This window comes from Hemicordylus capensis, chromosome 4, assembly GCF_027244095.1.
Source record: "Hemicordylus capensis ecotype Gifberg chromosome 4, rHemCap1.1.pri, whole genome shotgun sequence".
Taxonomy (NCBI): Eukaryota; Metazoa; Chordata; class Lepidosauria; order Squamata; family Cordylidae; genus Hemicordylus; species Hemicordylus capensis.
Genome location: NC_069660.1, coordinates 87367190 through 87439278, shown reverse-complemented (window position 1 = coordinate 87439278; position 72089 = coordinate 87367190).

Here is a 72089-nt window from a genome sequence, read left to right as displayed (position 1 = left end):
TGTGCACAGGTTTTCATTATATAGCAAGGCCAGGATCAAAGGAGCATCACCTGTCTAATATTCTGCTATCTTGTTTCTCGCACAAGTAAGGTGAATGTGTGATTGCTCTGTGCATAAATCAAACAAGCATACAAACCTCAGGACAAGCAGAACTCAGACTCCAATAACGCAATAACGAAGAGGGAATAACGCAATAATGCAACAACAAAGAAGGAAAGTTTCCATCTGAGTTAACTTATACAATACTCTTTTCTAGTTTTTGAAACCATTTTTAGTTAGTTTAGTTTTTTTTTAGTTTAGTTTTGAAACCATTTTGAGTTAACTTATACAATACTCTTTTCTAGTTTTTGAAACAAACAAATAATGCAATAATGCGACAACAAAGAAGGAAAGTTTCCATCTGAGTTAACTTATACAATACTCTTTTCTAGTTTTTGAAACCATTACTTAGCAGTACATACTGGTTATTTCTGGCATGTTGATCCATCAATTAGGCTTTTCTCCTAACATGTTTTAAAAATAAAATACATAGGGCTAAAATAACATGTTTTAAAAATAAAATATGTTATTTTAGCACTTAGCAATAGCAATAGCACTTAAATTTATATACCGCTTTATAGCTGGAGCTCTCTAAGCGGTTTACAATGATTTAGCATATTGCCCCCAACATTCTGGGTACTCATTTTACCGACCTCGGAAGGATGGAAGGCTGAGTCAACCTTCTAGCCCTGTGTATGTGTAAAAACACACGTACACATACACACATACACTGTAATAACAACCATCAGGGCCAATCAGGGCCATGTGATATGACATATGAGTGGAGAGGGTACTCAGTCCTTTCCCCATATGCTCTTTGGAATGCTCACCCATTGGGCATCCACTCCTCAGTCTCCATCACAGTTTTAGAAAGCAAATGAAATTTTGGCTTTTTACCCAGGCTTTTATATGAGTTTGTTGTTGTTGCTGCTGCTGCTCTGTATTTTATGGTCTTATTATGTATTTTAAAAACTTCTAATTAGATATGTATTTTTATATTCCAATTTAACATGTTATTGTGTAACTGTTTTATATTGTTTTAAATATTGTGTAAACTACCTTGAGATTGTTTTAATGAAAAGTGGTATAAAAATCTAACAATAAGATAAATAAATCTTATGAAAATGCCTTCCTCAAAGCTGCTGCACACTTTGGAAGAAATGCTCCCATTGGCATCACTTTTCCCTCCAGCTCCCTCTCTCTTCCTCACACACACATCTGTACTTCACACATCTTCACAATTTTGTATCTGCCAGTTTTGAATGCTAAAACATTAAAAAAATAACTTATTTGTTTGTGCCATATAAGTAAGGCAGTACAGCGGCGACAGCATTAGGGGTGTGCATGGAACTGACTGGCCCGGTTCAGTTCGAGTCCGGATCGGACTTGAACCCAACCAGGCCAGTTCGGTCCGGCACCCCCTCAAACCCCCAACCCGGACCAGTCTGGTCCGGGGGGGGGGCGGGTTCGCGAATGTTTTATCTTGTGAACACCTTTATCTTGTTCACAACTTTTGTAAAGGTTCTGGAGAATATATTGTCCCATTCCATCTCTGTTGTCATTTACAGTCTGTTTGTATACATGCATAAAGTTAAAGTGTGCCATCAAGTCGGTTTTGACTCCTGGCGACCACAGAGCCCCGTGGTTGTCTTTGGTAGAATGCAGGAGGGGTTTACCATTGCCTCCTCCTGTGCAGTGTGAGAAGATGCCTTTCAGCATCTTCCTATATTGCTGCTGCCTCATATAGGTGCCCTATATCTTACTTATCTCCAAAGCAAGAGATACAATGAAAGAGAATTCATCTCTCTCAATGCATATTTGTTATGTGAATCACTGAATAATTTTCACATATCTTGATTCAAAAATGAAGAGTACTTACACTGCAGAACATATAATGAAGCTGGGAATATCAGACTGATATTATTTGTAGTACAGTATAATTATACAATAATTATTTTAAAAATCTCTCTTGAAGAACTCTTTTTCTAAAATGCCTACTAAATGAAACAGACCAGTTGTTGGGCTCAATCTGATCAGTGGGTCATCTTTGAGCAACAAAAGTTTATTCTGAGGGTAGTTGGTGTGATGTTGGCAATCTGCATCTGGATGTCTAATCTCTATACCTTTCTTTTTGGACCAGCTGCAAGGGAGGGATCCTTTCTCCAGGCAAATTCTCCAATGAAAATCCTCCCTTCTGCTAATTATCTCATTAGGGGAAGCATACAAGTACACAGACGCACTTTCTGTAAAAGGACAAATAGAAGCTGGGGGAGCGTGTGCAGTGAGACAATGGTGCAGGAGGCAAGGGTTAGCCCTCTCTCCCCAGCACATTCATCCTGATTCAATCTGGGTCCCCTGTGTCTTCTTTAAAAGAACTGTGAAGAGATTCCTAAGCTTCCTAAGTAGGGAATCATGAGCCTTAAACAGGTTTGAATCCAATTGAATATTAATAACTTGGTACATGTTAGACACTGGGAAACACCTATATAGGCAATATAGGGAAATGCTGAAAGGCATCATCTCATACTGCGTGGGAGAAGGCAATGGTAAACCCCTCCTGTATTCTACCAAAGACAACCACGGGGCTCTGTGGTTGCCAGGAGTCGACACCGACTCGATGGCACACTTTACTTTTACATGTTAAATAGGTAGCAGCCACATTTAGCTACCATGGATGAGTTTTATATATTGCCTTAAGGACCAAAATAGATACGACAGTGGAGAATCATGAGCCTTAAACAGGTTTGTTTAATTCCAGATCTGCCACTAAAAAAGTGAGCTTGGGGTCTGATTTGAACTGCAAAAGGGGTGCTGTTAAAGCTCCTAACAGAGCCAGAAGGGGAGGACTTATTTCAGACCTTCCTTATCCCCTTCCCTTCCCTGCACTTCTCCAGGTTTACTGGGGTGAATCCTTCACTGTAAGGGATTCACAGTATTTTGATGTGGGGAAAACTACTCTTTCTATAACATTTCTGGGTTGGGGGCAGTTAAAGTGGAAAGACTCTCCCTAAGGGGCTGAGCATCCCTAGGCCTCCAAAGGCATGTGACTAAGGCAGACCCAGAATGAAGAGTAGCACACTCCACCAACAAGGGTTTATTATCACATTAGAAGAAAAAGGTAAGCAGAAAAAACAATTATCTGTTTCAATGTGTGTGTGTGTGTGTGTGTGTGTGCGCGCGCACATAGGTGGATTACGGGAGAGTCAGTGGAGACAGCTGCCTATGGTGGCAAATATCCCCTGAGTAGCATTTTTTGAAATAAATATACATTGTGGGTTTTTTTGTCTCGAACTCTCGTCGTGACACGGGCGGCTGGTGGCGGGGCGGAGGAACAGGGATGGCAGCAGCAGCCAGCATGCTGCAGTGTTGTTGTTGTCTGTGTCATCTCTGCAGCTGGGCTTTTGACATACAAATCGGGGCAGGAAGGGAAGCCAAAATCAACTTCACAACATCTCAGAGCTTCTCTGCCATGCTTTCTCTGCTGCCCCACACCATTATCTCAGCCTTCGTTTTAACTCCTCATGTCTTGCAATGGTCACACACATGCACATCATGGAAGGAGTCACTTCCCCTGTGAAGGGGGAGGAAAGTATGCATGTGCAGTGCACCAAGTCAGGCTGGCGGAGATAGTTCTAGTGCACAAGCATACAGCTTCCTCTATCCACCCCGACCCACATCCTAGTTTGATGCCCCCTCCATAACTCAAGACTTCCTCCCCTCCCAGGCTTCCCCACAAGTCTGAGGATGGAACCTAGGGATTCGCTCATGTAGCTCTAAGGATGAGGATATGGTATGGGTATATTGGGGGCAAAAAGAGCCTAATTGAGTCCGTATCATTCTCTGGCAAAGCAAGCATCACTGCTGCCCTCCCACTTCAGCTGCACACACCAGCCACGTCTGGATCTGACAGGGAAGGGGCCAGGGGGTTAAGAGGAAGACAGTGGGGGGGGCTATTGGAGGTGCTTGCAGCCCCCCTGTGGTGAGTAACAAGAACTGGGGACTAGTCGGGGATACCGGGACTCCCCTGCTGGGCCAGGACTCCTTCACCTCCTGTGGTGGGGGATTAATTACAGACCACCACACAGCAGGGCAGGCAAGTGAGGGGCATTGAGAGGACCCTGGTGAGCACAAGAGCTGTGCCTGGCCTGAGAGAGCTGTGTGTTGGCTGCTGGTGGAAGGCCCTACCATCCGCAACACGGGAAGGGAAGAGGAGCCAAGTCCTAGGAGCGGGCGGGGCCACTGCCCCTGCCATGGAGGGAGGTCAGGAAGAGGCTCTTTATGACCTCTCTCAGAGGCAAGGAGGGAGGAGGCAAGAATGGGAGCTCCGGCCATGGTGGAGGCAAGGATGGGAGCTCCGGTCATGGAGGCTGTGGTGGGGGGGGCAGCCGTGGTGGCATGAGAGCAAAGAAAGCAGACTGCCTGAGAGCGGCTAAGTGGAGGGCGGCTGAGCGGGGCCGATGTGACTTGAGTGGAGCCGAGAAGAGCAGTGGCTGAGTTGTTGTCTCTACATATTTGCTCTGCCAAGTTGGGGAATGGCCAGGATGGCGGGGGGGGGGGGGGCTTGGAGGCAGCAAATTCCTTTTGCCCAGGGGCAGCAAAAGGGTTAAATCTGCCCCTGTGTGTGTGTGTGTGTGAGAGAGAGAGAGAGAGAGAGAGGCGGGTTGGGGTGGGGGGTGGAGGATGAGATTAGAGGCATCTTTGCCCAGGCTTCTTAGCCCAGGCTTCTTAGCAAAGCTTTTGACCTCTGCCACTACCTTGCCTTTCACTCCAATACATTCACCTGATTTAATCTTCAGACAAGAGGCAACCAGTTGCAATACCATTAACTAGGCAACTCAGATTCAAGCAACACAAAAAAGGAAAATAACTTCCCTCATGCATCTAACTGAACTGGTCCCTATCCTACTACACACAGGGAGGGGTCTTCCTGCTGTCTCTGGCCTCCAGGCTGTGGCCTCCCATTTCTCCAGCAGTTTGTCAACCAACTGCTTTCTCAGGGCACTCTTGGAACAGAACAACCAGGGTGTGAGGAGCTTTCGCTTCTTCTGCAGGTGGCTGTGATTGTAAACCCCGCCCAGTCCTCTGGATTGGTCCTTTTGATTTCCCCGGGCTTTCCCCCCTTATTATTTTATTTTATACTTTATATCCCGCTCTTTCTCCAAGGAGCCCAGAGTACTCCATACTTAAGTACTCCATACTTAAATTTCTCCTCACAACAACCCTGTGAAGTAGGTTAGGCTGAGAGAGAAGTGACTGGCCCAGAGTGACCCAGCTAGTATCATGGCTGAATGGGGATTTGAACTCGGGTCTCCCTGGTCCTAGTCCAGCACTCTAACCACTACACCACTGCTGGCCTATTAGAAAAGGCCCATTCTCCCAACAGTTGCTCTGAGGCCTAGTCCTCCCTTAAATCCTTACTATCACTACTGGTGCACAGATGAGGACTGCAAAGCCCTTCCCAACCATCCACTAAATTCCATGTAGTCTGTCCCCTACCATCACTTTTCATTCTACAGCATGGAGAAATTACTTGGGGACAACAACAATAACAAAAATACTTATATACCGCTTTTCAACAAGAGTTTCCAAAGCGGTTTACATAGATAGATAGATAGATAGATAGATAGATAGATAGATAGATAGATAGATAGATAGACGGGTCGATAGATGGGTCCTTGTCCCCAAAGGGCTCCGAATATTTAAAAACAAAAACAACAAAACAGACGCCAGCAACAGCCACTGAAGAGATGCTGTGCTGGGGTTGGATAGGGCCAGTTATTCTCCCCTTGCTAAATAAAGAGAATCATCATGTTTAAAAGGTGCCTCTTTGCCCAGTTAGCAGAGCAGTTAGAGCTGCAGTGCAGAGAGGCAAGCAGAAGGTGATAAGACAGGGTCACTCTTCCAAGTGCCCTTGTTTCGCTCCTTAAAATTGGACCCTCACGCCCTCTTTTTACATGATTGTAACAGATGCAGGTTGAAAATATATAGATCTTCCAATATTATAATTAGTTTGGCCCAAATGTTCTCATTCATCTTTCCTCCTTCCTCTCTGCTCCAAATATTTCGAAAAGAGTCTGCCCCTGTTTCTGTGGGGTTCTTCTCAGTGAGACCTATCCTCAACCAATCAATCAATAAACTAAAGCAAGCACATCTCAGTTGACAAAACTCCAGATGAGCAGACCAGGTTTTTATTAGAGAAAACAGACAGAGTCATGACAGAGCAATTAATCAGCGCTGGGCTGAAATGAGATGGGAACAGACTAAAACATGGCACTGTACACAGGGGCAGATTAACACATAGGCAAAGTAGGCACTTGACTATGGCAGCAAATTCTGAGGGGTGGCAAATTGGCCAGCCCGAGAGCTGAGACAAGACAGCCTGCATTTTCAAGCATGTCCTCGGGGACAAAAGAAACAGACCAATGCTGAAATCTCCTTTTCCCCCTTCCCACTTCTTTGCAAAACCCCACACTAAGCTTCGTGGCCACTTTCTCAATCGGCCACTTTCTCCACTTCAGCCACCAAGGAAGATGCGGAGGTGAGGGAAGCTGGCCGAGGTGTGGGGAGGGGGCTTGTCAGCAAGGAAGTTGAGCTGTGTGCAGGGGATCTCCTGCTCTATTGTTTGGGTCCAGAGCTCGGGGAAGCTTTTTGCTGCCATGGAGTAGAGAGCTACGGGGGCGCTGCAGTTCCCTGTGTGTGGAGATCATACTAAGTAGCAGGAGAAGCCAGGCGAGCTGGGGAGGAAAACTGGAGGGGCTGTTTCTGCCACCTTGTCCAAGTTTACAATGGAGAGGAATAGCCGTGGGCTTCTGGGACTCTGCAATCACTGCTGGGCGACCCACCCACAACTCTCTGATGCTGCGCCTTCCCCCTTTACTTTCCCTTCCCAGCAGGAGCCGCGTGAGGGAGTATTGCCTGCCAGCCTGCCACTCAGGCTGCCTAGAGTCCTTGTGGTTTTGATGACATCCCTGAGCAGCCCAAGGGGGTGCTAGCGAGGGCTTGAGACATTGTTTGGGTCTGCATCACAAGCTTCCTCCACCCTAGCATGTGTGGATAAGGGGGCGGGGGAGACCAGAGAGCAATTGTGCCCCCAGATATTTAGCAAGGCAGCTGGCTAGAAAGAAGCAGCCGCACACTGCTCTCTCTCTTGGGTCTCTCCTCGGTAGGAAGCTCATGGCAAATGTTGTGGTTAAGCAAAAGCTGGGGCTGAACTCATTGTCTCCAGTCTGCATGGAGCCAAGAGGGCACAAAAATCTAGGAAGGGAGTACGAGCCTTTCCCCCCGAGAGGATGGTGCATGAGTTTACATTGGCGGCTGGAGGAAATGTGGAGGAGATGGGGCTAGGTTAGACAAGTATCGGGTGTGCAATAAATAGCGAAACCAGGGCAGGTGTGGTGGCTGCCTCCTCCTCCCCCCACCACCATGGGAGATGTGAGCACTGTGTGAGCTTGGTGCCTTTGGAGTCACCTCGTCACATTTCATTACGCAGCCCAAACAGTCTGGCTGCAAAACTCAAGAGGCGGCCTTCCGCCTGCTGCCTGGTTCTTTGTACTGCTGTTGCTGGGGGTAGGGGAGGAGGAAAAGGAGGACTGACATGGGATGGGAAACAAATACTGTGTTGAGCAAAAGTTTTGTGTTGGGAGGGGCAGCAAATCTAATTGGCCTACCCATGGGTAACAGCCACTGAGTGATTTGAGCCATTCGACATTTGCAGCAGGATCCCTGGAATTCCAGAACACCCCCACACACATACACCGAAATAGTTGCAAGGGGTTTAAAATAGTTGCAAATCTGGGGTACAAGTCTACATCTGGGAACCCTAGATGAGCCAGTGTGGTGCAGTGGTTAGAGTGCTGGCCTAGAACCAGAACAACCAGAAATCCCCACTCAGCTACGGTGCTCACTGGGTGAACGGCCCAATCACCTTCTCTCAGTCTAACTTACTCACAGGATTGTTGTGAAGATAAAATAGGGGGGGGGGGGCATGTGTGCTGCCCTGAACTCCTTGGTAGAAGGGTGGGATAAAAGTGTAAACAACAGAAATATGATAGATAAATAAATACATACAATAATAAGATAAGGGTTGAGGTTGAGAAACTGGAATTTGTCAAGGCAGAAGAGGAAAAAGGCAGCAAGGCAGGGCAGAACTACATGGAGTGAGTGAGGGTAAAACCCAGGAGCACAGTGTAGAATGAACAGCTGCCAACCAGAAAATGTATTTGCTCTGTCTAAAGAACCAAGCCAAGTTACATACTATGCCAGGAAATATGTGACTGATTCCTAACCTTTCTGTTTGTTTGTTAACTGAACGCAGCCATGGGGAGACTGCTAAACCAATCCACAGGAGATGCAGATTCTTCGAGGCTGCCTTGTAGGGATGTGCACAAAACAGATTCTGCATTTTGTTTTGAGCTCAAAGCAAAACGCAGATGGCTGAAACATTTTGTCAAAACAGCGGTCAAACCTCAAAACATTTTTAGTGTTCCGGCCATAGGTAACAATGGGGAAACCGGAAACATCCCATGGTTCCCCGGGGGAAGCTCCTGGGGACACCAAAGCAGATTATGTGGTAGGGCATGATGGATGCTACCTACCACCCAAGCCACAAAAGAAATGGACAAGCAGGCAATTTTTTAACAAAATGTTTAATCTTTCCCCCAAATCTTCATAGGATACTATGATTACGACTCCTTAGTTCCTAGCATTGCAACAGGTGCCACAGCAGCACCCTTAGCAGCAAGCATGGCCATAAGCTCAATTAGAGCAACTTCGCAGTCTTTCTCCTCATTAAAGTCAGACTGGTCTCTTATCAGGGGCATGCAAGACCTTGATACATGAACAGAAAAACTGGTGCAGAGTCCATAGACACAGAGGTTATGCTTCCCAGCTTTCCAAATCTGTGACAAAAATGGATCCTCTCAAGTCAAGCAGGAAGGCCAGATTAGTCCAGAATTGTGTTTATTCGTGATAGACTTCTGTCTGAGAGTTGCTGTCAATGCTGAACTCAATGTGCCAATGGTCTGTCTCAGTACAAGGCAGTAGGGATGTGCAAAATCTTTTGCCATTGAAATGTTTCAACTCAAAACAGGGCATTTCTAATGTCTCGAGCTCGGGGCGGGGGGGAGCCCTTTAAATAAAAGTCCTGTTTTGAGCTTGGAGCAAAATAACCCCATTTCAGTTTGAAATGTTCTGACATTTCAAGAGCCATTTTGGAGGCCTGTTTCCCCCTTGCTGATTGGTTTTCTGGCACTGGCTTGCAAACTCCTTGCTGATTGGTTTACTTGTTATTATACAAATCAAGTGTTGCCATGGGCAAATGTGCCCCCATTGGTAGCAAGGTGAGAAATGGACAGTGGCAGGTGTGTGTGTGTGTGTGTGTGTAATATTTCCTGGTGATTGCTGTGGTGAGCTACATGTCTGGCCTTGGGACTAACCTATGCTCCACTCACTGCTCTGGTCTGCTCTGCAATCTGCATGGCCTCCAAAATGGCTCTTGAAATGTCAGAACATTTCAAACTGAAATGGGGTTATTTTGCTCCAAGCTCAAAACAGGACTTTTATTTAAAGGGCTCCCCCCCCGCCCCGAGCTCGAGACATTAGAAATGCCCTGTTTTGAGTTGAAACATTTCAATGGCAAAAGATTTTGCACATCCCTACTGCCTTGTACTGAGACAGACCATTGGCACATTGAGTTCAGCATTGACAGCAACTCTCAGACAGAAGTCTATCACGAATAAACACAATTCTGGACTAATCTGGCCTTCCTGCTTGACTTGAGAGGATCCATTTTTGTCACAGATTTGGAAAGCTGGGAAGCATAACCTCTGTGTCTATGGACTCTGCACCAGTTTTTCTGTTCATGTATCAAGGTCTTGCATGCCCCTGATAAGAGACCAGTCTGACTTTAATGAGGAGAAAGACTGCGAATCAGCAAAACAATATTTCTGTCTACACCTGGAGCAACATTTTGAGAACGGAATAAGATAAACTAAATGATTGTTTGGAATTAGGAGGGACAGCGGGAGTGCTAGTTTTCCATTATCTATATATGTAATTCTCCTGGGTGCGCCTTGGAATGTGCGTCCTGATGCCCAGCTGATTGGCTGGGTGGCGGAGGTGCCTGATAGGCTGAGACGCACCCAGGAGGATTGGTCAGTGGTGGGCCCAGCTGCAGAGGCAAGGCGGTGGTGGGCTCGGCAGTGGCAGCGGCACTTGGCCTGGCAGCCTGGGCCCGGCATGGGCTGGCCGGAGACTGGGGCAGAAGGTTGGAGGGAAGAGGTAACTGCCAGCCCCAAAGAGCGCACCGATGCTCTGTGCAGGGTCAGTTAGTCAAATGAAATGCTCCAGAGCGCACACAGAAGAAACTTTGAATCATGAGCTGACCAGCCAGACCAGCTCTGGCTGCTGTACTGTCGATGGATTTTAAAATATACTTTTAGAGAAGCAGGGTTGACTAGTCACCTGTTTTAAGAAGGAGCCAGTCTCTTTTGAGACTAGGAGTAATGGCTTTAAATTATATTATATATTAAAAAAAATTTTTTTGAGATGCCAGGAAACTCTTAAGAGCTACCTTTTTAATGTAAGTTAAAGTTAACTTTTTAGTGCCGAGAGAGAGCTTTTCAAGCCTTGATTGATTATTGATTACTACTGATTGTTTAATTTGAAGGAAGATCTGTTTTAATCTATGCATTTCTTTTAATGCAAGCCTTTTTGTGATGGCAAGTTATTATTTTTAAGCAAGCCTTTTCAATGTAAACTTGTTCTTATCTTCTCTGAAGAGCCTGTTATGCCAAACCTCTGTATTGTGATGTTTATATTAGGTTTTTTTAGACAATAAAAGTTATGTAGAAAAGAGAAAAAGAGCCCGTCTATAATCTTTCCAAACTATACCCCGGTACTGTTATGGTACTGACAGAGGGCGTTTGTCTCAAGGCACAGGGTGTTGATTGGAATAAATGGTTCCCAGCAAGTTTGATCTTCCCTGCTTGACCTGAAGATGTCAGGGATTGAACATGGGACCTTCCACACACAAAGCATGTGCACAGAGGCGTAGCAAGGTTGGAGTGGGCCCAGAGACAAGATTTTAAAATGGGCCCTTCCCCTCACTGAAGCTCAGCTCATGAAGTAAAGAAATCTTAAATGAGGCTGAATAGTGGTAACAAAAAGCAGAGTAAAATTTGATCAGAGTATATGTGTGTGTGTGTGCGCGCGCGCCATAATAGAACATCATCCTAAGGTGTGTGGCTGGGGGAGTCAGTCATGTGACTTGCCACTGGGGGCCCCCCAAGGCAGTGGGCCCCCAGACAACTGTCTCCCCTTGCCCTATGATAGTTACGCCCCTGCATGTGCACTACCACTGAGCTAACTGAACACGGCAGCTGGAAGAGCAGCATTTAACATTTTCTCCCACACTGTTTTCCTGATCTGAATCACACACATGCACAGAGCAGCTATAGGCTTCAAGATGTGGGATATATGCATGATACCCAGCAGCGCTCTTACCCCGGATTCGGGGCTGAAGTCCAGGGCCTCCACTCCCCCTGAGGGCCACCAATTCCTCTTTAGTCTGTCCTCTGTGGTGTGGTCACCGCTGGCCCACACTGCACTAGGCAGCTGAGTGGGATTGTGACCTGTGCAGGGTGCTTTAGAGACAGAAGGGGGAGTGGAGAAAGAAGTGGGATGGAGATATGTTAAAGGCCTTTGCAGGGGCAGGTGGGTTCCAAAGGCCTTTAAGTGATGATGCTTAACTTGCGAAGGTGGGGGTGGGGCTTCAGCTTGGGGGTGGGGCTCCAAAGGCCTTTAGGTCCAGGCTCCAAAATTAACTAAGTGCATCTCTGATGATACCAGAACCTGTGTTCCCTCCACCCACCACCAAGCACACAGCAGTTTGAGATCGGTGATTTCGTTTAGAAAAGCAGAATGGCAGGAAAGCCTTGACACCATTTCTCCCCACACTAATTTCAGGATCAAATTAGCAGCTTCCCCTAACACTGTATTTAGTGACTGACATTCACTGCAATGCTATAGCAATGGAAGAAAAAGCCTTGCAGCATCTCAAAGAGGCTGAAGCCTGGCTACGCTTCAGCTCAGCAGCAATGGAGTGGGCACAGTTTTCACTGCCCTCCTCTCTCTTAAAGGACTACTCCCTTGCAGGAATATGTTTGTTTGTTTATTATTAAAACTTTTATACCGCCCTACCAAAAGGCTCAGGGCGGTTTACATTAAAACACCATTAAAATCAGTTAATAATTAAAACAAAAATTATAAAGCATAAAACAATGATTAGCAATTAAAAACATCGTAAAACAGCAATTAAATAATCAGAACAATTTAAAAACAAGTTTTTAAAAGCTGAAAAAGCCTGGTTGAAGAGATGTGTTTTCAGAAGTTTTTTAAAAATTGCCAGAGATGGGGCGGCTCGTATCCCAGCAGGGAGCATATTCCACAATCTCGGGGCAGCAGCCAAGAAGGCCTGTCTCTGTGCAGCCACCAAACAAATTGGCGGCAACTGGAGATGGACCTCGTCAAGTGACCTCAATGGGCAGTGGGGCTTGTAATGAAGAAGACGCTCTCTTAAATACCCAGGGCCTAAGCCGTTTAGGGCTTTAACTAGCACTTTGTATTTTGCCCAGAAACCTATTGGTAGCCAGTGTAGCTCCATCAACAGAGGAGTAATGTGGTCTCTCCGAGATGACCCAGAGATCAACCTGGCTGCCACATTCTGAACCAACTGAAGTTTCTGGACTACGTACAAAGGCAGCCCCACATAGAGCGCATTACAGAAGTCAAGTCTGGCAGTTACCAGCATATTTACTACTGTTTTGAGGTCATTGATCTCAAGAAATGGGCGCAGCTGGCGTATCAGCCGAAGCTGATAGAAAGCACCCCTGGCCACTGCCTCAACCTGAGAAACCAAGGAGAGACGTTGATCCAGAAGTACTCCCAGACTGCGAACCTGTTCCTTTTGGGGAAGTGTGACCCCATCTAGAACAGGTAGATCAAAATCGTCTCTAGAGTTCTGACCCCACAATTTATTCTCAGTTTATTCTCCCTCATCCAGCCCATTACTGCTTCCAGGCAGGCATTTAGGGAGGATATGCCAACTCCTGAAGAAGTTGACATGGAGAAGTAGATCTGGGTGTCATTAACATGCTGGTAACACCCAGCTCCAAATCCCCTGGTGATTTCTCCCAGCGGTTTCATGTAGATGTTAAAAAGCATTGGAGAGAGTATGAAGCCTTGAGGGACACCATGCTTAAGCTCAGATTTTGAAGAGCAACAATCTCCAGTCGACACCATCTGGAATCTGTCTGAGAGGTAGGAGCGGAACCACTGTAAAACAGTGCCTCCCACCCGCAACACCCTCAGACGTTCCAGAAGGATACTATGATCAATAGTACTGAAAGCCGCCGAGAGTTCCAAGAGGACCAACAGAGTCACACTTCCTCTGTCAATTGCCAATTGGAGATCATCCATCTGGCCGACCAAGGCAGTCTCCACCCCATAGCCCGCCCGAAAACCAGTTTGAAATGGGTCTAGATAATTAGTTTCCTCCAAGACCACCTGGAGCTGAGAGGCCATCACTCTCACAATTACCTTGCCCAGCCATGGGAGATTGGAAACTGGCCTATAATTGCTCAACTCTGAGGGATCTAACGCAGGCTTCTTTAGAAGAGGTCTAATAATTGCCTCCTTAAGACAAGGAGGCATCCTGCCCTCCCCCAAAGAAGCATTTATGATTTCTACCAGGACTCCTACAACAGCCTCCTTGCTAGATAGAACAAGCCATGTTGGACAAGGGTCAAGAGAACAAGTGGTAGACCTCACTGCTCCAAGCAGCTTGTCCACATCATCAGGAGTCACAAACTGAAACCAATCCAGTCGAATCGTATAAGAGGAGTTGTCAGACATCAAATTAATTGTGGAGTCTCCATCTAAGTCGGCCCGAATCAGAGAGATTTTGTCTGCGAAAAATTCATTAAACACATCACAGTGGGTAACTGATGCTTCCAAATTCTGGTTCAAGGGAGAGGGGGCAGATACTAGTCCCCTCACAACCCTGAACAACTCCACTGGACGTGAACTCGCAGAGGCAATACGGGCAGAAAAGAACCACTTCTTTGCTGCACGTATCGCCTGAGCATAGATCTTTAAATGTGCTCCATGTCGTAATCTGTCAGATTCGAGTCTAGTCTTTCTCCACTTGCACTCCAGTCGCCTAACTTGCCGCTTCAGCCCCCATAGATCTTCTGTATACCAAGGGGCCAATTTTGAAGCAGGTCGGAGGGGACGCTTAGGAGCAATCGTGTCTACTGCCCTGGTGAGCAAGTTGTTCCAGTTCTCAACCAGGGCATCAACAGGATCACCAGCAGAGCCAACATTGAATCCCTCCAAGGCTTCTTGGAATCCTACTGGATCCAGTAACCTCTTCGGGTGGACCATTCTAATAGGCCCCTCTCCCCTGCGAAGGTGGAAAGCAGTTGTAAGTCCAACCTTAACCAGATGGTGGTCCATCCATGACAACAGGGAGATCGTAGGAGGCCCCACCCACGGAACACCACCCTGATCAGAGTAAAATCCTAAATCAAGTATGTGACCTGCAATATGCGTCGATCCAGAAACCGCTTGGCATAGGCCCATAGTTGTCATGGCCACTATGAACTTCTGAGCCGCCCCGGACAAATTGGTCCCAAATTGAACACTGAAGTCCCGCAGCACCAAAAGTCTGTGAGACTCCCAACACAAGTTCCACAACCAAGTCCATGAGCTCAGTAAGGGATTCTGTTGGGCAGCGGGGCGATCGGTACACCAACATAAGTCCCAATCTATCCCTGGTCCCCAAACTCAAGTACACACATTCAATATGGTCCGATAACAGGGACCCTGGTAAGGGAGATATTATCCTTACAGACCACAGCCATTCCACCTCCCCGCCCATATCCCTTCACCTGCTCCTCTACAGAGTATCCTGGAGGAAGAAGCTGGGACCAGGCTGGGCCACTAGCCTCCCCCAGCCAAGTCTTGGTAATACACATCAGGTCGTCCCCTTCATCCATGATCAAATCATGGATGAGTTCCGATTTATTTTGGACTGACCTGGCATTGCAGAGGAGCAAGGTAAGGTTATGTGGGATGTTGGCAGTGCTCCCCAAGGTCAAAGAGCTGGCCGGACAGCCGGAAGGGGAGACAGCGATTAGATTTCTGACTACCCTTCCCCTGGAACAGCCTGATGACTTGCCAACGTTACTTCTTCTATTCCTCACCACCACCGGAATAGCTGCCCCACATTCAACGAAGGCACTCCCTGCCTCCCCATCTCCAGTCAAACCCACATACATTGCAACTTCAACGCAACTTCAGCACAACTAAAAACTGATTAAACAGAAGCCCCACTATTGAATGCCTCCCTCTATACAAATAGTTGGACAAGGTGTCCAGCCCTCGCTTCTCCCCCAGGGGGGCAACCCCATGTGGTGTCGCCCCTTCAGTGGCGACCCCACCTATGGCAGGCCCGCCAGCACTGGCAGTCTTCCTATATAGGCTGAGCAGCAAGCTCAGCAGGTGGAACCAGGAAAAACTGCCCAGGCACCCTTGCAGCCCCAGTCCTGCAAAGCCTCTCCACAAGCAGTCCTGGGGGGAGGCAGATGGCAACCAGGGGGGCAGAAGAGAAGAGGCAGCCAGGCAGGCACCCTAGCCTCTTACCCTGGGGTAGATGGTATCCTCTCCTCCTCCTCTCCAGCAGGCTTCTGGAGGGTTGCACAGTCCTCTGCCTTTGGGTAAAATATACTAGCTGGCATCCAGACTAAATTACTCAGTGGAAGTGCTATTGAAATTAAGTAGCTGTTTAGAGCAACTCATAGAGTACTATTGACTAACTTTGTGTGGATGTTAGCTGCTTCCTTTAAGGAACTGGGAGCAAAGTAATCCCACAATCTGAATGGCCAGGCCTGGCTTCTGAGAAGGCTCCTATACTGAAAATCTTATGTGTACTTAGTAGAGTAAGTCCTACTGAAGTCAGTGGGACTTGCTTAGGAATCAACATGCCTTGCATCATATTATATGAGTTGCACAGAACAGCAAATTACACCTGTGTGCCTTTTCCCTAACACAGTTCTTCACCATTGACTTACACCAGTCACCATTGGCTTAGACCAGGTGTTCCCAACATTGGGTCCTCAGATGTTGTTGGACTACAGCGGCCATGATTACAAGTCACAATAGCCAAAGTCCATTTGGGGACTCTAGGTTAGAAACCAGGCTTATACAGTACTTTCCTTATGACAAGCACTATAGGGTGTGGCTCAGGTATGAGTTTCTCTTTTATTACAATTGTCTGCAACATCCTTGCTTTTATGTGAAGGCTGAGTGATGAGCAGATCACAAACTGTGGTAGTCTGGAATAATGTCAACCTTTCAGGGGTGGGATGGGGGCATATTCTACCAAGCACATAAGGATGCTTGAGGGAGGAAAGAAAGCCAAGCAGCTTCAAAGAACACACACTTACATTGTCTTTGATCATGAATATTCCCCACAAGGCAGCAATGTTCATTGCTAACTAGCCTCAGGTTTGCACTGAATGTGCGATTGTACCGAGGTTAGGATTCAATCATTTTGGCAGGCTGGAATGAGCATGCTGTGTTCAGATTTTGTTTTGCTTTATGGGTTGCCTCGGAGGCATTTGGGTGACAGCTTCTCTGCTTTCCACAGGAGGATGTGATCAGCAAAACACTAGGATGCTTTCTGTGCATAGATTTCCCAAGAGGGATGAATGTTAAGTATCAAGAGAACAGAAAAGGTGCTGAAAAGATGTGGCATCATTTATAAAATAAGGAAATAGAAGAGATTGTGTACGAAGCATTAGAAGCTTTATAGAATAGAAGGCTTTGAATGATGGCTGATGAAAAATAATAGTGAAAACAATAATTAAAAAGATCAAAAGAATGTAGTATGTTGCGTATAAACAGAAGTCAAAAAGGGAAAGAACCTTATGTAAAAGATTGTCCAAAGAAGAAAAGCAGTGGCAATTTCATGTATGTACATATCCTATACATGGTAGAAGTTGCCAGTATCTCCAAATAAACCTCATAGTCTCTTTGGCTAGAAGTCTAGAGAATGAGAGGAAAATATTTTGAGGAGTGAAAAGAAGAGCAAAATAAGTTATATGGTGGGAAAGTTTGCTCTCACATGAGAGTTAGGGGAGAAAATGGCAGAAACACATGGCAGATTCAGTCATGGCTGTCTTCAGTGCAATTGTACACATAAAAAATAAAATAAATGAAAAAGCAGTAGCACTGACAGCAAAGATGAAACAAGTAATTTAAGTGTCCATTGGCAGGAAACAGAAATGGGCTACTTAAAGCACCAGTTCAGGAATGCTATGGCCATAAATAGTTGCACCTCATATATATATATATATGTATGATAAATAAATGAAACTAATTAAAGGGCCAGTACCAAAGAAGTAGAACGTGCTTTAAAAGAAAGGGACAAGGAGGAATTAATTAATTAAGGACCAATACTGTTAGACAGGGAAAGTGGTACCTCAGTAAAGTACATTCAGATCTTGCTCGTACAGATAGGTCTTGCAGTGTTGTTATGAGGTATATAAGACGATGTTAAGTGTTGTGTGCAACCATCATTTTAATTTGACTTTTGGCTGATGGCAGAAGAGTTTCAACAGAGCTAAAGGGCTCCATCTGGGAGGAACTACAGCCTTTCCCCAAGAAGAGTATGCCACCAGACCACCCCCTCCCAGCTGCCACACCCAAGCAATTGCTTAGGCCAGCGGTTCTCAAATCTGAGTCCCCAGACATTGCTGCACTACAGTTCCCATCATCCCCAAACACCATGACCATTGGCTTAGGTTGCTTGGAAGCTCAGCTGACTATGATTGCTTGTAGCTTTTATATGTTATATGCAGGAAAGGACATGGGAAAATTAATTAAAAACCCTTCCACCCTTATTATCTCACTAATTTGCAGTGTCTGCATGTAACATTTCCATACCTTTGTAAGAACTCAGGCTACACACAAACTATTCATCTTGGATTCAACCAAACCAACAATAGTCTTACACTAGAAAGGTTTTTTTTGGTAAAGTTTATTGCTAATCAACAAAGGGGGGAAATAGATTTTTGATGTAACCTTTTATTTCCAAGTTCATATTTTGAAGCTCACTGTAAAATTTGTTTCTCTCCAGCATGTGGATATCAGTCTTTATCTAGCTTGGTTCTCTTTTCTCAAGAGCAGATTGTTTCTAGGTGGGAATATAAAACTCTATTTTTTCCCCAACTCCATTATTTTGTTTTCCAGACAACATTTTCCTCTTGTCACATTTCCCTTCCTTTGTGAGCAGCTTTGATTGATTAACTCTCATTTCCATACTAAGTCAGGCAGTCAGTAAATTAACTCATTTTACTTCTTTGGAAACCTTTTATTAAAAGGTCATTGATGTTCAGGAGTCAATTTTTCTATTCTGGATTTTTGTTGTTTGGGGAATGAAAACACATTGATGCACAATTCATGGACTCTTTGATTATGAAGGAACTTGCCTGGTTAGCAGGAAAATCTCCCCTTTACCTCTATTACACTGAAGGTTCATTCTGCAACTCATTCTGAATTTAAGTCAACGAGAGGTAAAATAAGCTTATGGCTCTGCCATTGTACTGTAGTGCAATTTAAACATACATACATACCTACCTGCCTCCTTTGAGGCTTAAGCAGCTATCTGTGGATACTTCCTGGTAGTACAATTTTAAATGACTTCTGGAAATGAACACAGCATATGATGCCCTAGTCTAGACTGTGGTAGCACAACCTTAAGTGGCATAGTGGGGAAATGCTTGACTCACAAGCAGAAGGTTGCCGCCCCGGTTTGAATCCCCACTGGTACTATATTGGGCAACAGCAATATAGGAAGATGCTGAAAGGCATAATTTCATACTGCATGGGAGGAGGCAATGGTAAACCCCTCCTGTGTTCTACCAAAGAAAACCACAGGGCTCTGTGGGCACCAAGAGTCGAAATCAGCTTGATGGCACACTTTACCTAGACAGTAGTAAAAATGAATCTTTCCCTGGACTGTTGAGAGGTCACATTGGAAGGGCTTGGGGGAAAGAACTGTGGGGGTGGGAATGGAAGATGGGCTAGGAATTTGAGAGCAGAAACTGGGAATGGAAGACAGACAAAGAAAATAAGACAGTGCTGGCTCTGGAAATAGAGGTATCAGCTGACCAATTTGCCCTAGTGGAAGTGAGACCAAGACTGCAATTGTGGAGATGTATACATACGTCTGTTGCCATCTGTCTTAGACTGAAGTGAATCAAAGTAACTACGGTTCAGCTGCAAGTGGCCCAGAGAGTCAAAGTAGACATTATAGGCAACTATATATTTGTTAAACATCTCCTTGGCCTCTGTAAAGCTAGGCTGGGGGCTATTTTCAATACCAAAATGAGCATTTGGGGAAGGGAATACCCTCTGGGTGTGCTCTGTGGGTTTTAAGCAGCTACTTTCCCTAATCCTTAGGTTGGCTCTGCTATCAGAAGTGAATACACATTTCACTGCATTGGCTCAAAAAGGAGTGTTGTGGTGGGCGGGAGAGGTTGGGTTCACACTAGGGATGTGCAAAAAATTTTGGGCACAGAACGATCTGTGCCTGAAACGAACAATTTCGGGTGATTCGGGGCTGAACCGAATCACCCCCGATGTCCCCCAAATTTTTTTGGGCACGAGCCGAATCACCCGAATTTCGGGCACAAAAAATTCGGGTGATTCGGTTCATGGTTGATTTTTGGTGATTTTTTAAAGTTTTAGTGACTTTGGGGCAGTTCGGGGGCATAGCATGGGATCTGGGCAAAAGGAGTGGGGTGGGGTGGTAGTTCCTAATGGTTGCAGGCTACCACCCCAATTTCAGGGGGATTGAGCAAAGGGTTGATTTTTGGTAAATTTCTGAAATTTTCATGTCTTTGGGGCAGATTGGGGCATATTGGGGCAGAAAGTGGGGCCTGGGGCAGAATAGTGGGGTGGGGTGGTAGTGCCTAATGGGTGCAGGCTACCACCCCAATTTCAGGGGGTTTGGACAAAGGGGTGATTTTTTGAGAATTTTTGAAGTTTTGGTGACTTTGGGGCAGTTTGGGGGCAGAAAGTGGATCTGCCCCAAAAGAGTGGGGTGGAGTTGTAGTGCCTAATGGGTGGAGGCTACCACACCAATTTCAGGGGGATTGGGCAGAGGGCTGATTTTTTGAGAATTTTTGAAGTTTGGGTGTCTTTGGGGCAGATTTGGGGCAGAAAGTGGATCTGCCCCAAAGGAGTGGGGTGGGCTGCTAGATAGTGCCTAATGGGTGGAGGCTACCACCCATCCCCAATTTAAGAGTGATTGGGCAGGGGGTGAATTTTGGTGAATTTATTTTTATGAGGTTTGTCTTCATAAGGTGAAGTGTGCTAAATTGATTACTTCCTCATATTATTCATAGTAAAGGAAAGTGTGAAAAAGTGAAAGTGGGGTCATGAGAGTTGTTTAATTGAAAAAAATCTCATTTGCTATGATAGAATGAGAATTCACACCTCAGAAGTTTTTTCTGAGGTGTGAATTCTCATTCTATCATAGCAAATGAGATTTTTTTCAATTAAACAACTCTCATGACCCCACTTTCACTTTTTCACACTTTCCTTTACTATGAATAATATGAGGAAGTAATCAATTTAGCACACTTCACCTTATGAAGACAAACCTCATAAAAATAAATTCACCAAAATTCACCCCCTGCCCAATCACTCTTAAATTGGGGATGGGTGGTAGCCTCCACCCATTAGGCACTATCTAGCAGCCCACCCCACTCCTTTGGGGCAGATCCACTTTCTGCCCCAAATCTGCCCCAAAGACACCCAAACTTCAAAAATTCTCAAAAAATCAGCCCTCTGCCCAATCCCCCTGAAATTGGTGTGGTAGCCTCCACCCATTAGGCACTACAACTCCACCCCACTCTTTTGGGGCAGATCCACTTTCTGCCCCCAAACTGCCCCAAAGTCACCAAAACTTCAAAAATTCTCAAAAAATCACCCCTTTGTCCAAACCCCCTGAAATTGGGGTGGTAGCCTGCACCCATTAGGCACTACCACCCCACCCCACTATTCTGCCCCAGGCCCCACTTTCTGCCCCAATATGCCCCAATCTGCCCCAAAGACATGAAAATTTCAGAAATTTACCAAAAATCAGCCCTTTGCCCAATCCCCCTGAAATTGGGGTGGTAGCCTGCACCCATTAGGCACTACCACCCCACCCCACTCCTTTTGCCCAGATCCCATGCTATGTCCCCGAACTGCCCCAAAGTCACTAAAACTTTAAAAATTCACAAAAAATCAGGACTTTGCCCAATCCCCCTGAAATTGGGGTGGTAGACTCTACCCATTGGGCACTACCACCCCACCCCAAAATTTTGCCTCTGGGCCCCTTTTTACCCCCCGAATCGATTCAGATTCGGATTCAGATTAAATCTGAATCCGAACCGAATCAAGGGTGATTCGGGTGACCCAGATTCGGGCACAAAACAGAACGGGGGTGATTCGGCTCGGGTCCGAGCCGAATCACCCGAAAATCCGAATTGCACACCCCTACTTCACACATAACACCAAACGTTAAAAGTGGCAGAAGTTGTAACTCCAGTACATTCAAATGTGTGAAACCACAGTTCTGAGCTGAAAGCAACCTCCAGTTTGCCTTGGCAAACTCCAGTTTGAACCTTCAGTTTGCACAAAGGTTCACCACCGAGACCTGAAGTTCAGCCAGTGAGGTGTTACGTCTGACTCCAGGCAGAACTATAACTGCAATTTTGTGCTGATTTCCAAACTGCAGTCATAGAGGCGGCAGCACAAACCGCCCTGAGGATGTGGCTGCTCCCTGCCTTCAGCACTTCTCGCTGGCCGCCTTTTGGAGAACATCCCTCCCCCGCCGCCCGCCTCCTGTCAGCTATTCAGCTATGGAGTTGCCAGACACTGCAGGGATGCCACCAAGCCCCATTGCAGCCTTGCCATCCTCTCAGTAGGCATTCCTATACCAACTCCGTCCCTTGAGCCTCCCTCCTGGCAAGCAGGAGGGAAAGGGGACAAGATGACAGGCTAGGCGCTAAGTTCTTTGCTCCCTGATAAGGAAGGGAAAGCAGTGTTTTGTTCAAGCACAAACACTCCAAGTAGCAACATAAGCAGGGCACCCCATCACAGCACCGGGAGGGAGCATAGGGCAGGGGGGATGCCCAGGGTTAGCTCCAAAAGGCTGCAGCAGGCAGGGATTCTCGAGCAGACAAGTTCTATTTTTATAACAGAAAGGGTTGGAGAAAGGGGGCCCAGCCCTTTCCCCTTGGGGGTTATTGGTCCCTAGGCTTACTCATGAGAAGAACCATCTGTGAGGAATAGTTAGGGTGCTCAGAAGTGCTCTTCCTGAGCACTAATTCCAAATGTACAAGATGGCATCCCAGCGCTTGCCTCCCATTATCCCATGGACTGCTCTCTCATGAGAGTTCTAGGCCACTGAGTGCTCGAGATCAAGCAAGGATGCTCCATGGAGGAAAGCCATGGGGATGGGTATCCCGGAGACTGCTTTCTTTGTCTTGGTGACTGGCGCCAACAAGCTGTCAGAGTGTGATCCTTGCAAGCCAGTCCACCCATGTGGAAATGTGCACCCTTGCTCATGCCCCTCAAGGGCGACCCTACTGTCCAGGGTTAGCGGGGAACTGGGGATCCCCTCTCCCGCGAGCATATCTGCATACGGTTTAGCAGTGGACCAGACCCGGGGATTTTGAATGGGAGTAAAGGAATGTCAAGGAACCCAGTCTCTCCACTGTCCGTGCATGTGGGCATGCCCTGACACCTGCCCCCCTGTCATTACAGGGACAGCCAACATGAGCAGGGCATCTGCACTCCAGGTGGGGAGCAAATGGAGGTTTTTTGGGTGCAGGTTGCTGTCCGAATTCAAGAGGCTGCTGCAAGGAGGTGTTGTGGAGCTGCCAAGTTCTATTTTTTCCACAGAAAGGTTGAGGAAGTGGGGCATAGCCCCTTTCTGGGGGGGGGATGTTTGCTCTCAGGGCCATGTGTTTGCTACCTAGGCTTGCTCATGAGCAAGGCCAGTCACCAGGGTCAGTAGCACTCTAGTTTTAGGAGAGAGCACTACTACTGTGAAGACAGATATGTCTGACACGGGATGGACCGCTCACTCACAAGTGTGCAAGGCCATGGGGACACCCCCACACAACTAATGAGAGGAGAGGAGAAAGAATGGCCAGGCACAATCTCTAATCATGCACGATGACAAGACATCTCCTTCTCCCATGGACAGCTTCCTCGTGAGAGTGTCAGGCCATTGGGGCTCTAAATAGAGCAAGGTTACTGTGCAGAAGGAAGCCTTGGGGAGGGTACTCCAGAGACTGCTTTCCCAGTCTTGGTGACTGCCGTCAAGTAGCTGTCAGAGTGGGCCACTTGCAAGCCTGTCCATCCATGTGGACATGTGCAACTATGCCTAAACCCTCAAAGTGTGATCCCACTGTCCTGGGGCAGCAGGAAACCTGGGATCCCCTCTCTAAGGAATCTGTGGGAGGGGCAGTGCCCTTACTTGGGCACAGCCTTCTCCAGAAGACTGGCCCTCTCATGAGAGGGCAAGCCCACTCAGCAGCAAGCTCCCAGGCAGCAGGATTTTGGTTTGGTCTTCATGGACTGCTTTGCTGGGGTCACCCCTTGCTACACCAGTGCCCCCAAGTAAGGGCACTGCCCCTCCCACAGACTGCAAACTCACAAGTTGAGCCAATCCATGCACCTACACACCCAAGGGGTCCCTGCTTTTGTGGTGCCCCCAACTCTTACTGGTAAAAGATAGAACAGATCCCCCAAAGCTCTCACTTTCATTTGAAGTGGTGGGCCCCCTTCCCCAACCTTTCAGTGTGAAAACCAGAACTTGATAGCTTCACAATCCCTGCTTGAGTCTGCCCTTTACACCCGGCCATGAGCACGTACCCCGCCCCCCCAGTAGACCCCCCCCCAAGTAGTTGTGCTGGTGGGGGAGGCAATGGGTTCAGAGATGGACCTTTAAACCCATTCAAATTCCCCGGGCTCATTCCACCATGCCACCACATGCAGATCTGCGGGTGCATGGATTCCTTAGAGAGGGGATGCCAGGATCCCCTCTCTAGTTCATACTGTTTCAGCCAGTAGGACTAGCACCCGTAGTGTTGAATGATACATATAGGTCTAGGTGGAAATACTATGTGGAGAAGGGGTTGAACTACTATGGCTTCTCCAGCGATGCTTTGGTTGTCTTGGGCTATGGGAGAGCGAGATCATGTCTGCGCCAACGCATTATGGATATGAAGAAACAGATGGACTGGAGCCAGATAGGGGTTGACACTTATTACTTTAATAAAATATTAGTACCTAGTTTCCGGAGGGCTCTGACACTGGCCCGGTGTAATGCTTTAGAAACAGCTTTCCGGGAGGGGAGATACTGTAAGGAGCGTGTCTGCCCTTGTGATTCTGGGGAAGTGGAGTCAACAGCCCATGTTATCTTGAATTGTCAGTTTTATCGAACTCTGCGAGAGAGAAAGAGAGATAAGTCCTTTTTTAACAGCATACCCCAGTTGTTCTGAGCAGTTCTATCTGGAATTACTTTTGACAGACCATTGGGATGTAGTATCTTATAACGTGGCAAAGTATTGTTTTCTGGCTAATAAGACTAGGATAAGGAATAATAAGACTAGGATAAGAAATGTTGAGAAGTGAGATATGGGGTTGGATTGAATTAAATTTTAGTTTATTATAATGCATGGAGCCCTCTATTTTATGTAATGGATGAACTCGGGTGTTATGGTTCTGTTTTATGTTTTAACAGTTTATTACTTTATTTGACCAAGTTCGCTATTATGTAAAGCTTTTGTACTTTGTATTTTGCTGGTCGAATGACCGTAACAATAAAGAGTTCAGACAGGGAGATTTATTATTGCACCCTCCTGACTCCTCCTGATGACAGGCCAGCTTTTGCTTTGTTCTGCCAGCTTGGCAGGCCTATTTCCAGCTACACTTCATTCCTGATTGCAGGACTTTTCTCACCTGTCCTTGGCTTGGAGTCTTTTGTGAGAGGAGAGGCTCCAAGATCCTGGCATAAAAAGGAAGGAAGGAGGTACACCAGAGGCGGCTGTCAAAGCTACCTCTGCTGAGGGGGGCCGGCCTTTGGGGTGGGATCAAGGTCCAGGGAAGGGTTGTATTTGGGATATACATGGGGGGAAAATTAGGCTGGGTTTGGGGGCTTGGGCTACTTCTCCATTTTATTGGGTTGTGCCAGACCATTTATAGATGTGTGTTTGGGCTCTCTTGGGGAGGTGGCAGTGGGGTGTGTGCTCTGAAGCTCTAGGGCAGTTATTACTGTAGTGGTGAGGAGTAGAAGAGTTGGCGCTGGCAGGGCAGTGGGTTGTTTCAGGGGAAGGGACATTAGTAATTTAATTACTGTTTCCACTTCTGGCTGTTCTGTCAACTCTCAGGTCTCAGAGAACAATCCCAACTACCCACAGAGCCTAGCCATGCTCCTCTGTAATGCCAGGTCAGTTCAGAATAAGGTTGAAATCATCCATGATCTGATTGTAGATTAGGGTGCTGACCTGGCATGTATAACTGAGACCTGGTTTGGAGAGGCAAGTGGTCCAGTTTAGGCCCAGTCAGTTTCTCCCACCAGGTTACTCTGTTGTGGAGCAGTTTAGGGGAAGTGAGGGGGGAGGGGGGAGTGGCTGTGGTCCATAAGGATACCATTTCCCTTACCAGAGTCCCTGTGAGACAGTTGACTTATATTGAGTATGTATTTTTGAGGCTGGGAACTAGGGATACATTAGGAATTCTGTTGGTGTACGGCCCACCCCACTGCCCAACCAACTCCCTAACTGAGCTGATAGAGCTGGTCTCAGAGATGGTTTTGGAATCACCTAGACTTTTAGTGTTGGGGTACTTCAATGTCCACCTTGGGGCTGGCTTGCCTAATCTAGCTCAGGAGTTCATAGCAGCCATGACAACTATAGGCCTATCCCTATCAGTTTCAGGACCAACACATGTTGCCAGCCACACACTCAATTTGGTCTTTTGTTCGGATCAAGGGGGTGTTCCATGGGTGGGGGAACTTGAGGTTTCCCCATTGTCATGGATGGACCACCACCTAGTTAAGATTGGTTTCACAGTCACAACTCACCCTGCAGGGTTGGTGCACCTGTTAGTATGGTGCACCCAAGAAGGCTGCTGGATCCAGTAGGATTCCAAAAAGCCTTGGAGGGTTTTAGTGTTGGTTCTGCCAGCAATTCTGTTGATGCTTTGGTGGGTACCTGGAATAGGGAGCTCACCAGGACAGTAGAGACAATCGCTCCTAAGCGTCCCCACCAAACTGCTTCACGAATGGCCCCATGGTATACAGAAGAGCTATAAATAGCTTCAGTTCATGCTGAAGTGATGCCACTGATTGCTGAGGCATCTTTTTTAATATCCTTAACCAGATGGCATTTTCTTGTGTCCATCATAATATATCTGAAATTTGCTTAATATAGGCTTTGGAAAGCTGCTTCATATTATTTGGTGCTCCCTTTATGCAAGTACTAGGACAATTTCCTTTGGAGGACAGAGCACTACAGACACTTGATGGTAACTTCGTAGTAAGTGGTTTGTTTACAAATGTGCACTGAACAGTAAGCAAGTATTTTGGGGGAGGAGGCACAGAGTCAACACAACATGCAGCCAGGGCTGGATTCACACTGATGTTTGTATTCCTAAAGTTCCCAAATCCCAAATCCCCAAGTCAGCGTTATCTCCAGAGCTGGATGCCAGGTACACATCACCAAAAAATGGAGAAACACATCACCAAAGAAGAGATGCAAAAGAGAGAAACCATTTACTTATTTATGTATAGATGCAAGTTTACAAATGATTACTATAATGTAAGTAGAAGAAATACAATACTATGCGCCATAGTGGGGAAAGTGACCAAGTAACTTGAACACCTGTTTAGTCTTCTTCCCGGGTGCTACCTGTTGAACATTTCAAGATCCTGCTCTCTCTTCTTAGATTTTGTTATCTTAAATTCACCCCAAAACCTCAACTTTTAAATGTCTGCAAAAGAAAAAATTCCTAGACTTGTTTCTCTGCCATTTGGGCAGAGAAGCCATCTCAAAAGACTGTCATGCCTGCAAATTTAATTCAATCCAGACACACAGAATTATTGACATTTCCTCATTAAAGAGCATTCTTCCTTAGGTCCAACCTGTGGTTGCTGGCAACTGTCAAACTTCAAAGGTGGAAATGTAAAGTGTGCCTGCAAATAAACCCTGGGAATTATCTGCTTGAAATGTTGGAGACTCGAAGCCTTCCCAAGGGACTATCACGCCTTTTCATACCATTCTGACAAAAAATGATAAAGTTATTGATGTCCAGCCCCCATTATAGTCTATAGATAAAGCCTCAGATCTGAAAGCTGCTAGTCACTCTATAACACCTTTCTAGACACTTTTATTACAGTCAAGACAATTTATTACTATACATGAGTCATAACATGTCCAATGAAACTGACAAGATGTGGCTGTCATATCCATCATATAGTATCTCCAAAGAAAAATATGTCCAGTATAATAAATCAACTCAACATTAACATTGCTAAAATGAGAATTAATAAAAAGAACACATTTTGAACAAAGTCTTCCTTAAAGTTGTTCCAAAAAGCAGTATATTATCTCCTCATAGCTTTCACAATAAGATACATATTCACTCCAGCCTCAGTATGTATATCAAAAAATACAAAATACTCAATATAAGTTTTTCTTTTCAAGTGATGAATGCCACATAGTATGCAACCCTTAACCAAAAAAACTAACCCTCCCAATTTAAACTGGGAGGCAAACTCTCACAGCAACATGGTATCTATAATTCATAGACATCCACTAAGTCATCAGTTTTCAAACTTCTTAGCCTGCAACCCAGTTGAATGCAATCACTTTTCCCTACTACCCAAAATAATAATTTAGTTTCATGAATGTGGTGTTTTTGGTTCACCCATTCCGTGATCCAGGCAAGCTTGTGAACAGGGCTTTAGTTACTTGTATTCCAGTACTGGAGTAGAGGTGGGGCTAACAAACAGCCAGCAGCAAGAGCACTGAAAAGCAGTCTGCACTTGCCTCTCTGTACATCTTTATATATATCTCTCTTAGACATACCCATCACTAATCCTGCTTCCTCAGACAAGTTTTTTTAAAAATTAAAAACCTAAAAAAAAAATTCACAAAACCCCCAGGACTGAACCAAACCCGGGGGGGGGCGGCGGTTTGAGGGGCTGCCGTACCACACTGGCCCGGTCCGGTTCAGGGCCAGTTAAGACTGGAACCAGACCGGACCAGCCTGTTCCATGCACACACCCCTAGAATAGAATTCTGTTTTATGGAAAGGAATATTCTATCCAATCAAACATCTTTTCAGCATCTGTGATCAAAGTTATTCCTTATGTTGTCTATACTCCAACTGATTACTTCCAAGCCACTTATCTTATCCAGTAACATAAGCTGTTCATGAAACAGGTTTGATCATGATGTTTGTAACTGGCAATTAATTATTCTCCTTAATTTCTTGGCAAATAAAACAGTGCAAATTGTATAATCCTGATTCAAAAGGCAAACCGAATAATACCATTAATTTGTCCCACACCCACCTGCACAGCTCCCCAAGAAATACACATGATGCCAAACTTGGGAGAAAGATTAACAACTTTATTAATTTGAATTGTATTTCAGTAAGGAAAACTGCACCCCAAGGCAGTGTGGGATTAGCCTATGCCAGGGTTGGACAGATCTTTTCCTTCCCCAGCCTGAAGGTCGACATACCCTGACTCTGAAACAGGCAACATAACCGAGCTGACGGACTTGGTCCCGGACTTGGTGTTGGAGTCCCCCAGGCTTTTGGTACTGGGGGACTTCAATGTTCACTTTGGGACCAATTTGTCCGGGGCAGCTCGGGAGTTCATAGTGGCCATGACGACTATGGGCCTATCCCAAGTGGTCTTGGGGCTGACGCACATTGCTAGTCACGCGCTTGATTTGGTTTTCACTCTGATCAGGGTGGTGTTCCGTGGGTGGGGAATCCTGTGATTTCCCCATTGTCATGGACAGACCACCATCTGGTTAAGGTCGGACTCACAAACACTTCCCACCTTCACAGGGGCGAGGGACCTATTAGGATGATCCGCCCGAGAAGGTTATTGGAGCCAATAGGATTTCAAGAAGCCTTGGAGGGATTTAGTGTTGGCTCTGCTGGTGATCCTGGTGATGCCCTGGTGGAGAATTGGAACAGCAAACTCACTGGGGCAGTAGACATGATTGCTCCTAAGCGTCCTCTCTGACCTGCTTCAAAATTGGCCCCTTGGTATACGGAAGAACTATGGGGGCTGAAGCAGCGAGGTAGATGACTGGAGCACAAGTGGAGAAAGACTCGGCTTGAATCCAACAGATCGCAACATAGAGCTCATTTGAAGACCTTTGCTCAGGCGATACGTGCGGCAAAGAAGTGATTCTTTTCTGCCCGTATTGCATCCACAAGTTCACGTCCGGCTGAGTTCTTCAGGGTTGTGAGAGGGCTAGTGAGTGCCCCTCCTCCCTTGAATCAGAATCTGGAACTATCGATTACTCGCTGTGGTGTCTTTAATGAATTCTTTGTGGGGAAAATCTCTCGTATTCGGGCCGACTTAGACTCCGGCTCCACAATTTTATTATTATTATTATTATTATTATTATTATTATTATTATTATTATTATTATTATTTCAATTTCTATACCGCCCTTCCAAAAATGACTCAGGGTGGTTTACACAGAGAAATAATAAATAATAAATAAATAAGATGGCTCCCTGTCCCCAAAGGGCTCACATTCTAAAAAGAAACACAAGACAGACACCAGCAACAGTCACTGGAGGTACTGTGCTGGGGGTGGATAGGGCCGGTTATTCTCCCCCTGCTAAATAAAGAGAATCACCACAGTAAAGATGCCTCTTTGCCCAGTTAGCAGGGGATTACCTCAGTACAATTACCTCAGTGTCTGATGTGGAGGTGTCCAGCAACTCCTCTTGTGTGATTAGGTTGGATCAGTTCCAGTTTGTGACTCCTGAGGATGTGGACAAGCTGATTGGAATGGTGCAGCCTACCACCTGTTCTCTTGACCCTTATATTATCTGGCTTATATTATCTGGCAGGGGGGTTGTTGTAGAAGGCCTGGTAGAGATCATAAATGTGTCTCTGAGGGAAGGTAGGATGCCTCCTTGTCTTAAGGAGGCAATTATTAGACCACTTCTGAAGAAGCCTACCCTGGATCCCTCGGAATTGAACAACTACAGGCCTGTCTCCAACCTTCCGTGGCTGGGCAAGGTAATTGAGAGGGTGGTGGCCTCCCAACTCCAGAGAACCCATTTCAAACTGGCTTTCGGGCTGGCTATGGGGTGGAGACTGCCTTGGTTGGCCTGATGGATGATCTCTAATTGGCAATTGACAGAGGAAGTGTGACTCTGTTGGTCCATCTGGACCTCTCGGCGGCTTTCGATACTATCGATCATAGTATCCTTCTGGAGCGTCTGAGGGGGTTGGGAGTTGGAGGCACTGCTTTGCAGTGGTTCCACTCCTACCTCTCGGGCAGGTTCCAGATGGTGTCCCTTGGAGACTGCTGTTCTTCAAAATCTGAACTTTTGTATGGTGTTCCCCAGGGCTCCATATTGTCTCCAATGTTGCTTAATATCTACATGAAACCGCTGGGAGAGATCATCAGGAGATTTGGTGCAGGGTGCTATCAGTATGCTGATGAAACCCAAATCTATTTCTCCATGTCAGCATCATCGGGAGAAGGCATAACCTCCCTAAATGCCTGCCTGTAGTCGGTGATGGGCTGGATGAGGGATAACAAACTGAGACTGAATCTGGCTAAGACGGAGGTACTCATTGTGCGGGGTCAGAACTCGAGAGATGATTTTGATTTGCCTGTTCTGGATGGGGTCACACTTGCCCAGAAGGAACAGGTACACAGTCTAGGGGTGCTTCTGGATCCGAGCCTCTCCCTGGTGCCCCAGGTTGAGGCGGTGGCCAGAAGTGCCTTCTATCAGCTTCGGCTGATATGCCAGCTGCGTCCGTTTCTTGAGGTGAATGACCTCAAAACAGTGGTACATCTGCTGGTAACCTCCAGTCTGGATTACTGTAATGCGCTCTATGTGGGGCTGCCCTTGTACATAGTCCAGAAACTACAGCTGGTCCAGAATGCGGCAGCCAGGCTGGTCTCTGGGTCATCTCGGAGAGACCCAATAACTCCTGTAATGAAGGAGCTACACTGGCTGCCGATATGTTTCCGGTCAAAATACAAGGTGCTGGTTATAACCTATAAAGCCCTAAAGAGTTTGGGCCTTGGGCATTTAAGAGAACGCCTTCTTCATCATGAACCCCACCGCCCACTGAGATCTGCTAGAGAGGTCCATCTGCAGCTGCCACCAGCTCATCTGGTGGCCACTCAGGGATGGGCCTTCTCTGCTGCTGCCCCGAGGCTTTGGAATGCGCCCCCTAGTGAAATAAGAGCCTCCCCATCTCTGACAGCTTTTAAAAAGTCTTTAAAAACACATCTCTTCACCCAGGCTTTTAATTAATGTTTTAATGGTTTTAATGCTGTTTTAAAATATTATTTTAAAATTTTTAAATTGTTTTAATGTGTGTGTTTTCCCCCTCCCCATTTTTGTCTTAACTAATGTTTTACTTTGTTTTTATCCTGTTGTAAACCGTCCAGAGACGTAAGTTTTGGGTGGTATAAAAATGTTTTCATACATACATACATACATACATACATACATACATACATGTCAGTGTTGATACCTGTCCTTCATGGCCAAGCCAGTGTGTCGGGGCTCTTTCTTGGATTTCCTGCCCATAAGGCTACACAGCCTTGGAAGTTACAAAGTCCTTGAAGCATGAGAGAGTGTAAAATGTAGCCCCTGAGCCGCAAAACAACTAAGGACACACTGCACACTCCCCTGATTTAAACAGCCCCAGGATCTTCACCAATGTAAATTCCCAACTCCTGATGAACGCACACATACCACACACACACACTGCCCATGCCCATTGTGACCTAGCTAACTAACCTAAAACAGCTACAGAACATAGTAGATTAAAAAACACCTCATGCAAAGCCAATCAGGTGGAGTGCAAAAAATTCCTACTTGGCCCCCCAAAAGGGACAACTAGCTGAAGCCTGTTCTATAACTGGTGGGGGGGAGCCTGTCTGCCCACCAACTGAGTCCTAGGAGTGAGCAGGTGAGCAGTGGCCGTCAAAGCTCCGCCCCCTCCCAGGATCCCCCAGTCTCAGGCGGCCTCCATGCTACCTTCCATGCTACCTGTCTAGAGGGGTGGGACAAAGCACACCCCCAGTACAGGGCCGGTGGGTGGCCTCATTCATGCGTCTTTGTACGTTTCTGTAGCAAGGTAATTATATCTTCATTCCTAGTTCCAGACAAATATTGGCTCTTCGTGCATTCATCAGATGATATAGATGTTGGCTTAGGCTGATTGAAAAATATCTTGCAATATTTAGAAGGTAATTTCTTATTAAAAGAAGTAGATTTTCACACATTTTCATTAACAGCTAGTCTCTCTCTCTCTCTCTCTCTCTCTCTCTCTCTCTCTCTCTCTCTCAAAAATCCGTCCTCAGACCCCTATGGCTGATTACAGGTATCACAAGTTGGATCAGGGTTTATGAATATTAACAGCTGCCTTAAAGTAAAGTGTGCCGTTGAGTCGGTGTCGACTCCTGGCGACCACAGAGCCCTGTGGCTTTCTTTGGTAGAATACAGGAGGGGTTTACCATTGCCTCCTTCCACGCAGTATGAGATGATGCCTTTCAGCATCTTCCTATGTTGCTGCTGCCCAATATAGGTGTTTCCCATAGTCTAGAAAACATACCAGTGGGGATTCGAACCGGCAACCTCTGGCTTGGTAGTCAATTCATTTTCTTTTCAATACTCACCCTAATTTACTTGATTCTGCCTACAAACAGCCAGAGGGATCTGAGTCAGACACTTGATCTATCTAGTTCAGTATCGTCTGCACTGACTGGCAGCAACTCTCCAGGGTTTCAGGCAGGGATCTTTCCCAGGCCCACCTGGCTATGTCAGCGATTGAAACGGGCACTTCCTGCATGTGAACTATTGCTAAGCTACATCCCTTCAACCGAACACCTGCCTCTTTACTTTCCCCTTAGATTTTTTCCAGAATAATTGTGGACCCCATTTGCCTTCAGGTTGCTCCACCCCCTTTCATAGTGAACAATGCCAATTTCTAATGATGTGATTATTCAAGAATTTACCTGTGTTCATATGATATTATGTGCATCTAATATACTGGAAAGTACCTCAACCCCACAAGTTTATTTTGACAAACATCTCAGTGGAAAGCAAGGGGTGCCCCCCCCCCCGTCACCCTGATCTAGCTTAATTAGAGTCACCAATATATTTGAGAAATGAACACAGAATACCTTGGAGAATGCTGCCCTGGTCTGGTTCCCAAAATTCTGGGCACCCAAGATTCTGATTCCAAGGAGGAGGGTCCCCCTATGTGTTGGCTAGTAGAATATAAATACCCCCTTTTAACCACTGTGTCCTTTCCTTCATGGAAAGGAAATAATGGTGGGTTGTGCTTCTGCTGAGGCAGATCTTGCTCTTGTCGTGGATGTGTCTGCTGCTACTGTGGCTGCTGAAGAGGAACCAACCATCTCCATGGTCAAGGTGTCATGGCTGCCACTGCGGAGGTTTTGGCCGAGGCTGCCATTTTCCTCCCATCTCACCATGTCCTCCCTCCTCAGCTCATGCCCTTTTCCTGTGGCCAGGAAAGGGCCACCACCTGGGCCATTCATGTTCCATCCAGACTGACTGGGATATTTCCAGTGAGTCAGGCTGGCTGGTGCAGAGAGGAACCCCTTGTGACTAGTGTCTGTTTACAGTGCACTACAAAGCTCTTCTTCCCCTAAATGACAACTGTTTCCTTTGCCTTCCTTTCCCCCAAATGATCCTGCTAGCAGTTTTGCTGATTTCTTGTAACTCTAGCCAAGTTCAAATTGTCCCATAGCAGATGATGTGACATTGGTATAACCAAAATAACACCCTACATAGGACAGCTGTGAGACAATAATGGACTGATAAGGTACTCTCCTGTACATCAGCAGCAATAGCTTGCCTCAAGAAGACTGCGCTGCTTTTCACAAAACATGGCATTTTCCTCAATGAAAGTGTTGGCCTGTGTAATTGTAAATATGTACATCTCTCATTAGTGAACAACGCCCCTGCCAATTGATTTCTATGGGAGAAGGCCAGCCCAAGCTGCTGAGGCGAAAGAGCTGGTCTTGTGGTAGCATGCATGATGTGCCCCCTTTGCTAAGCAGGGTCAACTCTGGTTACATAGGAATGGGAGACTATGTGTATGAGCACTATAAGATATTCCCCTTAGGGGATGGAGCCACTCTGGGAAGAGCTTCTGCATACTTGCATGCAGAAGGCTCCAAGTTCCCTCCCTGGCATCTCCATGAAAAGGCTGAGAGAGATTCCTGCCTGCAACCTTGCAGACAATACTGAGCTAGATGGACCAATGGTCTGACGTGGTATATGGCAGCTTCCTATGTTCCTAAGAGGGAGAAAAATTGTAGTGAGCCAAAGCATGATGGAGGCTGCAGAGCTTCTATACTAGCCTTCTTTACCTCAACCCTTTCTTCTGCCCAGCTGTAAGTAACAGTGTCAGGGAGAGGGAGAGAAGGAGCAGATCCCAGGCAGAAAGTGGAGCTGCTGCAATGATGGATGGCACTTTGGAAGCTGGTTTTCTGCTGTTCCTTCAAGGACCACCACCCAGGTTTGCCCAATGGGTAATCCTGCTCTGGGAGGGAGAATATCTCACAAACCCATCTCCCTTCTTGCTGTAAACCGCCCAGAGAACTTGCGTTTGGGGCAGTATTAAAAATATGTTAAATAAACAAATAAATAACATTTAGACCATAGCTACATCACTAGGCGTAGTTGTAATAATAATAAATTAGGAGAAAACCCTTTGAATTCCCAGAACTGATCCCAAACAGTTCAAATGAGTATATCAGTTTATAACTGTTGTAGCTAGGACACTGGCAGCATCAGCTCTCAGCTGCAATGTCTCATAGTGACCACTGGGGAGTTTTAGAGTCATGGATAAAAGTGCTGGACTCCTCCCCTCTTTGTTCTTCCAGTGTTAGTCTCCATTTTGTCTCTCCAGAGATGGCTGTTTGTTTAGTCTCTCTCCCCTTTCAGCCTTAAGCTCAGCTTTCCTATCCTTTTGAAACTTCTAAATAAATCCCTGTTGTTCTTCAAACTCTCCAGACCTCTTGCTGGACTGAATTCTCCCCAAACTGGCTTTGCTCTGCTAATGGGAGCTGAACTGCCATTCGCCCCCTACAATAACTCCTGCTGACTGATTACCACTGTCAAGAATAACTGAAAGGGCTCTCTTCCCCAGTGAAAAAACTGGGAGAAACTGCATGGTGGGTATTGGTGCTTGCCTTAAGCATATGCAGAAAATAACATTTTTTTAAAAAAAGAATAGTAATCATCATTCTATCCTCTCTGTTGCTCTTCTCCCCATCAATTCAAAGCTGTGCTTTATCCTTCTGGGTCAATCCTTATCCTATTCATAGATGAGGGATAATTAATTTTCAGTTGCCACTGCATATTATACTTTGTCTTTTCTCTCCATCCATTTTCTTAATGTAAGCCTTCAGAAGTTGTGTCATAAAGTTAAATAAATGCATTCAGGAGACAAATGTTCCCCATGACATAGTCAAGGATATTTTTGGCATACAGAAAAGCCCAGCAAAATCAGTAGATAGGATGCATTATCTATCATTAAGGGAGATCTCTTATTTATCCTTTATTACTATAGAGCATCTAAGCACTACAGAATATGCTGAAGGTTCCTTATCTGAGAATGCCCCTGCTCCAAAGCTCTAAAGAGACAAGGTACCATTAGCTGCAGAGTATCTCAGTGTTCTTCAGGTTTTCATCTGGCAGCCTTCAAAGCATTCACCATCAGCTTTAGAGGCATCAGCTCAGACCAGAGAGGTCTTTTGCAGGCTTACCTTGAGATGCTAGAGATTGAAATGGGGACCTTCGGCATGCAAAGTATGAACCCTATGTGTGTTACAGCCCCATCTCCAGTGTTCTTCCCCAGTTTGTAGGGAGGAATGTCCCCTAGCTACTTTATTTTTTTTCTTTTTTCTTTTCATTTTTGAGCCCAGAAGTAAGCCAAAATGGAAGAACACACATCTCAGGAAATATCTGCAGGAGAGAATATGTGGCATGAAAAACGTTAAATACTTCTCTCCTTCCCACAAGCTGCCTTACATATTTTTATGGTAACATGCTATGACCTTGATGGGTTTTTAAAAATGTTTTTTATTATTGTGGTTTTATTGTAATTTGTATTTTATTTTGAATTATATTGTAAGTTGCTTTGAGGACACAAGGCACACAAAGCAGCATTTTAAAAAGCAAACACAAGTCTGAAAACCAGCGTTTGCTCAGGTAACATCTAATTCCATCCTAATATTCTAGATCAAAGACTTGTTACCACAATGATACCTGTCCTTGAGCCTGTTCTTAAAGTCAGCCAAAAACAGGTGAAGAAAGCCAAGCCCAGTCTTGGCTGATCATAAGAATCACCAGGATTGCACCTGATCCTGGCGGCGCTTTGGCAGCAAACCCACCAAAGAGGCCAGCCTCTTAAGCAGGGCTCAGGGAGCGAGCGGTTCTTTAGCCCTATTTTTTTTCCATTCTTCTGCCAGCACCGGCTGCTTGCAGCTGGGGCTGGGAGACTGTGGAGCTTCCCCCCATCACTGCAGATATACCCAGAAAGAGATTTCTGGGGGCCAGGACAAGGCATCCTGACCCCCAACCCTCTGTGCTACAAGGGGCAGCGGAGGATCGTGTGGGTGCACAATCCATGCACCCAGCTCCTTCAGTGGATTGTCTGCGGGGAAGGTGAGGTTAGTGAAGCTTCCTACCCTCCTGGTCACTGAGCCCTTCTCATGAATAATGAGAAATGGGTCCTTTTGTCTTAAAAGGAAATACATGATGGCAGAGCTTACAGCTGACTTTTAGCATTGCTGCTTGTGGCAGTTCTTGCCCAAAAGTCCTACCTTCTAAAACACCACTTTCCCTGAACGTGTGTTTCTCCCAGCAATTGGATCCAAACTCAAATTTCTGTTCTAATCACTGCTTCTGCCTATTCTGGGAATACTCTCTGATTAGCCTTGATTAGTCCTTTGCTGCTTAGCAGCTTCAGCATAGCATGATTTAAGAGAGATGCTTCCTTCCTCAAGCTCTTCAGGACTTTCTTCAAAGCCTACTAAGGGTTCTGTTTGGACTGGAGGCTGGACTCCAAATGCCCTTCTCCAATGAAGAAAGATCCACTGTCTGCACTCAGCAGTCCAGGTTGCAGAGATATTTTCCTTGGGTGAACCCTACCCACTGGAATTGGGTGACTTTCAGGAGTGGGACTTCCAAGATCAGCAAGCCTTGCAAACTTGCTCCTAGATGTCTTAGCCCTTAAGCAAGCCCTTCTGTTAGGGTTGCCAACTCCGATTAAAACTATTGCAAAATTTTATTTTATTTTATTTTTACAATATTTTTCACAATATCAAGCCATTAAGATCTCCAGGAATGCTTTCATTAGTCATCTGGAGACTAATGCAGATTTCGGGAGACTCCATGCTAATACTGGAGGATTGGCAATCCTACCTTCCTTAGGTCTCTTGCCTTTCCTGTGATACAGAATTTCTGTTATTACCAGTGAGCCCTGCCTGACTGTCACATATCTAATTTACAATCCTAGAACTGGAGGAGATCTTGTAGGCCATCTTGTCCAACCCCTGTTCAATGCAGGAACCCCGGAGTTGGCACTTCCTCAACAGACGCCTCCCTTGCTTGATGGCCTCCAGTGAGGAACAACCCAGCCAGGCAACTGGCTCCATCCTCAAACCGCTTGTGGGACTCCCTAGCTGCACATGGCTGCTCAACTTTGACCCTCCAGATGTTGGCCTACAACTCCCATAATCCCTGTGGCTGGGGATTGTGGGAGGTGTGGTCCAAAAACCGCTGAGGGGCCTAAGTTGAGCAGCCCTGCATCTAGCACATCTACTATTTATTTGTTTGTTTGTTTACTGACTTACTGACTGACTTATTTATTTAACAAGCATTTTTCTATACCGCCCAAAACTTGCATCTCTGGGTGCTTTACAATTAAAATTGTTTAAACATTAAGATCACAATCATTACTAGATCCAGTACTGTGTTTGATTGCATTTTCCCCTCAGATATGCTATTGCCCAGCATTCACCTTGTGCTTGATGGATCCTAATTCACCATTGTTTCTCTCTCCTACCCCCATATTTTCACAGTTATTTCTTCTAAAGTTGTAGACACCCTCTGCCCTCAGCACACACACAAACTTACAAATTGTTAAAATGGCATGTATGTAAAATATGGGTAGCTGAACAGCTTGCAACATATATTCCAGTTATAAGTTGGATCCCAGTCCATTTAGAATAGACTCAAAGCTGCATACAAACCCTGTGAGTTGGATAGGGAGAGGATATCTTTGAGAATGATCCTGTACATTCCAAAATCAAGTGGAATAAGGTATTCTTCTGTTTCAATATTCACCCCTTTCAAATAAAAACCGACAAACATCTTCAGCATTCATGGTAATGAACTCCATCAACTATGCAGATTTTTTAAAATGAGCTGTTATTATTATTATTATTTACATTTATATCCCACTCTTCCTCCAAGGAGCCCAGAGCGATGTACTACATACTTGAGTTTCTCTTTCACAACAACCCTGTGAAGTAGGTTAGGCTGAGAGAGAAGTGACTGGCCCAGAGTCACCCAGCTAGTTTCATGGCTGAATGGGGATTTGAACTCGGGTCTCCCCGGTCCTAGTCCAGCACTCTAACCACTACACCACACTGGCTCTCTCATGATGATGAAACCCCTGTAGGCTACAGTTAAATTTTATGATAATGATGATCTGGAGCTGGGATGACCAGCCTTTGTACCTTTAACAGCTGTGCAAAGGAGAGAATTTCAACAGGTCTGGTTTGTTGCAGTGTTGAGCATGCAAACTGCATACCTATAACATTACCCCAGTCCATGTAGATCACATAGATTAAATGCAGTTCACACTGTATCCAGTGTGCACTCAATATGCACTCAAGGAATTGCCCTGAGTGAATTGAGGAATTGTCCTGTGGAATTGCCCTACTAGTTCACAGTAGGGCAGTTCACATGATCAGAAATTGGGTAGGAGACGAGCCCTACCCCATTCAGGAGCTGGGCACACTCCAGTTTTCTGAGTGAGTTTTAAAGAAGGTAGGAGGTCGGGAGCTTGACTGTGTCCTAAGCCCCAGCAGAGTAGGGACTAGCACACTCTTCCCAGATTCTGTCCCCAGCTTCGGAAGTAGGTAGAAGAAAAAACTGTCCAACCCAGCTGGAGCGTAGCACATGAACAAGCTCCGCACCTCCTACCTTGTTATTAACTCACAGACAATCAGAAAAGGGGAGCGCATGCAGCTCCTGAACTTGGGTAGGACTCTTCTCCTACCCGAGTTCGGATTGTGTGAACTACCCTAGTGAACGCAACACACAGCACCATAACTAGCACATTTTGTGCCTAAGATAGTTTCCAGCATTGATTTGATTTACTTTAGGAATTTGTAGCCCACTTTTCTAATAAAACAAAGCAAAGTAATAAATAAACAGATTAAAGCAATCACACCAAATAATAAGTAATAAAAGCAGCAGCAGCAGCAAAAAAGAAGCCAGCAGGAAAAAAAACAGTAACCACAATAAAAGCAACTATAGCAATTGCTAGCCACTATAAAAAGCCAACTACAAAGCCAAGCACTTACCAAGAGATGAAAAGAAAGTGATGATGGAGCCAGATGGACTTCCCTTGGTAGGACATTCCAGCAGGTAGGCACCTGAAAAGGCCCTGTCTTGAATCAATACTTGCCACATTTCAGTTTGCAGGGAAACAGAGAAGAGGACCTCTGCTGTTGAGTGGAGATTACAGGGAGGCACATATAGGAGAAGGCAGGCCTGAAGGCACTCAGGTCCCAAGCCATTTATGATTTTAAAAGTATGACCGAACACTTTACACTGAGCCCGGAAATGAACAGGCAACCAGTGAAGATCAAATAGGATCGTACCCCATATGGCATGCCCCAGAAAAGTCTGTTGGTAGCATTCTGGACCAAATGAAATTTCTGGATGCTTTCCAAGAGCAGTCCATACAGAGTGCATTACAGTTATCAGTTCTAGAGGCTATGAGAGCATGAATGAGTCTAACCAAGTCTGTGGCCATATTAGTGCCCAAGACATTGCTGACATGTTCCACAGGGAAATGTGGGCGGTGCAGAAATGTGGACAGTATACGGTGGTCTCCATCACACACAGTGATGCTGCTGCACTAGAGGGCTGTTCTGGTACAGCTTACCTTTGCACTATCACAGGTCATGTGGTACTTGCATTGGGAATAATGCCAATTTATTGGGATTATTTATTGGGGGTTGTGCGTTTTGTTTTTTCCCCTGTTTTGTTTTTGGCCCGAATCCAAAACACCCCTGTTTTGTTATTTGTTCAAAATCAGCCAATCCGAAACACCCCAATTTTGTTCTTTGTTTGAAATTGCAAAATCCAAATCCGAAATGTTTTGGATTTTGAAAAATGGCCCCAGGGAAAAACTAGTCAGTGGGGGTGGTAGTGCCCAATGGGTGGAAACTACCACCCAAATTTCAGAGGAATTGGGCAAAGGGCTGGTTTTTGGTGAATTTTTGAAGTATAGGATTTTTCCCATAGGGAAGAATGGAGGTTTCAGCAAAAATATAGCTTCATGTTTGGGGGGAAAGGGGTGTTCCAGAGCTGAGTAGGGTGGGTGGTAGTGCCCAGTGGGGGCAAGGAAGCTGCCAGAATTATTTCAAAGGAATTGGGCAGAGGGCTGATTTTTAAATATGTAATGGAGTCTGCGTGTCTGTAAAGTTCTTCCCCATAGGGAATGATGGACCTCCATAATTCCTGCCCCATAACTGCACTTGGGGGGCACCAGGGTGGCCCAGAGCAAGTGGTGGTGTAGAGCACGTAGGGTGCCAATCACCCCCATGGGTTGCTAACCCATGGGGTACTGGGTTCTGTTGTTTCTGAGATGTTTGAGTGTAGATTCAGATTCTCTGGTAGCATGTGAGAGTGGATTCATGGTTTGTCATTGAAAATCTCTTATGCTACCAGAGAATCTATACTCAGAACACCTCAGAAACAACAGAACTCAGCACCCCATCGGTCAGCAACCCATGGGGGTGGTTGGCACCTTGTGTGCACTACACCACCACTCGCTCCCGGCTACCCCAGTGCCCCCAAGGTGGAGTTATGCATCTTCTGAAACCTCCATTATTCCGGGGGGGGGACCTTAAATAAGCGTTAACTTCAACAATTCCTAAGAAATCAGCCCTTTGCCCTATTCCTTTGGAATAGGGCAAGTGGCAGGCACCCCTTGGGGCACTGCCACCCAATCCACTGTTTTGCCCCTCAGGCCCCCTTTCTGCCCCAAAGACATGTCAACTTCAGAAATTCTTTAAAAACAAGCCCTTTTCCCAATTCCTTTGGAATCTGGGTGGCAGTAGGCACCCATTGGGGCACTACCACCTGAACCACTCTTCTGCCCCCAAAGCCCCCTTTCTGCCCCAAATCGACCCCAAATAACATCAACATCACACATTAACAACAGCAGAGCTTTGGAAAAAATCAGGCAGATTTCCAAAGGTCATGCACATCCACATCCCTCCTGCCCAAAATGCAATTGATCTATACACAACAATGAAATGCACACTGCCCCACTGGGCAATGAGGCTAAATGCACACTGCCCCACTAGCCAATGAGGGTAAAATTTACCCTTAAGTTCGTTTAAAAGGAATAAGGAGGCAATTGCCAGCAGATCAGCCCATGCTTTCTCTGGCCAATCTGTGGGCTGGAAGGGCTGGAAATTCAAACAGATGTCAAAACTCAAAATGGAGACTGAAGGAGAAAGACTTTTTGCGATTGCAAAATGGAATTCCAAAACAGCCGAAACAACAAAACATTTTGTATCCGAAACAGGGACGTTTTGTTTTGGCTACAAAATTTTCTGTTTTGAGCACTGGGTGTTTTGTTTTGGCTACAAAACAGCCGAAACGGCCTGTTTTGTGCACAAAACGTTTTGTATCCGAAACAAAACGCACATCCCTACCTGCTATCATGCAAGGGAGAGCTGTGCTGGAACAGCCCTCTTTCCAGCAGTGTTGCCATGTGTGTGAGAGCCCTGCAGTAGCACAGGTGGGCCTGTACCACCCATGTTTTGCTGAGGAACATGTCATCCATTGTTTCCAGTTCTGTCTTACCTTACAACCAGAGGCGTATCTAGGGAAAATAGCTCCTAGGCAAGCACTGAAATTGCACCCCCTGTCCAAACATCTGACACCCATCTTTCAGATAACTTTACCATAATATCAGCTCAAAAATACAAATCAAGCTCGTCAATCTTTTAATATTTCAAAAACTATTTAGCAGTAGACATAGCTAGACCAAAAAATGCTGGAAAACTACAAATTGCAGTATGTTGGGGCTCATGATATACCCAAATACTATGTGGAGGTGTACTTGGAAAACTAGAAGTGCCTGTCTAATTCTCTACTATGCATTGTAGCATCACTATTAAATAAGTTTTAAAAATCAATGGAGAATTTGCCTTTCCCAGATACTCAGAAAATAATTAAAGGATATGCAGAGTAAACTGTGTCACTGCTTAAATGAGAGAAGGATCATTTCTCTCACTGTTAAAATGAGAGAAAGAGAGCAAGAAACTCCCAGTAGGCCTTCATACTAAGGATTTCACACTGATTCAAAGACAAACTCACCATTAATAACCATATTATTAAGACATCACGTTTAACTCACTTATCACAAAAAGCAATGTAAGAGCAAATTAATACAATCCTAGCTTATAAGCTTCAGCTCAGTATTCACAAGCCCTGATTCTCTGTACATAGTGCCAAACTGAATATGTGTACAGTGACTTATATTGAATTTAAAAAATTACCTGTAGCCCCTTCGGGGGGCTTCCTAAAGGCTGTGGTGGGGGGACTGCAAAGGACCCCCCTCCCCTCACTAGACTCTTAATTCACCACTGCAGCCCAACCCGGGCTGATTTTCGGGCCTTTTTGGGCCTACAAAGATCAGTGTGATGGCTATTTTGGAGGCTGCCATGCATGCTCAAATGGCCTCTGCAAGGCCTAGCACAGCCTAGGGCCTCACAGGGACCATTGGAGCATGTTCGGTGGCCATTTTTTAAAATAATTTTTTCCCAAAAAATGGTCGCCAAAAATAAAATGGCCACTGCACATGCTCAAATGGCCTCTGCGAGGCCTGGCATGGCCTATGGCCTCATAGAGGCCATTTGAGCATGCACAGTGGCCATTTTGTTTTTGGCAGCCATTTTTTTAATGTTCATTTTAAAAAATTGCTCCCCCTTCAAGTGGCGCCCAGGGCACGTGCCCTGCCTGCCTCACCCTAGATACGCCCCTGCCCACAACTCTTTCTTGGCCTACTCCCTGGGCAAGAGTGCACATTGCACACTCCTAGTTACACTACTGACAACACAATTACTATTATCTGGTCCACATTGTTGTGTATGCTCTGCCAAGCAAGCCTCTAGGTGGCTTCTGTTGTTGTTTCACTTTAAGACACTGCTGCCTACCTATAAAAGACCCTGTTACAGAGGATTTTGTCCAGTTTGGTTATGACCCATGGACTTAACAGTGGCAATAAGGATGAGATCCTCCTGGGGTGGCTGTACTGCTGTTTTCTGCCCTGGAAAAATCCACAAACGAGTAGCTGTTGTTGGTTATTTCGGCCCAGAGGCATTGCAGAGGACTAGGCCTGATAAGGCCTTTTTGCAGTCAGTTAAAAGAAGGGCCTTTTGTGTAGGCAGTAAAGCTTGGCATGTGAGGTGGCCTGTTAAAAGCTTCATGAAATAGATATGAGATTCCCAAAGAGAAAGTATGGACCATTTTGATGATTCTGCGGAGGACTGGGCCACATATGTTGAGCGCCTGGAGAAATATTTTGTTCTCCATGATACTCCAGAGAAAAAGAAGGTGCCAGCATTATTAAAATACATGGGGGTGTGTGTGTGTTAAACATACTGCTTGCTTCACATTTTGTTTTATCCAGATAAAACATTCTCTAAATTCTTTTCTTAACTTGTGAAGTTGCTACAAGTTCTCACCTAAACCCTTGGAGATTGTTGAATGCTTTCACTTTCAGAAAAGGAATCAACAGGCAAGGGAAACCATTATGGCTTATGCTGCTGCATTACAGAGACTAGGCAAAACCGGGGTCCACGGAATGGAAAAGAAAGAAAACACAAAACCCGTGAACAAAAAATAAAAAAATGATAAATAACCAACTCTCAACACACATTAAAACAGTCAAACGCATCTGTATAACACATGTAAAAATACAATGACATAATACAAAATGAAAATGCAGCATACAATGGAAAAATAAGAAAACATTCAGACACATCGTTTCTTCTTTTTGGATTTGAGGACTTATGACCTGTATTACATATACTCATCATTTTCTCATTCTGAAGACATATCGGACTGTGTCTGAATACCTGTATACACTGTTTTCTTATTTTTCCATTGTATGCTGCATTTTCATTTTGTATTATGTCATTGTATTTTTACATGTGTTATACAGATGTGTTTGACTATTTTCATGTGGGTTGAGAGTTGGTTATTTATCATTTTTTATTTTTTGTTCATGGGTTTTGTGTTTTCTTTCCTTTCGCATTACAGAGACTAGCAGAATCCTGCAACTTTGGAGACACCTTGCAAATGGGTCTGCGAGATCAGCTGGTTTGTGGTCTCAGAGATGAAACCATTCAGGAACACCTCCTGACCTGACCTTTTAAAAAGCCTTAGAATCGCTTCCATCCATGGAAGTGGCTACCTGTGAGTCACAGGAATTGCAAGCTGTGGGTAAGAGTGAACATCCCAATCAGCCCCACTCTGAGTCAGAAGAGCAAACCAGAACCCAAGGGAAAATTCAGGTGTTGTGGCAAGCCTGGTTAACTGTGCCTCCAAAATGTGACATGCTGGCAGTGTGGGGGAAAGGGGCATATATAATCTGTGTGTCCATCTGCTATATCACATAGGGGCAATAGTAAGGCCCAGCAACATTGCAACAACAATGAAATACAGCAGCACTGGAGTAGCCAACATGGCATGCAGTTTACCAGAGGGCAGGGATGTGCACAAAGCTTTTCATGCACATCCAAGTGAAAAGCAGTAGCTTTAAAAGGAGTATGGCGGGTCTTACCTGCCCTTCTGTTGCTCCTCTTCTGCCCCTTGCTGTTTGGTCCAGTGTTGCACCATATGCAGATCTGCCAGCGTGGGGAATTGTGGGAGAGGGGAGCCCCAATTTCCAGGGACCCTGGGAGAGCAGATATACCATTTCAGCCCAAGTAAGAGTGCACATGTCCACATTGGCGGACGGGCTGGCAGGGGCACACTTTGACACCTACTTGGCAGCAGTTGTCGACAGGGTACCCATCCCTCCAGCTTTCCTCCATAGAGCAACCTGGCTTGATAGAAAGCCCCAATGGCCTGCCACTCTCATGAGAGAGCAGTCCATGAGAGAAGGGAATACACAGTATTAAAGATATTGCTCAACAATTCTTTCCCCACCCCTCTGATGGTTCTTCTCATGTGTTGTTAGGGGCCTGGTACTCTCCTGAGCAAGCACAGTCTGCCTCGGGTCAGCATCTATCATCAGCACATTTGTTGAATCGCTCCTTTGACTGGAGCACTGTTGACCCTAGTGACTAGCCCATCTCATGAGAAAGCCTAGGGATGACAAACCTCCAAAGGGGAAGGGGCTGGGGCCCCCTTCCCCAAACATTCTGTGAAAAAAATAGATCTTGGCTGCTCAAGAATCCCTGCCTTGAGCTGCCTTTTAAACCCAACCCTGGACACCGCTACCTTTGTTCCCCTCTTAGTGCTGTGATGGGGTGCCCCGCATATGTTGTCACCTGGACTGTTTGTGCTTGTGAACATACATCATTGCCACTTCCTTATTGGGCAGCAAAGCACTTAGTGCCCATCCTGTCATCCTGTCCCCTTTCCTTCCTGCTTGCTGGGTGGGGAGAGCAAGGGAAAGAGTGGGAATAGGGAATTCCCCTGTGTGACTGTGCCTTTTGAGAGGCTGACATGTCTGGGGTTGGACATGGCGGTGTCCCTGTTGCTGGGCAACTCTATAGATAGGTGACAGGAGGAACAGGGCTGGTGCTCAGAGAGGCGGCCAGTGAGTATCACCACCTTTTAATTTGCATTACTGAAATTAATGGACTTTTGCACGATATTCTAATTTTCCAAGTTTCACCTGTATTTGAGAAGCTACAATGTTGGCAGAAAAGTGACAGAATACTGGGCTACACCACATATTCCATTTTCCCTACACAGAAATAGGCTCCATGTAAGAAAGTGGAAACACACCGTTATCTTTGATTGTCCACAGTGTTGGGTTTTTTTTTAGAATAACAGTTGGACAAGGCTATGTGCTGCAGTGACCCTATCTATCTATCTATCTATCTATCTATCTATCTATCTATCTATCTATCTATCTATCTATCTATCTGCACAGTCAGACAGGTTGTTGTTGTTGTTGTTGTTGTTATTGACTGGTTTGTTTTATCCAGACATCGAGTCCTTCCCAAGGACCTGGGATGGCTGAATTTTATTATCAATGTTGTTGCTGTTATTATAGATATCGTCGCAGAATATAGGCTGTTCCCAGTAAAGTTGCTTTTTGTAATTGGCTGAAGGTGATTTCTGTGGCCCCTATGGTGTTGAGGTGCTCTTCAAGGTCTTTTGGAATTGCATCTAGGGTGCCAATTACCACTGGGATTATTTGGGTCTTTTTCTGCCACAGCCTTTCAATTTCAATTTGTAGATCTTTGTATTTTGTTATTTTTTCTATTTCTTTTTCTTCTATTCTGCTATCCCCTGCTACTGCTATGTCAATTATTTTCACTTGTTTTTCTTTCTTCTCGACTACACTTATATCTGGTGTATTGTGTGGCAGATGTTTGTCTGTTTGTAGTCGGAGGACCCATAATATTTGTGCATCTTCATTTTCTACCACTTTTTCAATTTTATGGTCCCACCAATTTTTGGCTATACGTAGCTTGTATTTTTTTTGCAGATGTTCCAGTGTATCATCCCTGCTACCTTGTCATGCCTTTGTTTGTAGTCAGTCTGTGTGATCTTTTTACAACAGCTGATTAGGTGGTCCACTGTTTCATCTGCTTCTTTACAAAGGCAGCACTTGCTGTTTGTTGTGGATTTTTCTACTTTTGCTCTTATTGCATTTGTTCTTAGTGCCTGTTCTTGTGCAGCCAATATTAGACCCTCTGTTTCTTTCTTCAAGTTGTCATTCTTAAGCCATTGCCAGGTCTTGGTGATGTCTGATTTTCCACTTATATTGTGCAAATATTGACCCCCCAAAAAGGTTTCTTGTTCTTGAACATTTTAGGTGCATCTTCTTCACTGTCCTTGATATATCCTTCAAGGCCTCTTTTCTCCTCCTCTACTGTTTGATGGACTTGCAGCATTCCTCTTCCACCTGAGCTGCGACGGAGGTATAGCCTATCTACATCACTTTGGGGGTGCAGAGCATGATTGATGGTCATGATTTTCCTGGTCTTACGATCTAGCGTCTCTAGCTCTGCCTGGGTCCAGTCTATTATCCCTGCAGTGTATCTGATAACAGGTATAGCCCAGGTGCTTATGGCTTTTATAGTGTTCCCACCACTGAGTTTGGACTTTAGGATTTTTCTAACTCTCTTGATGTATTCACTTCCCATTTTTCTTTTAACTTCAGTGTGTGCGATGTTATCAACCTGGAGAATGCCCAAGTATTTGTAACGTTCTTTCTCTTCCAGGTTCTTGATCTTGCTTCCATTGGGCAGTTCTATTCCTTCTGTTTTTCTTATTTTTCCTCTGTTCATTATTAATGCAGCATACCTGTCTAGTACAAATTCCATTGCTATATTGCTACTGAGTATACGGACAGTGTTTAGCAGTGATTTGATTTCTGACTGGTACTTTCCATACAACTTTAGATCGTCCATGTACAGCAGATGGTTGATTTTACTTGATGTTTTAGATGTTTGGTATCCGAGACCTGTTTTGTTTAGTATTTGTGAAAGTGGAGTCATGGCGATTACAAACAACAGAGGGGATAGTGAGTCCCCTTGGAAAATACCTCTTCTAATGCTAACCTGTCCAAGTGTCTCGCCATTGATTGTTAACTGTGTACTCCACATGCTCATTGCTTTTTAAAATAAGTATATAAATGTTTTTGCTGACACCAGTTGTTTCTAAACATTTTAGTATCCATGTGTGAGGCAATGCGTCGAAGGCATTCTTGTAGTCAATCCATGCAATACTTAGATTTGTTTTTCTTCTCTTGCAATTTTCTAAAATCATTTTGTCAGTCTGCAGCTGGTCTTTTGTGCCTCTGGTGTTCAGGCAATTTCCTTTCTGTTCAACTGGATACTGTTTGTTAGTTAATAAGTGTTGCATTACTGCATCTGCTATTATTCCAGTTAATAATTTGAACATGGTTGGCAGCAGGCAGGTTATCAGTCTATAATTACTTGGAACTGCACCTTTTGCTGGGTCTTTGATTATGAGATGAGTTTTCCCAGTTGTTAACCATTGTTCAATATCACCTCCTTGCAAAATGTGATTGAACTGTTTTGATAGTTGTTTATGAAGGCTTGTTAGGTGTTTAAGCCAAAAGCCATGCAGCTCATCCTCGCCTGGAGCTGTCCAATTTTTAATTTTCTTTGCTCTTTCACTTATTAATTCTGGTGTTATTATTAGATCTTGCATTTGTTGGTTACATATTTCGACCTCTTTCACCTAGCCTGCTTTTTTATTATAATCTATTGGATTGTCCCATAGTTTCCCTCAGAATTGCACTGTTTCTTCTTTATTTGGTGTTTCGATGTTTCTTGCAATTTCTCCTTCTATGCTTTGGTCGAAACGTCTCTGATTTGACTGGAATTGGAGATTCTGCCTGTATTGTGTAATTCTAGCTTTGTATCTGCTAATTTTCTTTGACACTGCTGTTATTTGCTGCTTTATTATTTCCATGACTTCTCTAATTTTCCTTGAATCTAGGTGGTATTTTTGGATCAGATACTGTTTGGTGTTTTCATTCTTCAGCTTCTTGTCGGTCATATCTTTCAATTTACTAGCATCCGATCTAAGCCTGGCGATTTTATTTTCTAATTTAATCTTCCATTTAGGTGATGTACTACTTTCTTTTTTTTACAGGTCCATTGATCTTATATCCGAGCTCTTGTGTTGTTATTGTTGCTGCACTGTACATTAGTTGACTTGTTTCTTGCAAGTTCTTGGTTGTTATTTCTGCAAGTGCAGCATTGACATCTTTTAATGCCTGAGCAAGTTGTTTTTTGCAATTGTTTTTAGAGCTGGAAGTCGAACCTTGGTGGTTGTTTGGTCCATGTGCTCAGTTATTTTTTTGCTTTAGTTCTTGTTCCTTTTCTGTTAAACAGCATTCAGGTTTTTGAGGTGAAGGTAAAGGGGAGGTTGCCTGGTTTTGATTTTGAAAGAGTTCAGCAACAGTGGCATCCCCTATTTTCAACACCTCCTTCACCTGCACCTGAGCAACATCTTCAGTTGGTGGTAATTCTTCTTCCATATCTTGAGCCTGTGTTGCTCTTTTCAGTTCTTCCAGCTCAACTTCTGTGAATACTTTATTTCTTATTATGAATCTTCTCTGGTCTGCTAGCCTTTGTTCTGTTATTTCTCTATCTGGGCGCTTCTCTTTCTAAATTTGGTACATTCTTTTTAAATAACCTCTTCTAGTTGGACTAGACTTGTAATAGCAGATCATTATTTCTTTGCTGGCATTTTTCGTATATTTTTTCTGGTTTAGCGACATTTCATCCCGTAACCCTGCAGTCTCCAGCCTTGGTTGCTCAACTGAAGATCCTGAGTCCTGTAGCCCACTTGCCACCAGATGTCTAGGGACTCCAGCACCTGGCGCGGTCCTTGTTGACCCGGGCGACAACTGATCCAGTACAGATTTATTAAAGTTACATCTCACCATATTGTTGATGGGAGAGGCACTCTTCGTCTGGCTCCTCTGGTGAGACCTGTCCAGTATGGCATAGCTCTCACCTTCCTCAAAGCACGCAAGCCCCACAACCATGCCAAGGTAGTGCCTCACTGGGGGTTATTTATTATTATTATTATTATTATTATTATTATTATTATTATTATTATTATTAATTTTATTAAAAATATTTATTATTATTATTAATAATTTTATTAAAAATATTTATTATTATTAATAATAATTTTATTAAAAATATTCAAGAATCAATACACACTCATCATGAAGAAGAAAACAAACCAAAACTAAACACAACAATTGTATCACATTTCAAATGATTTAGATACACTTTCCAAATGGATATTACCTCTTGCAATATAATGTATAAAGGCCCTAAATCAGACCAACAAACAAAAAGTAGAGTAAGCCAGAGGGAGTTTCCAACTTTTTCTGCCTTTCTCCCCGACCTTTAATGAAAATTTCATTTCTCTGCTTAATGCTAGACCTATTCCGACCACTAATGGAACACCCCTCATGTGTTAGTGTATCAAATGCTGTTTCTCTCTTTCCTCAGAGGGCTCAAGCTGTGCTTTGTGGCTTTCAAGTATGTGTAGCTTCATCAAAGTTGTCTTTCTCTTTGCATGCCCAACTCAAAAGGAAGACCACATGGCTACAAATGACAGCTTGCTGAAGACCAATCATTCATCCTTTTCTTTCCCTACATCAATAATTTGCTTAATCTTCCTCCTGCTGGGTTTTCTATGTTTTATAATAGGCAGTGGGGGCTTCCAGCTGTCCTCCCTCCCTCCCTCCCTCCCTCAGTGACAAGGGGAATAATTTCATCTCTTAGGACTGAGTTCCACTCCAGGCAGAAACATTGTACAACTTGAGTGTTGAGCAACTGCAAGCAGCACAATGACCTGCTGCCTTGTGGAATATACTTACATTTATACCCACAGTTTACAAATGTAGAATTGGGTGCATATAATTCTGTGTGTTACCAAAGTGCCTCTAGGATCCATAGGAACACTAGGAAAGTGTGTTCTAATTGTTATGAAAACTAAAGTACCAAGGAGCCTGTGAATAATGCAAAGATTAAATATGACATGCACAAGATGTGTGCATTCTACCATGGTTCCCTCATAGACAATTTTCTGGCTGTCATTTGTGGCATCCAAGCTATGCCTGTATATAGAGACAAATAGTATATCAGGGTTACCTTAAGAGGTGCAGCGGGACTAACAAGCAGAAGATTGCCAGTTCAAATCCCCGCTGGTACTATTTTGGGCAGCAGCAATATAGGAAGATGTGCAGGAGGAGGCAATGGTAATCCCCTCCCGTATTCTACCAAATAAAACCACAGGGCTCTGTGGGTGCCCAGAGTCATAATCGACTTGACGGCACACTTTACCTTTAGTATATCAGGACACAAGATACTGTCCGGCTTCAGATGTACACGTTAACAGCAATTAATACTAACTGGAGTTAAAATTACAAACTCCTTTCAAGCCACAGATATATAACCGCTGTTAGCCTAACTGGAGCCCCTCCCTGCCACTCGGCCTCCCAGCCCTATCCCAGCCAGCGCCATGGCCAGACTGTGAGCAAAGCATCACTGCATTAGCTGCAATTGGCTATGATCTCCAGTGCGCATGCTGAGCAAAATCATGCATTTTCAGAGCACCCCTGCCCACCCTAGGCAGAGGAAGCACATCAAATGCCCTTTAAATGCCCTGTTTCTGCCAGTGCCTCTTCTGCCAGCCATGGCACACACACCCCCAGTGGCCCCACACCCAAAAGCACCACACTTAGAGGGATTGGGGGCACAGGGGGGATGGAACCCCAGTTTCTTTGTGGGATGGGAGGGGAGAACCCACATTCACCAGAACAGGATATGCAGATAGAGCAGGCCAAAGGATGATGGTGTTGTCTCTGTCCCACCATGACCAGGGAAGATGTCGCGAGGGGAGACTCCACCAGAGCACTCCAGCCAGACCCATCTCTAAGCTGCTGCAAGAAGCTTGCTGCCCAGTGGGCTAACAATTTCATGAGAGGACCAGTCTGTTGAGGATTTGCCTGAGCCTATTAAGGTGTTATCCCCACCTGTAAGCTCATGAATTGAGCCGGCCACTTAACCACCAGGAAATCCCAAGGGGTCCAGCTATTATAATAAAATAATAATAATAATAATAATGATGATGATGATGATGATGATGATGATGATGATGGGGCCCCCAACTATCATTGTTGAAAAATAGAAGAAAAATAAAACTTTGCTCTCCCTTAATCCCACCTCAGCATTGCATTCACTCTGGAGAACATCCCCACACCCCATGTTCCATAGTCTGGCCACGTACATGGCCATGGGGTGGGCCAATGGGACAGCACATTTGCTCAAATTTTTAAGTTTCGGGGTTCGATCTGTCTGTGCACAATATGCAGACAAGTAAGCACAGGGAATCGTGGCAGAGAACACTTCCCTCTGCTCCCCCAACTCTGGGGCAACTGGGTGGACTGTGGGGACTGTTGGTGACGGTACACCTGTGCACAGGTGCAGTTGGCCAGGTGGGGGGATGATTTCCCTGGCACCTCGGCCACCACCCCAGGATTAGGAAAGCAGTATCTGTGACACCCCTGCCCATTGGATCCCAACACAGCTCATCTTAAAGCTCTCATGGATTACACCCTGGAGAGCAAGTGTAGTCTGTATGGCTAGTCACCACACCCATCATCATATTTTGATGAGGACCGACCAAGGCCTTGCTCATGAGTACAAAGGGGTTGTAAACCCCCTCCCCAAGGAAGTGGCTGGGCTCCACTTCCCCACCCTTCCTTTGTTTTTTTTTAAAATATAGAACAGATTCCCCCCCCACCCGAAACCTCCCCACACTCCCCCCCATGTGGACCTGCAAGCACGCAGAGGGCATCTAGATGCCCGTTTCCCCTTTCCCTAGTGCGTGTGCAGTGTTGGTGCAGGGATGAACATAGGCATGAAGATTTCTGCCTATTCAGGACTCCCAATTCCCAGTCCTCCCTACCGCTGTATGCAGATCAGCAGGCGCGGGGATGGATGGGAGAGGAGAGCCCCCCTGCTCTCCAAACATCGCTGGAGAGAGGGGTTGCCGCTCATGGGTGCTACAAAAGGACATGTGGGCAGGAAGTGGGCATGGTATCACAACAGCTTGCCTGTGGTTCCAAAGACAAGGAATGTGTTCTCCAGGATAGCAGTCCCCATGGCCATGAGCCAGAAACCATCCTCACTCTATTTGGGGCACCCATGGCCTTACGCTCACATGAGGGAGGTGTTAGGTGGAGAAGGGGATGTATTACCCTCTTAAAGCAGCTATGCTTTTTCTGGGCACATTAGTTCTTTCCTCTCTACTCTGAAGGTACCTCTCATGAGCTGTCTGGGGGTGTCCCCATGGCCTGCCACTCTCATGCCTGGCCACTGTGCCCTAGATCAGCCGGCGGTTTCCTTGAAAAAGGAGCTCAGCTGACCCAAGACTGTCCTCGGTGACCTGTCCTGCTCATGAGCTTGCCACTGTGGGCATCTGCCCCCCAAAAGAGGAAGGAGCTGGGGCCCCTTTACCCACACTTTATGTGTGAAAAACAGAACTTGGCTGCTCCAGCTCCCCGGCTTGGGTCTGCCTCTCAGCTTCCCCCTCCTGTTCCCCTGCTTGTGCCTCCACCTGGTTTGTGCTTGTGGATGCCCACGACTGCTTGCCCCGAGTGGCTGAGTGGCTTGACAGGATGGCCGGTCAGGGATGGGACGTGTTAGCATTGCTGTATCCTGGCAACTCCATAGCTGCATGGCTGACAGGAGAGGCGGGGCTGGTTTTCCAGGCAGCTGCCAGCGAGAAGTATCAAAATCATGGAGCAGCCATGTCCTCGGGTGAGTCTGCACCATTGCCTCTATGACTGGAGTTTGGAAATGGGGGCTTAACTGCGGTTAGGGTTGAGTCTGCCTTCAGGCGTAACACTACGGCAGTTATCAGTGGCAAACATTGGAGAAAACCTCAGGTCCCAATTGGAGTTTGTCTGGGCAAACTGGAGTTTACTTTTGAGGCTTAACTGTGGTTTTGCGCATTTGGGCGTACTACAGTTACAAACCCCGGCAGCTTTAACTGCAGTTAAACTGTATGTGTGAATGGAGCCATTGTTGGAGAACTTGGCACCATCCTATTTCCTTGCTGCTCATCCTCTCACATGGAAAGACAAGTGGGGGACAAAACAGAGCTCCTGTCCTTCTTGGGACTTGGAGGATGAAGTGTTGCTGCAGCTCTCACTAGGGGGAATTTGAGTTGGGGGGTGGGGCGGGACTGAGCTACTGAGGACTTGGCAGAATACTCATTTGCTGTTTCCTACCAACTTGGAAGCAGGTGCCTGCCAACCCTTATGAAGCTGCTCTTCAAGCTTTAGATGATCATTTCAACCCTGCTTTGAATGTGATTTATGAACATTGCAAGTTCTATTCTAAATTCCAATGACACACTATAGACCAGACTTCCGGTCCCAAGTCCAGTTCTCCACCACCTAGGGAACGCCCAAATGTCCTGGTGCTGGCCACGCTGCTGGCCTGTGCTGTGCTACTGCCACAGCAGCCCACCTGCCTGCAGATCATGCAGGCTTGCAGCTCACCTGGGCAGCCTGCTGCGTTGCATGGCAGAGGCGGGCACCGAGGGCCAAATGCAACTGGGCCTGTGCCACCTGTCCATGCCTGCGCAGTCAGTGATGCATGTGATGTGAAACACGATACGTGCATCGCTCAAACCACGAGGCAAGGCAGCACGAGCAGTGGCTGCTGTGAGGAAGCTCTTCCGACTGAACAAGCAGAAGTAGCAGCATCCACTGAGCAAGTTGGAGAGAGAGAGAGAGAGAGAGAGAGAGAGAGAGAGAGAGAGAGAGAGAGAGAGAGAGAGCCATCCCAGCTTTGCAGGGTTTCCTGACTATTGATAATCTGCTCTTCCTTCCCCTTTCCCTTCTTAACATTTCCTCAAGAATGGAGGATTAGAAGCTTGCATTTTAAAAACAAATAGGAAAAGGAGAATGGAAACCACAGACTTTCTGGATGAGAAACGGGGGTCCAAAGTCATGTGAGGAAGGACTCTCCTTCACTAGAGGTTTCAAAAGGGAGCCTGGAGGGCCATGGAGGGAGGGAAAGACAGACAGACTGAGACTCCCCGCCCCACTCCTACCCAGCTGGGCTCCAAACTGAAAAACTGCCACTAGTGCGGAAACATACCTTAAGAATACACTTATAAGGATGGTACGATGGTGGAAAATGCTCTTCACTGTGCCAAATCACTCTCTTTGGTACCCTAAAACTAACTTCCGGAAATCCAGGCTGCTCAGTCTAATGCCTTCCAATCCCAATCTTCTCACACGGCACTCCCCCAGAAAGTGGCAGCACAAGAAAGAAAGCATGACTTGTCCCCTTAAGCTAAGCAGGGTCTGCCCTGGTTGCATATGAAAGGGAGACTTGATGTGTGAGCACTGGAAGATATTCCCCTCAGGGGATGAAGCCACTCTGGAAAGAGCAGAAAGTTTCAAGTTCCCTCCCTGTCTTCTCCAAGATAGGGCTGAGAGAGATTCCTGCCTGCAACCTTGGAGAAGCTGCTGCCAGTCTGTGAAGACAATACTGAGCTAGATAGACCAATGGTCTGACTCAGTATATGGCAGTTTCCTATGTTCCTATGTACCCATGGGGATATGGAGGTTCCCCTATTGCCATAAAAGGATACTACACTGCTATCCTGGAATACAAAGGACATACTGCAGAAGGGAAAGTGTATGTGCCACAAAAAGAAGTCTCAACCTTGAGCTGCAAACATCAGAAAGATCTATGGATAATAGCATGGAACCCAGATTACAGATGATGAGACATCTGTATGCTGATATGATTGCTGATTTCTCAGACTTTTTTGCTGATACTCCTGGCACTGCCATACATTTCAAACATAAAATTTAGATGAAGGCAAATGCAATACCTGCACATCATTAAATGAGGAATGTACCCATAGTCTCTTAAGACTACATCTTGCTGACATCATAGGACCTGTTGATACATCAGAATGAGTCTCTCCCATTGTTCTTGTGCAGAAATAAAACAATACACTTTGAATATGTGTAGATTTAAGTAAGTCACCTTAAGTTGCGCAGTGAGGAAATGCTTGACTAACAAGCAGAAAGTTGCCAGTTCGAATCCCCGCTGGTACTATAGCAGGCAGCAGCGATATAGGAAGATGCTGAAAGGCATCATCTCATACTGCATGGGAGGAGGCAATGATAAACCCCTCCTACCAAAAGAAAACCACAGGACTCTGGGGGTGCCAGGAGTTGAAATCGACTTGAAGGCACATTTTACCTTTAGATTTAAGATGTGAGCTCCAACATGGTAGTGGATTATCATCCATTACTCCATATCAATGAAATGCTGCTTACTCTGAAAGAGGGCCTCAGCGTTCACAACTTTGGACTTGTCTTCGGCCTATCATCAAGTTCCTCTTCTCAAAGGTGCTTGAATATGCACAGCTTTCAGTACCCCAGAGGGTCTTCTTCAATTCAAAAGACTGCTGTTGGGATTAGCCTCTGCAACTTCCATATTTCAATGAATGAAGCATGCAATTTTTGGAACTATGGATGGCATCATTTTCAGGATGACATTTTAGTGTATAACAAAACCATTGAGGAGCATGATGCTAAACTGACGGAAGTCTTGAGAAAACTCCAACATGGACTTACAATCTCTGCAGAGAAATGTCAGTTTTGCATACACTTGGTGATGTACTTGAGACACACAATATCTCAGAGTGGTATACATCCCAAAATAGAGTTGGTGAAAACTATTCGGGAAGCACCAGAGCCACACAAGGATAAACTTCACTCATTTTTGGGACTCTGTGAGTGTTACTCTAAATTTGTTAGACAGTTTGTCTCAAAAGTTGCTCCATTGCATCTTCTTTTTAAAAAGAATATAGCATTTAACTGGGATGCATCCTGCAAAGCTAGTTTTCATAACTGCAAGGCTATATCAAATCAGCCATTGCTCATTTCTTTTGACACCAACAGGCACACTATTGTAACCTCTGATGCTTCTGAATATGGTTTGGGTGTTGTCTTGATACAGCAAAAAGGGGACAGGGAAGTTACAGTTAGGGATATGCATGAAACCGGCGGGGGCTGGTTTGAAGGTGGGGGGATACCTTTAAGGGTAGGAGAGGGTGCTCTTATCCCTCTCACCATGTTTCCCCTGCCAGCACTGCACTTTGAAACAGTCCAGCAGGGCGGCAGCATAGGTCCCTGCCACTCCATGCCCTCATCGCACCCTAAGTGGCCGGAAGTACCACGCATGCATGAGCATGTCAGCATAAGCAATTGTCGATCGGATAATTGACACCCAACCTTGGTATATGCACATGCAGGGGGGGTAGGTAAATAAGGGGTTAATTTCATGTATTAGTGGTTCAGGGGTGGCTGGAGATGACCTCAGAGGTCATTTCTGGCTGCCATTTTGTATTTGGGAGCCTCAAAATGGCTAAAAAAAACGCACCCTATGATTTTTGGCCAATTTCCAGCCATTTGGGGTCACAGCTCAACTAAAGGGGACCAGAAAAGCACAGTAGGCAGATCTCCCCACCGCACCCCCCACCCCAATTTGGCCAATTTTTTGTTATTTTCCCAACCTCTGGGAACCTAACTCCCACAATCCCATATCCCCAATGACTCATTATTTGCTGTTTCCATATCTGCAGTTTCAGCGGGGAACAGAACCCCCATGAATATCGAGGTTCTCCTCATATCTCCATGAATACCGAGTACAAAGGCAGCTCCACATAGAGCACATTGCAATAGTCAAGCCTAGAGGTTACCAGCTGATACATCATTGTTTTGAAATTGTTCTCTTCAAGGAATGAATGCAGCTGTCTAATCAGCCAAAGTTGATGGAAGACACTCCTGGCCAAAGCCTCCACCTGAGATACCAAGGTGAGGCCTGGATCCAAGAACACTCCCAAACTGTGTACCTGTTCCTTCTGAGGGAGTGTAACCCCATCCAGCACAGGAAGGTCTAACTCATCCCTCAAATTCTGATCCCCTACAGTGAGCATCACTGTCTTGCTTAGATTCAGCTTCAATTTGTTGTCCCTCATTACATTCTGATTGGTGAAGGAATTGGTTTCATGATGGTTCTGGGCCATTTTCCTAGAGTGTTTTTCAGCCACTTTAAGTCAGCCAGTCTAGGAAACCTGGCAAGTGTAATCTTGGAGTCACTTCTCCTATCCACTGGAAGAGAAAGAAGACATCAAGTAGGTGTTGTGGGAAGAAAGGGAGGAGAAAACAGGAAGGGTGATGTGAGGGTGACCAGGGAAAGTTGGGGCAGTGGAGGAGGAGAAGCAGAGCAGCAGGAAGAAGAGCAGGGGTGGTCTAATCTATCAGCACAAAACACTGGAAGCAGAATCTATCTCTGATTATTTGTAGGAGGCTTTTCTCCTTTCCTCACTTATTTGGGTCACATCTTCTCCTAGCAGTTCTGATATCTTAAGGCTAGTAAGGTACTAATTTTGGAACAGCTTGGGGAAGGACCAGAGGGAGGGCCTTAATTACTGCTGTTTGGGGCAAGACTCCATGTTCTCTGCTTACTGTAGCACTGTATTTAGGAATATCCACACATTTGTGTGTGGGGTGAGTGCATAAGGAATAGGCTGGCATATGATGGATGGAGCAAAAGTAGAGAAGGGAACTTTCCATTGACATCCAAATATAGAAGTGAACATCCTGTTAGTAACATTTCCGTCAAGTAGCTCTGCTAATTAAAGACTACAAAATTCATTTGCCACTGACTCTGTTAAAATCTACTTACACCTAATTCCTTCCTTTTTCATATCTTTATTTATTAATTCTGGTGAACAGTGAAGGTGCCAGTGGGTTTTCTAGAAGGTATTTGATGTTTCAAACAAATCCCACTTCACTCATTAACAGTAGCTGGGTCCCAGGAGAATGCAGACTTGATTGGGATCTAATTTATGGCATTCATCAACATATGATTTTTAATATATATACAGGAGAGAGAGAGAGAGAGAGAGCGCACATGCAAGTACTTTCCTCTAGCAGCAGCCATTTCTTATTACCTAGACACAGCAGGGAGCTACGCTTCACATCCATTGTTCTTCTAATGTCTACTTTTCAGTCCATGTAAAATAAAATATATTTAAAAAGCTTTCCCTTATCCTCAGAGGTCACTTCACAGAATACTGTTGCTGAATGTTTGTATGATTCACACTATCACAAATGGCACAAATATAAACTTAATATATGAGGCATGAAATTGGAAAAGCTAAAACTATGGCTTAACTAATTATTTTAAATGAATTGCTCGAAACTGGAATACTCTTTGAATCAGACAAAGGTTACCATGTGAAATCATCATGAATTTTAAAATCTATAACTGAATTTCTTTGAACTTGCTGCTTCCCTAGTCATCTGAATCTAGCTTTTGTTATTCAGCATGGAGTTTCTCAGCCTGGTTCTTCCTGGTTCCCACAGCAATCATTATTAATCTGCACTGCAAGGTTTTAGGCAGAGAACTCAGAGATCAGTGATCTGGAGAGCTATACATATGCAATGCAGGTTTCTTGTTGGCCCTAGTTTCCTTTGCCCTTTCTCTTTTTTTATTTAGTTCATTGCCCACTGTGGGCATCTTTCCTTTCCTCCTGCTTAGCTTCCCTTCCTGCTGGGACCTCCTAAGACGGATCCAGCCACAAAGCTAATCCTGCCTCTAGGGCAGTGGGCAACCACTGGTTGAGCACTAGGCCAATCTAGTTAGCTCCAAGGGTTAGTGGGCCACCTCCATATACATTCTTGCTTTCACCCCACCCCACTTGCATCACTTCCTCCCTTAGTACTAAACAGCACCTCTCCCACCCCTGAGGGCACTGACTGGATCCAGGAGTTGAGGCTAATGCTCCTTTCCATCCTTCCGCTCTGCTGTTGCCAGTGCTTTAAATTAAGACACAGTAACTAGAGCAGCATGACTTTCCACTTGTGCTTGTGCCAACTGGACTAATAGGGATTAAGTTGGGGGGAGGTGTGTTTGCCAGTGCTCAGCAATTACACAATCAGTTCCTAAGGCTTCCTTTTAACCCAGAAACAATCGAGGACACTTGTGTTGCCCAGCAATCCTATGCATGATTTTCCCCTATTTCCCCCTTCCCAGCTTAATGCTTACTAGCTGAGTTGTCGTGTGTGACTAGAAAGCTATGTAGTTTTCACTGCCATAACTGGAAATTGGAGGGTTGCCAGCTCTGAAATAAATTTCTCCTGGCGATTTCTCTCCCCCCATTATTGTTCACAATATTGATCCACCGAAATCTCTAGGACTGATTTCAGTAATCACCTGGAGCTTGCCAACACAGGAGCTTCTGGGAGGCAGACTGTATGTTCCCACAACAGCCAGATTCTCCCCTCCCCCCCCGGGTATCTTTGGATATCTTTGGAAGCACCCCACACACAAATTGGGCTTTTCCTGCTGGATTTCAGCTCATTCTGGTTTATTTCTGGGTTTTTCAAATGCTGGTTTTCAGAGAAGTTTCCTGGAAAATCCAGTGCAGAGCGTTGACATCAGTCTTTACATTTACATGATAAGAGCAAGTCACGCCTGTGGAATGCAAAGACAAAGCTGCCTAGAGGCAGGCTCAGACTAGCCCACAGGGCAACAGGGCATATTCCTGGTGCACCCCACCTGCAGGGCACCCCGGGGCCCCGCCGCACTCAGCAGCAGTGAATACTCCCACCCTTAAGCACCCATTCTGCTCAAAACCCGGCGCCCTCCCCACATACATTCCACCGCCCTCTCAGTGCCCCCAGTCCGGCCCTGCCTAGAGGCCTTGCCTTTGACCATGAGGCATAGAGATGAAAACCCAGTTTTCAGGCTTTTTGCTCTTTGAAAGTTTTTGGAGGGGAGTGATCTGGGAGGAGGATTTGCAGGGTTTTTTTTGCAGAAATGAGCATTTCCTTGCATGCCATCCGAGTTGGGATGGGGCTGCAAAAGTGAAGGCAATGCTACAGGAGGGCTGAAATATGCTGGGGATGTGTGTGTGTGTTGGGGTTGTAGTGGGGACAGAATAGAAACCCAAGGCTGATGGCTAGCAGGCAATCTGATCCACAAACCAATTAAGCAGAAGTAAGTCTGTGTGTGTGTGTGTGTGTGTGTGTGTGTGTGTGTCCTCCAGCAGAGGCAGATCACAGAGGGGGCTTTAATTACTAAACCCTTGGGGGAAAGGGGAGGCATGGGAGGCATTCCTCCTCTAAGAAGCCATTGGGCACAAGGAAAACACAGAAATTAGTTGTGTGTGAACCTACACAAAAGAAAACTTGCAGCAGAGAGGGGAGGGGCTGCTTCATTTTGAATGCCGAGTTTCATTCAAAGTGGCTTCCCTCATCGGATATGCTGAGAACTAGAAGCCCTGTGTGGAGATTAATGCCAATTCCTGGAGACAGCAAGCCAATTTGGAGGACTGGCAACCCTAGGGTGGGGAGCTAGCACTGTTCCCAACTCCTCCACTCTCAGCATCAGCTATTATTTATTTATTTATTTATTTATTTATTTATTTATTTATTTATTTATTTATTTATTTATTTACACACTCAGACAGGTGCTATTGACTGGTTTGTTTTATCCAGACATCAAGGCCTTCCCAAGGACCTGGGATGCCAGAATTGTATTATCAGTGTTGTTGCTGTTATAGATATCGTCGCAAAATATAGGCTGTTCCCAGTAAAGCTGCTTTTTGTAATTGGCTGATGGTGATTTCTGTGGCCCCTATGGTGTTGAGGTGCTCTTCAAGGTCTTTTGGAACTGCACCCAGGGCGCCAATGACCACTGGGATGATTTTGGTCTTTTTCTGCTACAGCCTTTCAATTTCAATTTGTAGATCTTTGTATTTTGTGATTTTTTTCTATTTCTTTTTCTTCTATTCTGCTATCCCCTGGTATTGCTATGTCGATTATTTTGACTTGTTTTTCTTTCTTCTCAACTACACTTATATCTGGTGTAATGTGTGGCAGATGTTTGTCTGTTTGTAGTCGGAAGTCCCATAATATTTTTACATCTTCATTTTCTTCAACTTTTTCAATTTTATGGTCCCACTAATTTTTGGCTACAGGTAGCTTGTATTTTTTGCAGATGTTCCAGTGTATCATCCCTGCTACCTTGTCATGCCTTTGTTTGTAGTCAGTCTGTGCAATCTTTTTACAACAGCTGATTAGGTGATCCACTGTTTCATCTGCTTCTTTACAAAGGCGGCACTTGCTGTTTGTTGTTGACTTTTCAACTTTAATAATAATAATAATAATAATAATAATAATAATAATAATAATAATTCGATTTCTATACCGCCCTTCCAAAAATGGCTCAGGGCAGTTTACACAGAGAAATAATAAATAAATAAAATGGATCCCTGTCCCCAAAGGGCTCACAATCTAAAAAGCAACATCAGATAGACACCAGCAACAGTCACTGGAGGTACTGTGCTGGGGGTGGATAGGGCCAGTTACTCTCCCCCTGCTAAATAAAGAGAATCACCACGGTAAAAGGTGCTTCTTTGCCAGGTTAGCAGGGGATAGCTAGGAGATATCCATTGTTTAGATTCTGTCCATGGGCCCACCAGTTGCTGATCCCCACTCTGGGGTCCTGTGTGTGCTGTGTGCAGTGGCCATGGCCCAAGTTCCCCATTGACCCAAATGGATTAGAGTACTCAGAACTAACAGGGGTGGTGAAAGGGATCCACTGGGGTTTTGAGTAAAGAAGAGGAATTCTCCACTAGGAATCAGTTCCCTGTATTCTGTTCTTGATCATGCAATTGTGTGACAACATGCAAGATTGGCAAAGAGACCAAATTCTTGAAATTAGTTGTAATAATTATGATTTGCTGTTTAGAAGTTTAAACTCCACTCCAGGACATGTCTGGTTTTTCCCTGCAATCAGATTTTGACAATCCGTGGGGCGGCAGGGAGTGGGGGGCGTTTCTGCCATAATGTACAAATCCCCTTTCTCCACCTGCCACCTAAAATATTTGGGCATTTTCAAGATGGACTAATGGTGAAGAACAGGAAATTCTGTCATTCATCTCATATTTGTAAATGGAAGTGAGGACTATTTACCTCACTGGGGAGAGAACGAGACAGAGAAAGACTCTTCCTTAGTGTAATCTTTAAAGCAATACAACCTTTCCGGCATTTGTTATTATAATCTGGACTTCATACTTCTTTCCTGTGAAAGCGTGAATAATATAGCAGCAAATAAGTATTTAGGAAGGCAGACAACAAATGCATACATCTCCCTTTCAGATTTGGCCTTTAATGATATTTTTCTATTTCCAATCCCAGAAAGCAAATGAAAGAAAAGAGAGCCAGTAGTGAGTTGTCATTTCAGCAAAGGGTTCCACATTTTATTTCCAGTCTTCAGACCAGAATAAATTCACTTTCTCATTCAAATGTGGGAGGCTGCCACATTTTGTGAGACTGTATAACTATTTGTACGAAGGAACCTTTGCTCTGAAGGACAGAAGGTCCTTCAGTGACTTGCATGAAAGAAACCAGGAAATTCACATTGTACTGGGGCATGAACTAACATTTCACCCCTCAGACTGTATCCATTCAGTGATGGAATATCCACTAATCCGATGAAAAGCCTTTCAGTGGACACTTCAACCACTGAAAATGTCAACGTCTATGAGATAGAGGAGATTTTTGTTTGTGGAGACTCCAGAGAATGGAGAAACAGTTTCATCCCAGTGTTTGATTGCCACAATCAGAGATACAAGGGCTCAAGCCTAATTATACTTTCTGATATGGAAGCCTGTCCAAAAGCTGTCTCCTCCACTAGTGAGAGCAAGTACGGTATAGTTATTAGAGTGCTGGTGTATGACCAGGGAGACCCAAGTTTAAATCCCACCGCAGCCTCCATGACCTTGGACCAGTCACTCTCTCTCAGCCTAATCTACCTCATAGAATTGTTGTGAGGATAAAATGAGGGGGGGAGACCACGTGCCTCCCTGAACTACTTGGAGGAAGCGTAGGATAGAAATAAAGCCAGCTGTAAGAGAAAGATACATTGCACATGTTCAAAGACAATGTATTATTATGACTTCATATGATGCAGGACTGAGCACTTGTACTGAAAAGGGCTAAACTCTGGTGAGCCTGGCTCAGATTAAAATTTGCCTTCAAATTCATATGCCATTGCACTTCTAAGGGCAACTAAGAGCAACCTCTTAACAGTATTATCTATGTACTATATAGCCATATTCAGACATTATGCTGAACATGCGTACAAGTGTGCAATATACACAGGTACAGTTATTCACATATTATCTTGAACACAGGTATAAGCAGTATACTTCCTATCTGTAGCCTGCATTTGAGGGGGCCTGTACCCAGGTTCAGTTTTTAAATGAATTGATTCACACAAACACAGGTGCAAGTGTACGGACATCTGTACCTTCAGATGATGAAATGTCTGAATAGGGTTCATGCCTGATCAACAAGGAGGCATAGAGAGGGAGTCACAGTGACCACCCCACCATTCTGGATGTCCCTGCCACTGGAACATTGCCAAAGTCTGAGCATCTTTTAAAAGTTCTATAAGATCTTTGCATCCAGGCTGCCTACTATGGGTAAAGTTGCTATCTTTTTTCTGCCCCCGGTACCTTTGATAGCTGCATGACAGCTACCTTTGGTAGCTGCATGATCGCTGCATGGTATTTCTATGCCAAAAACAATTGAAATTGTCACATTTCTGCAGGTCATGAAGCCCAGAGAAACCCTACCATGAAAAGGCAGCAACCTCATTCAGAGGTCTGGTTGCCTGCCTCAGGCACTCAGTCCCACCTCCAGTTCTTTGCTTCTCGGCCAAATGCTTTGTGTGTGTAGACAATACAGCTGTTCTCAATTTGCCATCTGGGGCTGCTGCCTCCCACAATTAAAATCAAAGTGGCAACAATGCGGTATCTTATACCAATTTCACCTTGACCAGGCCTAAAGCTTATCTCATCCCACTGTACAATTGTACGATATAACAGGCAGAGGAAACCTTTTCAAATGAAGGTTGGCTGGCTAGAGCAGATGGCATTGAAAACAAGCCTGCACACACAGAGGTGAGCTTCAGAAACAATCACACCTATTGAAGGGATCGCTTTCCCCTGTGTGGACAGATAGTTATCTCAAAATAAAACTGCAAAAGTAAGGAAAGGCACTGGCAGCAATTGATGATTGTACTTCATCTGTGTAGAATCCAAGGGAAAGAGTTGTGGTATGGAAGGATGAGGCAGTGGAGTTGAATCAGGAACATAAATAGTTTAACGGAATAGATATTAAGCACAGTGAGGCAAGTGCAAACTGCTTTTCCATGCTCTTGTTGCTGGCTGTTTGTTAGCCCCGCCTCTGCTCCAGGAATAGTATACTGTACCAGTAAATAAAGCCCCATTCAAAAGCTGGCCTGGATCAAGTAATGGATTAACCAAAAACAGCACATTTCTCGTGGCATTGTTTACTGTGCTGAATCAAGGGACCTGGGAATTAGAGACCTGCACACTGTAGGAGAATTTGTATCCCATAGAATACCCAGCCAATATCTCTGATTATATAAAAGGAAGCCTCCATAAAATGCGAATGTGATCATCCAAACCTGGAGTTGCAAGAACATTCTCGTGGTCCTTCCAAGACTCATCTCTCCACTGCTGCCGCTTGGAAGGGGCCATAGCTCAGTGATGGAGCACACACTTTGCATGCTAAGGCCCCAGGTTCAATCACTGGCATTTGCAGAAAGAGCTGGGAAAGACCCCTGCCTGAAACCTTGGAGAGCCACTGCCAGTCAGTCAGTAAAGACAAGGACCAATGACTAGCTCGAATCAAGGAATTCCATTTAAGAGAATGTCTTCTTCGTCATGAACCCCACCACCCATTGAGATCATCTGGAGAGGTTCATCTGCATTTGCCAATGGCTCGTCTGGTGGCTACTCAGGGATGGGCCTTCTCCATTGCTGCCCCAAGGCTTTGGAACACACTTTGGAAAAGACAGACTCCTCCCAGCAGCCAGGCCAGGCTGGCCCGCTGCTGCCTCCTCCGGCCGGCAGCCAATCCAAGGCCTGCCACCTCCTCCTCCTCACGCCGCCATTATTTCTCCATTATTTCCAATGATGGCGGCAGCAGCTCCCTCAGAAACTCTCGCGAGTGGTGCTGCCACTCTTGCGAGAGGTTGCAACACACTTCCATGCCCCACGCATCCAAGACCGGACTGTCTTCAAGAAATAATTATATAGATACTTCCCCCCCCCCCATGATTCATCCTCTCTTTTTAAATTACACAATCACCACTCTGACAAAGGCAAGGCTCTTGGTAACAGAAACTGTTTTGAGAGTAATATTTATTTATTTATTTATACTCTTCTGGAATTTTTCTTCTGAGACCTTATGGCTTGATCAACTTTTTAAGTTTCTACATGGTTAAGCACAGACTTGGCTATGAATTTGGAATGAAATACCCTAAAGGTACAGGGCCTATGATGTACAGGGAATTTATTTATTTTTATTTATTGTTGAATTTATATACTGCCTTTCATTAAAAACAATCTCAAGGCGGTATACAAAAGTTAAAAACATACAATAAAATGACAATAATATTAAGCTAAAAATATAAAAACAATGCAAATTTAAAATCTATAAAATACAAGCATAAAAACTATACACGGGTAAAAACACATAGAAGCAGCAATAAGAACAATCATGTAAAAGCCTGGATAAAAAGCCAAGATTTAACAAGCTTTCTAAAAGTTTCTTATTTATGTGATGGAGTCTGAGGAGCAAATGGCCACTAGGAGAGCATTCCAAAGTCTGGGGGCAGCAACAGCATGGTGTAGTGGTTAGAGTGCTGGACTAGGACCGGGAAGACCTGAGGTCATATCCCCATTTAGCCATGATACTTGCTGGGTGACTCTGGGCCAGTCACTTCGCTATCAGCCTAACCTACTTCACAGGGTTGTTGTGAGGATAAAGTATGTAGTACACCGTTCTGGGCTCCTTGGAGGAAGAGCGGAATATAAAATGTAAAATAATTTAAAACAAAAACAAAACCACAGAGAAGGCCCTGCCCCGAGTGCAGGACAGCCCTCCCTCATTGTCGGCACCCAGAGCAGAGCCCCCTCAGATGACCATGTCAAGTGGACAGCAACCCTTGGGAGCAGGCAGTCCCTTAGATACCCCGGGCCCAAACTGTTAAGGACTTTAAAGGTCAAAACCAGCACCTTGAATTGGACCCGGAAACGAACTGGCAGCCAGTGCAACTCTTTCAGGATAGGTGTGATGTGCTCCCATTGGGCAGCTCCGGATAAAACCCTAGCTGCCGCGTTTTGCACTAGCTGCAGTTTCCGGATATTCTTCAAGGGCAGCCCCACGTAGAGCGCGTTACAGTAATCCAGCCGTTACATGACTAAAGCATGGGTAACCGTGGCCAGAACTGCCTTCTCGAGAAAGGGACACAGCTGGTGCACTAGCCGAAGCCGTGCAAAGGCACCCCTGGCCACCTCCTCCACCTAAGCTTCCAAAAGCAGAACCGGGTCCAGTAGTACCCCCAAGCTGCGTACTTGCTCCTTCAAGGGGAGTGCAAACCCATCCAGAACTGGTAAAATCTCCTCATCTCGATTGGCTCTCCTACTGACCACAGTCCCTCCATCTTGTCCTATTCAATTTCGGTTTATTAGCCCACATCCAACCCATCACGGCCTCCAGCCCCCGATTCAGGACATCCACCACCTCCCTAGGATCAGATGACAAGGAGAGATAGAGCTGAGTGTCATCTGCATATTGCTGACAACTCAGTCCAAGTCCCTGGATGACCTCTCCCAGCGGATCCATGTAGATGTTAAACAGCATGGGGAACAAGACCAAACCTTGAGGGACCCCACAGGCCAGTGGCCATGGAGCCGAGCAGTAGTCCCCCAGCACCACCTTCTGGACCCTCCCCTCAAGAAAGGACTGGAACCACTGCAATGCAGTATCTCCAACTCCCATACTCGAGAGGTGGCCCAGAAGAATACCATGGTCGATGGTATCGAACGCCGCCGAGAGGTCCAGCAGAACCAACAAGGATGCACTCCCCCTGTCTAGTTCCTGGCGTAGGTCATCCACTAGAGTGACCAAGGAAGTCTCAGTCCCATACCCAGGGCGGAAGCCAGATTGAAAAGAGTCCAGATAATCCGTATCATCCAAGACCCTCTGCAGCTGGGACGCCACCACACGCTCTATCACCTTGCCCCAAAAGGGCAGGTTAGAAACCGGTCTATAGTTGTCAGGTTGGAGGGATCAAGGGAGGGCTTTTTAATAATGGTCTTACCACCGCCTCCTTGAGGCACAGTGGCATCCTGCCCTCCCTTAATGAAGCATTAATAGTCACCTCCAATCATCTGCCTGTACCCTCCCTGGCAGCTTTTATTAGTCATGAAGGGCAAGGGTCACGAGCCCATGATGTTCCCCGCACACAGCCCAGGATCTTGTCCACATCCTCAGGCTGCACCAGCTGAAAAGAATCCAACACAACGGGACCAGATGGTACCAGAGGCACATCTGCCGGAACTGCAAAAACTCTGGAGTCCAAATCGGCACAGATGCAAGCGACTTTATCTGCAAAGTAGCAAGCAAACTGATCACAATGAGCTGTAGATGATTCCTCCTCCATTACCTGGGGGGATGTGTGGAGCAATGTTTTTACCACATGAAACAACTCTGTTTGTCTGCACTGAGCAGATGCAATGGAGGCAGAGAAAAAACATTTCTTCGCCGCCCTCACCGCCATGGAGTAGTCCCTAAAATGGGCTCTAGCCCATGTTTGGTTGGCTTCATCATGACTCTTCCTCCAGCATCGTTCCAGCCATCGTCCAAGTTGTTTCATTGCCCTAAGCTCTGAGGAAAACCAAGGAGCAGATTGGGCTCCACCAAGCTGGAGAGGGCATTTAGGAGCAACCGTGTCAACAGCCTGGGCTGTCTCTCCATTCCAGAGATCGACCAGGGCCTCAACAGGGTCACCAGCTCTGGACACTGGAAACTCCCTGAGGGCCATCTGGAATCCAAGTGGATCCATAAGCCTCCGGGGGTAGACCATCCTAATCGGCCCACCAGCCCTGCAGAGGGCAGATGGAGCAGTCAAACTAAACCCCACCAGATGATGATCTGTCCATGACAAGGGAGTCGTCTCAAATTCCCCCACCTCCAGATCATTTATTTCCCAGTCGGCAAAAACCAGATCCAGAGTATGTCCTGCCACATGGGTAGGGCCCGATACCAACTGAGACAGGCCCATGGTTGCCATGGAGGCCATGAAATCCTGAGCCGCACCCACTAGGGGGGCCTCAGCATGGACATTGAAATCCCCCCAAACAATAAGCCTGGGGGAACTCAATGCCACCTCCAAGACCACCCCCACCAGCACAGGTAGGGAGACTGAAGTGCAGCGGATGCTCTCAAAAGCATCTTTAAGAATATGGCTTAAAGAGTTCTGACTTTTCATCAGAAAAAAAGTTAAATATGGATCCATCAAAATAATTTCAAAAACTTCTCTTTCTTTATAGTAAATGTATATACAATATTTTAAACAACCAAACTCACCGTGTAAATAACTGCTTAAAATTTCATGCTGTTGTTGTTGTTGTTGTTGTTGTTAATTCAATTTCTATACCACGCTTCCAAAAATGGCTCAGGGTAGTTTACACAGAGAAATAATACATAAATAAGATGGATCCCTGTCCCCAAAGGGCTCACAATCTAAAAAGAAAAATAAGATAGACACCAGCAACAGTCACTGGAGGTACTGTGCTGGGGGTGGATAGGGCCAGTTAGAGCTAGGGTGTGTGCACGGAACCATTTTTTGTGGTTTGGTTCACATTTGAACTGAATGCAAACCAAGCCACCAGTCTGAGAACCAGCTTGTTTGAACCGATCAGCAGTTTGGTCCATTTAATCAAACCAGTTTGAACTGGTTTGACCCGGTTCAACAGGCTATGCTTGTAAGGCGGAATCCAGTGAGGATTCCCCTTTTCAGGCAAAGGGGAATCCTGCCTTTAAATGACTTTTAAGGGCAGCCGGGGGTGGGGGGCTGGTTGCAAGAGTACACCTTACCAGAGCTGGCAATGGCGGCTCATCTAAGCCCCGGCACTCCTCCCAGCAGTGCAGCTCATGCAGCGGTGGTGTGGTCCTGACCTTTGTGCATGCATGGAGGCCATTTGTGTTCCCTTCATGCATCCGTGGGGGCTGGAACTGCACCACCAGCATGCAGGCCACGATGCTAGGGGAAGCACCAGGGCTTAGAAGAGCCTCTGCCGGCACCGATAAGGTGCCCTCTCACCATCCCGCCCCCACTTGCCCTTAGAAGCCTTTTAAAGGTCGGTTTCCACTTTGCTTATACAGGGGAATCTTCACTGGATTCCTCTTTACAAACATAGCCCCTCAAACCATCAAACTGGGTTGAACTGATCCTCAAAGGACTGGACCCAGTTCAGTTCAAACTCAGACTGGCAGCCATTTTTTGAGGCTGGTTCATTTCAAGTTCTAACCAGTCGAACCAGACCAGTAGAAATTGTTGATTCAGATGGGTTCTGCACACCACTAGTTGGGGCAATGAAATCTAGCGATCTTTAAGCTTTAACCTGATGGGAATGGGCAAATTTGGATGCAAATTTTGATTTGGATGCAAGCTCCCATCTCTTTGATTAATTGGGAGTTGGTTAAGATATAGCTATATATCTATAGCTATAGCTATAGATATAGATATAGATATAGATACTGTATATCACATTCAGCTGCAACTCACTCACATTTATCTGCAAGTTATCAAGTAAAGAGAAATCAAGTAATTTATATGAATATGTGAACCAGCCTCATTTAAACCATTTTTGTTGCTCTGAGTTTTCAGGTATTTTCACAGATATGAAGTTAGATGGCATCAAGTTAAATTTCCTTGAGGCCAGATTATGCAAACCATTCATCAAATAGGAGGGGGGATAATAATGTGATGATTTAACATTATTATTGAATTATTAGAGAATGATTCTTATGGATTACTTAAATATTACTTGTGAATCTTCTTACAACAGCAAAAGTCATATTAGCATGGAGCTAGAAAGCAATTTTCAATACCAACTGTGAAAGCAGGATTACTAAAGGTGCTAGCATTAGTACAAATTTTGAAATTAATGGATTACAGGAGAAATTGACGGTGCACTGTAAACTTAGTCAAAAATGTCTACCATTTATCTTAAATTGAAATCAGTACTATGGCACTGAAATGTTGGGTTTTGTGTGTTTATGTAATGTTGATGGTTTGTCCTTTTTTCTATTTTTGTTTTTTTAAAAACCAAAAATTTCCTTGGGGTATCTCAATGAAATTATAGGGCTATTCATATGACCTACTGGGTGGGTGGGCAGGAGGAAGGCTTCCCAGACCTTGTCCCCAGATGAGCACTGGTTACTTGGAGGGAGTGTGGAGCATGCTCCCAGACAATCAGCCCTGCTCTGTGCAGCGCAGAGAATGGCAGATTGATCTGTGGCTGGGACTGATTATTCCAGCTTCCATGAATCCCACAATGCACCATGCAACATGTGCAAATTATGTGGTGATGCAACTGGCCTCTGGAGATCACAAAAATGGCCTCTGTGCATGTTCAGAGGCCCAAACCGGGCTGCA